The sequence below is a fragment of the Musca autumnalis genome, unplaced genomic scaffold (genome assembly GCF_047663935.1).
Source record: "Musca autumnalis isolate F117 unplaced genomic scaffold, ASM4766393v1 scaffold_2, whole genome shotgun sequence".
Taxonomy (NCBI): domain Eukaryota; kingdom Metazoa; phylum Arthropoda; class Insecta; order Diptera; family Muscidae; genus Musca; species Musca autumnalis.
In genome coordinates this window covers 57,668,415-57,740,503 of record NW_027411755.1, presented here as the reverse complement: position 1 = coordinate 57,740,503, position 72,089 = coordinate 57,668,415, and the positions used below count along the sequence as shown (strand labels likewise).

Sequence of the window (72,089 nt, the reverse complement as noted above, 5' to 3'; positions counted from 1 at the left end):
CCCGAAGGAGTGGGCCGATTGGGTCCATATTGATACGTCGTCTAAGTCTAATAGAAATTTCACGATGTGCAAAGTGTGGACCAAATCGGTTACTCCCTTCAAAAGTTATCGTGCGCACAAATTTTCCGAAGTTTTGTGGGGGAGGTACCGCAAGGAGTGGACCGATATAACCCATCTTCAAACTTAAACTAAATATGGACAAATTATTACGAATGCCAAATTTTGGACCAAATCGGTTGATCCGTTGGAGAGTTATCGTGCGCACCAGCCAGACAGCCAGATGGATGGGCATTGCTAAATCTACTCCAAATTGTCTAAAGCAATTTGTAACGTGACCGTTACATTGCAAAACCGCCTCTCTTATATTACATCCAGTATCAATACAAAACTACCTTATTAGTGCATGCATAATCCCAACTTCATGCATAATTACTACTCTATTCGAACATTATTCAAACTTCAGTGTATTTCCTGGTTAACTCACCTTACAAATAATTCTCATTCACTCCGTAAACCCAGATGGATAAGATGTTTAGTTTTCGTCGCTGAATTTGTCGAGTGCTGGCGTTAAACGAAGTACGAGATAAGACGTGTGGCATTGTCCGCAGTCACTTGAACCGAACCTAGCAACAGCCGTCGGCCCTGCGATTCGTTCGCTCCTGTCGATCCGTTCGCTCCTTGCGATTTGTTCGCTCCTGCCGATTCGTTCACTCCTGTCGATTCGTTCGCTCCTGCCGATTCGTTCGCTCCTGCCGATTCGTTCGCTCCTGTCGATTCGTTCGCTCCTTGCGATCCGTTCGCTCTATTGCCTAACTATACCCGCCTCTTCTCTTTACAGAGTAGCACAAGAAGACTACCGAGTCGAACTCAACACCCGAAGACTAACGAGCCGAACTCAACACCCGAAGGCTATCGAGCCGAACTCAACTCCCGAAGACTACCGAGCCGAACTCAACACCCGAAGACTACCGAGCCGAACTCAACACACGAAGACTACCGATCCGACAGCAATCCGAATAACGCCGAGCCGTGCGATACGCCAACAACGGGAACTACCGACCCATTGCCAATCCGAGTATTGCCGAGCGAGGACTGACGATCAGAAGATTGCCGATTTCACTATTCCCAAGCCCATCTTCTATCCGCCGATTACCACCTACTTCATACCGACCAACTCGAAGCGATTCCACCCGAGGCTGTTCCCCAACTTTACCAACATATCAACTTATCTCCATATTATCTGAAACTTATGTTTACGAAATTATATAAATAAAACTCTGAAGCATAGTTCAATCGTGTCTCATCTTACTTAAGGTTTGTGGGTCCTTGAGTCGACCCTGGCAGCGGCTGAGCTAACCTCAGCCTTCGGTAAAACCACTCGTTATAAATTATTTCGATGATACAGATTTTTCCAGTATAAACAATTTATGTCCGCATTATCAAGGTACGAAAAATATGAGATGTCAGGATTACAGAGTCAACAATGTAAAAAATTCTAGTGTCCGGATTGCAGCGTTGTCCGGATTATCACGACTATACAGTAATTGAAATTGGGTACCGTTTTGAAGATGTGTTTTTTTGACAGGGAACCCTTAATGACAAATTATAGCTAATTCGGTCTGAAAATATAGCTAAAAGTAACTTATGATAACATCATACTTTAGTTGAAACAACAACAAGATTAAAGCAACATATCTTCCAAAGACCAATGTATCACAATTGTCTCCAAATGTACCCGGAATTGCATGGATTTGAAACATATAGATATGTACAAATTGTTCGGTGTGTGTTTGTTGAGATATGTGTGTTTGTCGTGATATGGTTTTCATTAACATTTCACTGGAAGTGATAAAGAGGTATAAATTAACAAATTCTTAGAAAATAGATTTATTCGATCCTCTAATTAATTGCCAAGTTTCCCAGAAAACAATTTTCTCAGCAACGTCAATAAAATTTCGCTGTAATATGTTGTTTATGGCCCGAACTGGGAAGAAAGTGAAATCAAAATGAAAAATTCTTTGTCCAAAAAGAAACAGAAAAACAGATATTTTGTAAACAACAATTTTTCAACATTTCAAAATTGTTTTTTGTTTAGAAATTTGTTTCCAAACAGCGAAAACTTTGAACTTTAGCTGTTAGTAACGACTTGTTATTGGCTAGCCCCCATAGAAACAAACAAAAAACACAAAACCGTCATATGCTGTTCAAGCAGTAACAAGCGATAAACACACACCAAGGAGATACAGGGAAAAAACTCGAAACTTTTCTTGTTGTCCATGACAAAAAGTGCAGCAGTCCTTCTGCTGGTAATGGTGGTGGTAAAAAAGCGCCCGCGTTTTGTATAAAAGTCAAGTTTAAAATTTATTGCCTTCACTAAGGGTGCAACTATTTTCATTTAGCTTCAGTTTTTTTTTTCTCCGAACCAATAACAACTACAACATTGGCACATTGGGCTAACACCAAAAGTTGTTAATAGCTGAGCGAAGAATCAAAACAGCAACAACATCAACAATGGCAGCGGCAACAACATGGAATCCAGTAAACTAACATAAAACATGTGTAGAAATGTATTGAAATTATAAAGTTTTTTTTTCGAGAGGGGGATGCTGGATTTGGGCTGGTTTGTTACATATATATATACACATGTGTGAACGACCCATTACCACCTACCGTTATTCGTCTTAATAGAAAAACTGGAATGGGATGCCAGCAATGAGAATAAATGGTTATTTTTGCTGTTATTATTTGGGAGTTGGAGAATTCAAAGTTTTTTTTTCCAAACGAGAGAAAATTTATGATTTGTTCCTTGTTTGGGAACCAACGAACATTTTTCTGAATGTAATATAAATTGATTTATAAAACTCAAGAGAAAAGTCAGAATTGTGGGGGGTATTAGAAAGTGTCATAAACTAATTTCTGTAGAAAAAAGCAAGGACTACAATTTAAGGTCACTGGAAGTGACAGCATAGGACTTTAAATAAGAAAAGTTAATCAAAAACTAATTAGAAAATTAAAGAGATCTTCTACAATAGAAAATCAATTAAAGTAATTTTAAAAGAGTAAAGGTTGAAGAAGGATACTCTCCACCATAATATAGAGGATATATTAAAATTGTTTTTTCCGTTGAAATCATAATAACCTTATATATGGAATTTTATGACAATCGTTTAAAGTTAACCAGTGCCACCCGAGCGATCTTTGTTTCCATAGTAATTTGCATAAGGCCAAAGGTACAATTTCTCTTTTGTGACTAAAAAACGATTTCTACAAAAAATTGTGACGATCGATCAACAATAACCCGTGCCCCTCGACCGTTCCTCATTTCAATAGTACTTTGTATGGGTGCCAAAGGCGAATTTTCCGAAAATCGTTCTACAGGCTGTAACGTGGTTTTCTCGTTGGCTGGGATAAGACCAGTCGCGTCCAGGGTCTCCATAAGGACACACTGAATCTTATGAAGCAAGTAAAAAAGTATCAGTCGGCTTTGCCGACAGCCTATGTGAATTGGAACTTTCATCTACGGACAGATCGAATGTATTTAGGGTCTTTAAGAATTTTGTGGCACTTTTTGGACATTTGAACTTGCCGACAAAAATGTGGATTACGATTAAAGTTCAAAAGTTTTGCGTAGGAGGGAATGGACCGACATAGTGCATTACGGAAGTGGATCTTATTATAAGAGACATATCTTTTCGATAGATATCGCGCACACTAGTCATTTCAGTCCCTTCACGAGTTATCGTGCGCACAATCTTTCCGAACATTTTTGAACTTTTGTTGGCGAGGTATCGAAGAAGTGAACCGATATGGTTTATCTTCGAACTTAAACTAAGTTTGGACAAAATATTCTGAAGGCCAAATTTTGGATCGAATCGGCAGATCCGTTCGGGAGTTATCTTGCGCTCCAACCACTACACACGGTGTCATAGAGGTTTTTTGAACCTTTCAGGCTATTTTCTCAGGAAGTAGGGTTTTGCCTCTTATGAAATTGTACCGCCGTATGGGGGGCCGTGAATGCAAGATGCTACAACAAAAATCAAAACAATTCGAGAGCAGGTCCTAAACTGAACTTTTCCGAAATTTTGTGTGGGAGGTACACGAAGAAGTGGACCGATTGAGCCAATATTGGAACCTCATCTAAGTTTGGTAGAAATTTCACGATGTGCAAACTTTGGACCAAATCGGTTACTCTCTTCAAGAGTTATCGTGCGCACAAATTTTCCGAACATTTTCGAACTTTTGTTGGGGAGGTACCGGAAGGAGTGGACCGATATAACCCATCTTCGAACTTGAACTAAGTTTGGACAAAATATTGCGAAAGCCAAATTTTGGACCAAATCGGTTCATCCGTTCGAGAGTTATCGTGCGCCAGCCAGACAGACAGATGGACGGACATTGCTAAATCGACTCCAAATTGTCTGAAACACATTTCGTCCAAACATACTTGGGTTCTAAAACCATTATTTCGATGAGGCACATTTTGCCCGTATGAAAGTGTATATACCCTCGTTAGCATAAATGCTGAGGGTATAATGAGTAGACTAGGATTCTCCCTTTCCTGGGGGTTTAATTCGGAGTTTATTGATTTAAACACTAGATTGCCACCTACTCGGGGATAAATACGATAAGAACATATTAAATTGGCATGGATTATGGATCAATCGTTGGCGTGAAGCTGATCAGATGGACTGGGACTTGTGAGCTGGGGCTTCGTGATGAGTGGACGTATTAAGACAGTAGTTATCCTTGCTCTGACGACTCGTCGGAATCGGTGGTTTTTGAAGGGTTTTCTGGATATCGGAAACCGGGCGATTTCGCCGATAGTTCGTAGATTGTCGGGAACCTGGTGTGTTGATGACGGTTTGTAGATAATCGGGATGACGGTTTATAAACAATTGGGATGACGGGTTATAGATGATCAGGAAGACGGGTTATATATGATCAGGAAGCTGCTGTTATGACGACGGTTCACAGATGAGGGTTCGTCTATAGGGTGTTGGGTAGGTGACTTTCGTGGGATCATCGTTCGATGCAATCGGTGTATTCGACGCTCGACTGTGTGTGATCGGGAATACGATGCGTGTGGCAATCGATTGTTGAATTCGGCAGGAACTGCTGCTGCTGTTCGGGAACACGATAGGTTCGGCTGTGGTTGTTCGGGAGCACTATGAGTTCAGCAATTGGATGTTGATGTTGGGGATAGCGAGTTATTCGGCAGTCGGCTGTTGGTGTTCGGGAATAAGATGGGTTCGGCGTTCGGCAGTTGATGTTCAGGAGTACGATGATTTCGGCAGTTGATGTTCGGGAAAACGATGGCTGTCGATGTTCGGGGGCACGATGAGTTCGGCGTTCGGTTGTTGATGTTCGGGAACGCGATGTGTTAGGGTATTAGTTTAATGTTATGATCTAATTTCTACCATGCGCTATTGGTTTCTAACTACGGAACAGCTGACTCGAAGGCCGTGTGGAACAGCTGACACGAATGCTCTGTGGAACTGCTGACCCAAAGCCCAATGGAACAGCTGACCCGAAGGCCTTGTGGAACTGCTGACACGAAGGCCCAGTGGAATAGCTGACCCGAAGGCCCTGTGGAACAGCTGACACGAAAGACCTGTGGAACTGCTGACCCGAAGTGCCAGTGGAACAGCTGACCCGAAGGCCATGTGGAACTGCTGACCCGAAGGCCCAGTGGAACAGCTGACCCGAAGGCCATGTGGAACTGCTGACCCATAGCCCAGTGGAACAGCTGACCCGAAGGCCATGTAGAACAGCTGACCCGAAGGTCCCGTGGAACAGCTGACTCGAAAGCCCTGTGTATGTATTAGCCCCCACAACTTAATGGGTAGCCCTCAAAAAGTATTCCCAACGCTTTAGCATCGTAGTGTAAGTTGGCGGATTTAGAACACTCTTTTGTTCCAATCCGTGTAGCTAACTCCCTGCAGTAGTAAGCTCACCCTTCTCAAGTAATTCTGGAATACTTTAGTGGCCTGGAGTACAGAGTGAATGAGAATTATTCGCAGTGCGATTTAAAATGGTTACGGCGAAATTACACTGGAATTGAATTCTCCGTTGCGTTACATGTTAATACACAACAGGTAGACAGATGTAATGGCTGTTCAGTATGTCTGCAGTGTATTGGATTGTAGCCGGTATTGTGTTGTTGTGCTATATGCACGTGATGACGTCACGTTACCAGGCCACAATTATTTTCCAATCTATGAAAAAAATGCACATTGGGCCTCATACAAATTACTATTGAAACAAAGATCGCTTGGGTGACATGGGTTAACGTTAACGGATCGTCATAAAATTCCATATATAAGGTTTTTGGGTGAAATGGGAAAAATAGGGGGGTCAGAAATCTAATAAAAAACATGTTATTTGGGTCACTCTAATGCAGTGCCCAACAGCCATTTGTCGCTGGTTACGAAGATTTTCGGCAATTCACACACATACGATCCGAACGCAAAGAATGAACGTGCAAGAGGGAGCAAATGATTTGATTTGTTTTTGTTTTTTTTTGTTTTTTTTTTTGTAGCTTGTGTGCATACATCTTACTAACACACTGTCATAAATTGGCAATGTTTTGAATACATTCACATTTGTGGCTTCGCTCTTCTTGGTCGGCACAGCTCAAATGTTGACATTGAACCTATCACATATGTCATCGAAGATAGAGCCCGACGCCGAGATCGTACAATCATCCGCGTACATTACGATCTGTATGCCGTCTGGAGGATGTGGAATGTCAGAATGGTAGAGGTTAAACAGTCGGATTTGGATTTCTTGTTTCCACAAACGACTCACGATCGCACATATAATTGATTATCCAACATTGCAAACATGGATGAATAGTGGTCTTCTCTATACGTTCGAACAGCTTGGCATGGTTGAGGGTATCGAAGGACCATATCGACCACACCTTTCACCATATCTTCTGTGTGGAAAATATCTCAATATAATTTTTGGTCCTCCAGAAATTATGTAATATATTCTAGAGGAAATATTCCGGCAATGTAACTTATATGCCGAAAAAAAACTTTTAAAGTTTAAATAAGGTAAAGGATAGATAACGGAACTACTGCCTAATATTTAAGTGGGTTAGTTTGTTTGTTGATTTGTGTGTAAAAAATTAGATTTGACCTCCGGCATGGATACGAGTTTCGAGCTTAGACAACACTTCGTGCTGCCAGACGACATTTGACATTCCACTGGACAGTTTGTTGGGTTTTAGCGTAAACGTACTCAGTACATTTTGAATTGACATTTCAAAAAATCGATTTGCCAAAAATGGAAATGAAACATCATCCAATAGCACTTTGCAAACTGGTTTAATGAATTCGCCGTGCGTGAAAGGGTAATGCAAGATCACCATGTTATATACCGTGAGATAGAGGAATATTTGGGCATTTCTTCCACTAGCTAACATTCGTATTGCATGAACACTTGGTGGGAAAAATGGGTTTTTTTCTCGTTGAATCCTATGTTAATCGGTGCAAGAAATTTCGAAAAAAATACGATCGCGGTGCTTCAAAAGACGTTTATAAAATGGATCCAGGTAAAGAATCATGGAACTATGCATATGAGCCCGAAAATAACAGCAATCGCCAGAAAATGATGTAATAACGTTCAAAAACGATGTTTTGGAGTTGTCTCAATCGCAGTGGAAATAGTGCTTCAACAATTGGTTTGAGCGCAAAAGTGATAAAGTGTATAAATCATGCTGGAGGCTATTTAAGAAAACAATATAACTATTTTTGATGGTTTGATGGTAGCGTTTTCATTATTGGGCTCGAAACTCTTCGATTAGCCCTCGAATTATGATTAAGAAATTGTCGCAATTATGAAAGAAAACTTTTCCCAAGCATGTCAGTTGTGATGAAAGTTATAATGAATTTTGGTTTTGGTCAAAAGTAATGTAATACCTCCAAATATGGGTCATCGAAAAGATAAAACAATCATTATAATTTCTAATGCAATTTCAGGCAGCACACGCAGAAAAATATGTGTTAGAAATACGTGTGTTTGGACCCAAACAAATATTTGTCTGGCACTGGTTGCAAACAAATATATGTTTGGATCCAAAGGTAATTTGTATGTGTCCAAACAAATATATGTTTGCAACATTTTGTAACATATCGCAATTTTATTTGTTTGGGTACCAACATATTTTTTATGTTAGAAAATATTTTTTTTCTCAACGAGAGTAACAGCAGGTCTCTTGCGGCTGCGGAATGCTGCTTTATAATAAATGGTGATGCGTATGCGGCCAAACACGTGTGTTTCGTGATTTGTTGTTGTTAACCAACGTAGCAAGCGAAGGGGAAAAGAAAAGGTGTTGTTATTTTTCCTTCAGTTTTCGAAATACAGTCGTTGAGTAAAGACGGTAAAGTGAGTCAATAAATCAGTGTTTTGTATTTTCTTTAAGAAATTGTGCTTTTTAGTAAATTAAATGCCTAATACATTTTATAATTGAATCAATTGATGGAAATATTTTATTGGACAAGGAAAAAATCCTCAATACCTCAACCACAAAAGTATTATTCCTTCCAGATATAGATCGGGTTCGAATATGGAGTATATCGGTGCACTCATTCGGGTACCTCCCGCACAAAATTCGGATAAAGTGAACTTTAAGAGCACTTCTCTGATCGGGTTGAATTTTTTCAGTAGGTTGTCCTAGCGGCTCCCTTTACGATGGTACAATTTTTTTCTTGCGCTAGTCCACACTTCTTCTGACGGCACCAACCAAAATGTCAAATCCGAACGATAATCCTCTCAGGGAGTTTCTGATTGGTGAAGACTTTGCACATCATATTATTTCATCCAGTCATGTATCAGGTTGGAATATGGACTATATCGGTCCACTCCTTCTGGTACCTCTCACAAAATTCGGAAAAAGTGAAGTTTAAGAGCTCCTCTCGCATCGTTTTGATTCTTTTTTCAGTAGGTTGTTCTAGCGGCCTCATTTACAACGGTACAATTTTTTTCGGGAGTAAATCAATGGTAATGGCCCAAAGGCTCCAAAACCCTGTCGGCACATATGGCTATTGTGCAAGATAACTTTAAAACGTTTTAAATTTTTTTTGCAAACTGTTTTCTTTTTGGCCTGCGGATGAGGGATATCTCCATCAGCACAGCTGACCGATACATTCTTACTTGTTTTTGTAGCTTTTGGGTTTGTATTTATATTATATCTAAGCAAATATTTGTTTGCACCCAAACATAAATTTTTTTGCACCCAAACATAATTTTTTTGCACCCAAACAAATATTTGTTTTCACCCAACCATAAATTTGTTTTCAGGACCCAAACATCCCACCGTACCATTGCTATCAAAAACGATATCGTTTTTGAATGTTTCTCGATAGTTCTGTGGATCTTTTGTTCGAGAACGACATACGATAATGAATTATAAACGATTCATTCGTCGCTCAGTTTGTGGCAGGAAAACCTTCGATTTCGAATACCGGCAATAATATTATTAGCGAAAGAATGACGATAGCTTCTACGATAGTGGCGAAAAAAAATTGTTGTGGAGTTTCTTGATGTTTCTGTTATGTACCTTTTCCGTTTTTATACCCTCCACCATATGGAGGGTATAATTAAATTTGTCATTCCGTTTGTAACACATCGAAATATTCGTCGGAGACCCTATAAAATATATATATTATTGATCAGCATAAAATTCTATGTCGATTTGACCATGTCCGTCTGTCCGTCCGTCCGTCAGTCCGTCCGTCTGTCTGTTGAAATCAAGATAAAGCTCGCAATTTTAAAGATAGAGAGTCAAAATTTGGCACAGAAGTGTTTATTACTTGCAGGATGGTTGGTATTGAAAATGGGATATATCGGTCCACGTTTTGATATAGCCCCCATAGAACGGTACCTCCCGATTTTCGGTATTTTTAAAGTTTTAGCTTCATTATCCTACCTAAATGGCTGCAATTTGGTACGTGGTCTTCTTTAGGGGTATTAAACTTTCCCCCAGAATTTTGTCGGTATCGGTCCACACCTTCATATAGCCCCCATAGAACGGTACCTCCCCATATTCGGTATTTTTAAGGTTTTAGCTTCAGTATCCTACCAAAATGGCTGAAATTTGGTACGTAGTCTTCTTTAGGGGTATACAACTTTCCCCCAGAATTTTGTCGGTATCGGTTCACACCTTCATATAGCCCCCATAGAACGGTACCTCCCGATTTTTGGTATTTTGAAGGTTTTAGCTTCATTATCATACAAAAATGGCTGAAATTTGGTACGTAGTCTAATTTGGGGGCATAAAACTTTCCCTTAGAATTTTGTCGGTATCGGTCAACACCTTCATATAGCCCCCATAGAACGGTACCTCCCGATTTTCGGTATTTTGAAGGTTTTAGCTTCATTATTCTACCAAAATGGCTGAAATTTGGTACGTAGTCTTCTTTAGGGGTATAAAACTTTTCCCCAGAATTTTGTCGGTATCGGTCCACACCTTCATATAGCCCCTATATAACAGTACCTCCCGATTTTCGGTATTTTGAAGGTTTTAGCTTCATTATCCTACCAAAATGGCTGAAATTTGGTACGTAGTCTTCTTTAGGGGTATAAAACTTTCCCCCAGAATTTTGTCGGTATCGGTCCACACCTTCATATAACCCCCATAGAACGGTACCTCCCGATTTTCGGTATTTTTAAGGTTTTAGCTTCATTATCCTACCAAATGGCTGACATTTGGTACGTAGTCTTCTTTAGGGGTATAAAACTTTCCCCCAGAACTTTGCCGGTATCGGTCCATGCCTTTATATAGCCCCCATCGAACGGTACCTCCCGATTTTCGGTATTTTGAACGTTGTGGCCTCAATATTCCACCGAAATGGCTGAAATTTGGTATTTAGACTTCGTTGGGGGTACTCAAACTTCCCCTTTAAATTTATCGGTATAGGTCCACGCCTTCATATAGCCCCCAAGGAAAAGTACCTCCCGATTTTTCGTATTTTGTAGGTTGTGTCTTCAATATTCCACCAAAATGGCTGAAATTTGGTATTTAGTCTTCAATGTGATATAAAACTGTTCGCCAGAAATATGTCTGTACAGGTCCACGCTTTCATATTGCCCCATTTCTGATTATAATTCGTCGGTATAGGTCCACGTTTCGATATAGCCCCCATAGAACGGTACCTCCGGATTTTCGTAATACTGAAGATTGTGACGTCTATATCCAACCGAAATGGCTGAAATTCATTATATCGTCTTTCAAGAGTTATAAAATATTCCAGAAGAGTATTATCAGTATAGGTCCACTTCCTATATCCCCATAGAAGCTTACTTCTTGATTTTCGGTATTTTTTTAGTTTTAGCCACATTCTCTTACCGAAATGTAGGAAATTTGGTATTTAGTCTTCTTTTAGCCTAAAAACTTTCCGTCAGAAATTTGTCGGTATAGATCGACGTTTTGAAATACCCCCCATAGAATGGTGCCTCACATTGTTTTACAGAAATTGCTGAAATTTAGTATTAAGTCTTCTTCATACACGAAAGGAAACTAATTATTCCATTTTACTTCAATACAACTTGTGGTGGAGGGTATAACAAGTTCGGCCCGGCCGAACTTAACGCCGTTCTTACTTGTTATTTCTTTGTTATGTTTGCGACTCGATATGTAACTGTTGATAAACATTGTTGTCTTGTGTTTGGCAACCTACCCATATGTTGTCTTTATCAACACTTATTGTTTATTATACGTAGCAATTATATCGAAATTGTTTGAAAAAAGCAAATGGGAATTTTATACAAATACCATAAAATTATTTTTTGAAACAAAAAAAATTTCAAAGCAAAAAATGTTTCACGGAACAATTTTTCTTGCGAAGAAAAAACATTCACCAAATGTTCGAAAATTATATCGTTTTCTAACTTTTTACGAACAAAAGAACGACGTGCTTGTGTACACACGAACAACATTTGCCAAACATTCGATAGTGATAGTCGTTTTCGAAAGTTGTGCCGAACATTCGAATAATATCAGCAACTGCTATGGGGGGATATGTTACGTTTGCTGTAAAATATGTTTGGGACATATGTTAGAACGGCCTTTTTCCCAAGTGCAGTTATGGAAGAATTGCGTTGACCTAAAAAAATCAATTTTGAGGGATCATTTTCAAAACTTTCGACATGAATTATCAAGGCAAGAATGCATCGATGACATTAAATCTTAGCATGGCGATGAAGCACCATCCTATAGGACTGTGAAAAACTAGTTCAATGAATTCAATCGTGACCGGCGCTCGCTAAAATACAAATGTCGTCCAAAAACGGCCGTTGTGCCAGATAATGCAAGATCGTCATGCTATATATGCTGAGATAGTGTTATCAACCAGCTTATATTCGATATTGCATGTACACCTCGCCTCAAAAATGTTCGCCTTCAAAAGGTTCAAGCGATTTCGAAAGAATGCGATCGCAGTTCTTCAAAAGACGTTTATAAGATCGTTGCAGGTGGCGAATCATGGATCTATGCGTATGAGCCCGAAGCATAACAGCAATCGGCAGAACATGCTGTTGAAGCGTTTTAAAAGGAGTGGAAAACGGGCTTCAACAATTGGTTGGAGCGCATGCAAAAGTTCATAAATCATGCTGGAGAATATTTTAAAACACAATAAGTAAATTTTTGATGATAAATATTCCCTTTTTCATTACTAGGCCAGAAAATTAAATAGTTGCCCTCGTGTCCATTGAAGAAAAGTTACAGGCCAAAAGAGTGGGCGGGAATTACTATTCACAAGTTTTTGTAAAATAAATTAAAAATAGAGGATAGAGTACGCCCAATGAAAATAGAGGATAAATAGAGTACGTTAAAAAATAAAGTACGGAAACCTTAAAATAGAGTACTGTACTCTATAATAGAGTACGGTTTGTCACCGTAGCCATAGGTCAAGTTATGCCATGATGATTTTTTTTATTAATCCCATATAATGATTGGGAAAATAACTTAATATCTCTGATGGGCGTTATTGTGTCTTCGTTTAGAGATTACATGTCTTTATAGTGCAGAATCTTTTTGTATAATATTTTCCCTTAAAACTCAATGTTTGTCCATGCCCCTTTTGTCCGTTTCTGTCCACAAGATGGACTCTTTTACCATCCAAATATTTCATAAAAATATTGTTCAGAAGATTTAAAGCAAAGACAGGAAATCGTCACGTTTTTACTGTAATTTGCGACTTTTACATGGTTCTTGTCAAAAAAATTATATGTGCTTTTCTTCTGTATATTTAAAGACAAAAAATCTTGTCTCTAGATTCACTACTGAGAATGAAAGACTGCGCCCATGTCCCGACCGAAGACAAGGGCGGGCAGAATGAATGTATGACCGGTGTCATTACAATGAAATTAAATTATAATCCGGATAAGATCCCTGATAGGAAGATGGGTATGTTTTGTCGCTCCCTAAAGCCCTAATCGAAGTAATGCATTAGTTTAATATCCCTACAAAAGTATTTCAAAACTCTTTAAAAATGCTAAAACTATTTAAATAATACAGTTTATCATACACATTTTTGTACAACATATTCTCAGCTAATTTAACAAACCATATATGTATGTACATACATACATGTATTATTACCACTTCACGACAGCAAATTTATCTCTACCCCAAAAATAAGAAAACAAAATAAATAAACTAAAAACTCTACAAACGATTTTAATAAATAAACATTCAAAAGTTTTGTATTTTGTTGAAAATTTCAACCAAAAAGATTGCAAGCAACTGCATACAACAGAATACATTCCATATTACATGTTTATGTTTGTACTTATTCAAAACCACAAAAACAAAAAACTGAAACAACTGCATCGACTCGGAACTAAAACGACACGAACAAAATAACAACAACATGAGGTCAAAAGCAAAGAGTATTACAAAAAGCAGATGTGAAAGTTTAATAGAAACATCAGTTAGGATTAAAGTTGGATATTTGTTGTCTTCTCTTACAAAAAATATACAGATATTTCGTACATACAAACGGACATACATACTGTCGAGTAAGATGTTATATATACTGGAGTATGTGTTAATTAGGGAAAAACGATAATATGATAATAAGTACTTTCTTTAAGTGTTTTGAAACATGCTGACAGTAATTAGAAATAGTTGTAAACAGTCTTAGAAGGTTACGGAAACAAATCGACAAAATTGCTTTTGAACGTTGTGGACGTCCTCACGGCGATGCTCTTTGCCGTCAATGTAAACTTTTTAATACCTAGACAGACTTAGAGTCTGCTAGGACTTATCTCCCATACTAAAGAATTCTTATTAAAAATGTTCACAAACCCAAGGGGGTTATAAACGGTAGTAAGGCTATGACTCCAAAATATTATTAATTCTTATGATCTAAATGATCGATTCAAATCTTTAATGTTATTCCACCTAACCGCGATATTTGCTCTTTAAACTGAACTAAATCCGACTGTTGCATGTCACTGTTTACTTGAGATTCATTACACCCTATAGTTATTCTGTCTGTACTACGACATCTCTCACACCCGCCCCTGCCAACCGAGGGGGCCACCTCCCCGTACGAAGGGAGCGCGTACACACCATGGCCCGGTCAGTGGAATAGTACTACCGGCTACAAATCATATCAGCCGATATAAAAATTTAATTACAAACTACGACATCAACTTAATTTAATTAGGGAAATTAATAGGTATTTACATTTAAAGCTCTTTGGGCTGAATACTACTAGTTCCGCTGAGGGAGATGTTGTTTTCCGTTAAACAGAGCTCCAGTTTTGAGACACTCAACTTTAGAACGAACAAGGGTGTTCTACCGTTCCGCAAAGGGAGTTGTAGATATACATATGCCGAGCTGAAGGGTTCTAAACAGGCACAAGTAGCTTACAAAACAAGTGATTCTAAACTAAGTTACTAAAGATTTAAATATTACATTAAGGAGGATTGACAACCTGCTTGTTTATACATTATGAATGCAATATTATTTTTTTTTAATATGTAATGGCTCAGTTAAAGGTATCGTATTATCGATGTTATTGTATATATCACACAATGAACGTAATGGGTTATTAGCTTCATAATTAGTTTTCACAATTGGCAAATTAATTGGCAAGAAATTACGGGTTATACGTGAAGGAACATTAAATCTTATTTCTCCAATCAAGTACGGACAGTGAATTAAGCCACGTAATAGTTTAATAAAAAATATCGCTCTTAGTGTAAACCTTCTTTTTTCAAGACTAGGGAGATCAATTAACATTAAACGGCTTTCATAAGGTGGGAGTAGCACGGTCGTGTCCCAGTGCAGACCACGCAGGGCAAACAGTAGGAATTGGATTTGAACCGACTCAATCTTATCAGAGTATAATTTTTTATACAGCTATCAAACCGATCAAATTTGAAGCAAACAAACAACTACAAAAATGTACCTCAGATCTCAATTAACATCTTTCTAGAATATACGAACTCTGTAGAATCGGATCTTAATGGTCAAAATAGCTAAACAATTTCGATTTTTATCCTCTTTTCTCGGCTTCTGCTCCATATATACTAAACCGTTCAAAATTCAAGAAAACAATCAACCACAATATTGTAGCAAAGGCATCAATACACAACTTTCTGGAACATACGAAATGTCTATGACCGATTCTTAATGGTAAAAATAGCAAAAATCCTTTGAAAATATCCAATTTTTACACTTTTTTCTCCGACTCTGGTCCAAAGATACACAACCGCCCAAAAATTAAGGATACAGTCAACTACAAAAATGTACCTTAGATTTCAACAAAGATCAAAGCCTCAAACCTTTGGAGGCCTATAACCGCGAAAGTTGATGAGATACGAAAAAACGGCGAGACACGTGTCCTCTATTTTTTGGTCACGCTGCGGTGTCAGAATATGGTTAGTAATTTTCGGGTTGCACAGCGTATACGCCAGGACGAAGTGGGTGCCTTCACAAAAATTAATATTTCAAATATACTTTAACGAGTGCATTTTGAAAAAAGTCGGCGAAGCGACCCCATGCTGCAATATATGTACATATTTATACAATATTCAATTGGACAATAAATATGCTAGGGCTCCACGTAATTTGTAAATATGCGGGGAATTTCTCTATCATGATAGAGACAAATGGTAGCATGGGAAGAAAATGTTGTATTCTACACAAAACCTATTATATATTAGACAGTAGGCACGTTAGTTACCCAGGAGACACATTATTGTAATATGCATCAGGGGAAAGGTCAGTAGTTCTGTTTTCATATGTAGGCTTCTTTGGTGGTTATGCCCTCTAGGAAGTATAATATGGACCAAATTTTAAATTTTTATATTTTTTATACAAAAGTAGTGGTCAATTTAACCCACTAGATAATATGAGATCATCATCCAAAATTGTAGGCATGTTATTCGATCTAAACTCTTACATCGTGCAAAATCTCGTGACTATTGATCTGTAATTGCGACCTCTAGCGTGCTTCTGATTACACTACTAAAAAATAACTGGACATATTAGGCAGTAACTCTGTTATCTGGACACGTAAATCAACATAATTGGCATGAGTGGAAAGGTCAAGAAATGGCCTTCCAAATGTTGTTTACGTGAGCGGAATATATCTTCCAGGAATTCATATATAAGCTGTATATTAAAAATTGCCACAATTTTCACATAAAAGTTGTGGTCCATTTTAGAAGGTTAAATGGACTACAACTTTTATGTGAAAATTGTGTTGTATTATTGTCTTATCTGATCACTATCTCAACTTGCAAGCTTCTTCTTTGCAATATACTCTTACCTTAGTTAAAATGTCGATCGGGCTATTATTGCGACCTACAGAGCAGCTACAAAATCGGATAAAAATTATGTTTTTGGTCCATTTCACCCGCTAAATATTTCACGATCGTCTATTCTGGTCTGATCCCGACCTCCATGCAAAATTTCGTGACGATCGGTCCATAATAGCGGCCTGCAGTTTGATTACAAGTTATAATGGACAGACATACGGACGGACGCACATCTCAAAATCGCTTTATCTAGTCGAGATATGAAGATATGTGGTATACCACATTGGGGGTCTCCGACGAGTATTTCGCGGTGCTACATGAATTTTTCCCAAAACAAACTTATAATACCCTTTCCACATAGTAGTGTAGGGTATAAAAATGTGATTTTTACATTAATTTTATGTTTTGTTGCTGAGAATTGTTTGGCTGTAGGCTTTTCATAAATAACAAGTAAAAAAGTATCAGTCGGCTTTGCCGACAGAGATATACCCTCAGCCTGTATTTATTGAAACAATTTTTTCCCAAAAAACGTATGTATGTATTTAGGGGTTTTCATAAATTTTGGGAATTTGAACGGACAAAAATGTTCATTAGGATTAGGGATCAAAAGTTTTGCGGAGGAGATACTAAAAGGAATGAATCTACATCGACCATTATGGAAGTGGATCTACAGCCACTACATATGGTGCCATATGGGGTTTTTACACACATCGGGATGTTTACTCAAGAAGTATGGACTTGCCCTGAAAAAACGTTTACCATCGTAATTGACGCAGCGAATGCAAGTTGCTTCAACAAAAATCAAAGTGATTCGATAGCAGGTCTTAAAGTGAACTTATCCGAAATTTTGTGTGGGAGGTACCGGATGGATTGGACAAATATAGTCCATATTTGAACCTGATCTATATCTAGTAGATATATTAGGATGTGTAAAGTATGGACCAATTCGGCCACTCCATTTAAGAGTTACCGTACGAAAAAATTTTCCGAACATTTTTGAACTTTTGTGGGGGAGGTACCTGAAGGAGTGGACCGATATAGCTTATGTTCAAACTTAGACTATGTTTGGACAAAATATTACTAAGGCCAAATTTTGGACCGAATCGGCAGATCCGTTCTGAAGTTATTTTGCGCTCCAACCACCTCACACGGTGTCAAAGGGGTTTTTTACAACGTTCAGCCTATTTTCTCAGGAAGTATGGACTTGCCCCTAATGAAACTTGTACCGTCGTATGGAGGGCAGTGAATACAAGTTGCTAAAACAAAAATCACAGTGATTCGAGAGATGGCCCTAAACTGAACTTTTCCGAAATTTTGTGTGGGAGGTACTCGAAGGAGTGGACCGATTGAGTCCATATTGGAACCTCTTGTAAAATGTTTACGATGTACAAAGTATGGACCAAATCGGTTACTCCCTTCAAGAGTTATCGTGCGGACGATTTTTCCGAACAGTTTTGAACTTTTGTGGGGGAGGTAGCTGAAGGAGTGGACCAATATGGCCCATCTTCGAACTTAAATCAAATCTGGACAAAATATTTCGATACCCAAAATTTAAACCGAATCGATTGATCCGTTCGAGAGTTATCGTGCGCACCAGCCAGCCAGACAGACAGACGGACGGACATTGCTAGATCGACTCAAAATTGTCTGAAACGGATATCGTACAAACATACTTGGGGTCTAAAACCATTATTTCGATGAGGCACATTTTTGGTCGTATCAAAGTGTAAATACCCTCTTTAGCCTAAAGGCTGAGGGTATAAAAATCCAATTTTCTGATTTTGAAGCTTTATTTTCCAATATTTCGATTGGACTCTCCAATCATCTTCAGGGAATTGAAAGATAGTTATGGTAACTTCTACCAAGAGCTTTCTCCAACTTTATTTGATTTATTTTTGCATTTATACATTAGTTTAATTGTCGTGATATTTTGTTTATACAAACTACAAATTGACAAGCATAAATGTAAAAACTGACGAAAGATTATTTGTAATGCTAGTAATACCATTATTAATGCTAGTAATATCAGAATGTGCAATCATAGAAAACTAATAAGAATCTTTTTGAATTTATGTCGTTACTAGATCGAATAAAAGTTACCACTGTTGGATGTTACCCCTGGAGATGTTGGAAAATCCCAACAAAAGGTCGGGTACAAAAATGGAATAAATAGTCTTATTTTTCATTGATACAAATAAATAAAATTGAAAGGTCGATAAAACATAATACATATAAAACAAAATTTGAATGTTAATTAAAAAATTGATTATTCTTTCGCCATAAATCTGTCAAAAAAGTGTTTTTGAAAAATGTCTCTAGCTTAAGGGCAATCTTTGTCATCCGTATTCCAGCTACAGTGAGCACCGCTTTCAAAAGTGTAATTTAGAGAAAACCGCTTTTAAAACTTCGATATTACAATTCAAATGACAATGATTTTTACATTCTAACGCTCATATCTCAGCAAATTTTTGTCCTTTATATGGGGTTATACCAAAATATATATACCAAAATGTAGATCTACGTCTACAATTTTTGTAGATAAGCCTTTTAACCACTAGCAACCCTAAATGGCAAATTAGAGGTATTTTGGTCGGAAATATAGCTAAATTCAACAAAGCAAGTAAAATCATGAGGTTCCGTAATATGAGGGTTATACCAAAATGTGGACATAAAGCTCCAATTGTTCATTAATTAGTTTTTTGACCTCTTGGATCCTTAAATGCATAATTACAGCTATTATTCTGTGAAAAATTACCTAAAATCATCAAATTAGCTAAAATCGGGATGTACTGTTATGTATAGGGTATATCATCATATGGACCTGTGTCAACAATTTTTTCAACTAAGAACCTTCAATGTGAAATTACAGCTAATTCAACTAGTAAATGTGATTAAAGCTTTAAAACCCATTGAGAATCCGAAATACACTACAGGATCTACGTCTACAATTTTTGTGGATAAGCTTTTTAACCAGTAGCAACCCAAAATGGCAAATTAGAGGCATTTTGCTCGGAAAGTATAGCTAAAGTCAACAAAGCAAGTAAAATCGTGAGGTTGCGTAATATAAGGGTTTTACCAAAATGTGAATTACAGCATTACTTTACTTAAATGCAGAATTCCAGCCATTATTGTGTGAAAAATTACCCAATATCATCAAATTAGCTAAAATCAGTACATCCCTGTTATTATAGGGTATATCAACATATGGACCTGTGTCAACAATTTTTTCAACTAAGAACCTTCAATGTGAAATTACAGCTAATTTAATTAGTAAATGTGGTTAAAGCCTTAAAACCTCAAAAAATAACACCCGATAGTACGGTTGTATAATGACAGTAAAAAATTAGAAGCCATTTTCAATACCAATCATCTTAGGACTAATACAAAACGTCATTCATTTCTCTCAGATTTCAAAAGACAGACGGACTGATATAGTTTAATCGACTTCGAGTTGTATACTGGTCAAAAATATATATACTTTTTGGATTCTCAGATAAATATTTATTGGTCTTACAAATGGAATGACAAATTGTATACACCCAATGTGGATAAAAGCTTCGTAATGTCGAAAATGGGGCTTACCTCATATATGGGGCTACACTAATGTGCCGTTTCCACGGTACGTCGTCCGCTCTCTATTAGTTGTTCGATCCATAACTACGAATAAATTACTTATTTCCCCACACAAAATTCTATGAACGAACGACGGTTTTATTACGTTGTTCGAGTAGAAATATTCTCTGAACGACGAATAAAAAAGTCCCATTCCTATCAAATGAGAGAATTTATCGAAAAAATTAATTATGTCATGTCTAAATTCAAAATTGAAAAATTTGTTGAAAAGACAAACATTTTTAGAAAAAAGAAAAAAACACGAATGAAAATAATTGAACTAAAGATTTTATGTAGATGCAGAAGGAAGAAGGATGTGTTTCCTTCTTAATTCACACACATTTCTTGTCCATTAGTTAAAAGTCGCGTAAAAAATCAGAAACAAAAAGGAAACAAATAACTGAAAGTCTGTATACACAAACATTGTTTTGACATCTCTCTCTCTCTCTCTCTCTTTAATTTTGAAAATAGAAACATATAAAAATAAATTGAAAATACAAAATTATTGTAGTTAAATATAGAATATACATTTAAAGGAAAGTCTATTGCTTTTCCTGCTCATTTAATGTATATTTTATGTGTGTTTCGGTTCAAATTTACGTGAAAGCAAGGAAACAAAAATGAAAGAATATTTGTTTATGTTTCTGTTAATTACGAATGGTGTCGTGGAAACGGGTTAATTCGTGTACGTCGTTCGACAGGCGAACAACATGTGTGAACATGACATAAAACAAAAGTCGGCAGGTACGCATTATGGGGGGCTATATGACATTTCAGCCATTTCTGTTAGATTATATGGCTAAAACCTTGAAAATACGGAAAATCGGGCGATACCGTGGTGCAATGGTTTGCACACCCGCCTTGCACGCTTCTATTATGCTTTTCAAAATACTCAGGCTTAATCCCATTGTCGTTGCTTTAATATTTTATTAAAAGAAATTTAATTTTGTTATTATTTTTATTGGTTTTTTAGCTTACTGACCTTTTGTTATGTTTTTGCTAATAAAAGAATTTGTTTTATTGCATTTTTCCCGACGTTTCGTCGATGTTATGTCGACATCTTCTGGGGAATTCGTCTATTTGAAGAATTAAAATTACAATTTTCATAAATTCAAAACACAATTATTAAAAACAACATCTTAACTTACAATGATAATTTATAAATCGCGGTTACATTAAATTTACATTTAAATTGAATATAAAACAATGAACAACGGCTTAAAATTACTGGTATCGCAGATTTGTTTATGTTATTGCCACTCCATAGCTTGCACTTATGTTATCGGTGTCTTCCTTTAAGTTCATCGTTACGTCAATTTGTTGTTGGATTCTTAAACTTTCTATCAGTAATCTCTTTTTTTCGTTATTCTCTTTGTCTAATATTTTAACTCTGTCAAAATCTGGTACATGGCCTGTGTGCATTACATGTTGTGCTAATGCGGTAGTTTCTTTTCCCTTTTCAATGTCTGATCTATGTTCTCCCATTCTGGTGTTGAGTGCTCTTTTTGTTGTCCCTATGTATATTTTTTTTACATTCTTCATTCTCTTTACCTTTGCATGTAATTTGGTATACGACCAGCCAAGATCACCCATATACGTTAACGTGACTGCAACAACAAAATATGTTCTCTTCTTCTCATTTGTAATGGTTTAGCAAAGGAAAGACTCGCTCAGAGAGACTAATGCACAAAATATTTTGAGCACCACCGGTTTATAACTATGTTTTTTTCTTGTTATTAGTTACGAACTTTCTGCCTTGCTGCAACCGTATCGATCTCTTGTCAATATTAAAGTTTTTTGTTACTGCCGCGCTGCATATAATAAATTAACTTAAAATAATTAAAACCAGCCTAACTCCTATTTTATTATAAATAATTAAATTCGAGTTTTAGTATTAAAATAATTATAATTAAGTGTCCCATCGGGAGCAAAAATTAATAAAATTGCCCCTATACAATTTGTAAATTTTAAAGAAACTTTATCTGTGTTTTATTTTGCTTAGGCAAACAGCCTATTTCTCATACAATTTGATATACACTTTCTGAAATTTTATTTGGCGACAACAATTTAGCATCTGCTGCAAATAAGGTTGCATTAAAACAGTAAAATTGCCATGATTTCCACGAAGTACATTTACATTTTATGCGCATCCGATTTCAATGATCACCATTAAAAATATATCATTCTATGCGGTTTCAGTACGATCCATCAAGAACCGTGGATGTAGCGTTGCACACAATTTTTAGGAAAAATCTATTATATCTCTGGATTCGCGATAGTTTTAATAATCTGTTTTCGCACATTTTAGCTAGTTTAAAGTTAAATTTACATCAGTTTCAGTCCCTACAGGGTACCCTTTGGAAATTTTCGTACACTAATAAAATTCCACTTTACATAACTCCACCTCTATTCCTACGCTCATTAAGTGCTTTTCGTACACATAAGTTTTATTTTTCAAAACTATTTTCTTACCTTCATTCCATATTTTAGCAAATACCAAAAGGTTCCAAATTCTAGTTCTATTAATCACTTTTCGAACACATAAGATCAAATTTCCAAAACTACCACCGTACTTAAATACTATACTTCAGCAGTAATCCTATTTTCAAATTTCCATTATTCCTAAATCCAAAGGTATGCACTTCCAAAGCTATCTCCATATCTAAATGATACACTACTATCCCAAATCTAAATTGTACCAAATTCAGTAACGTTTAGTACTTTTCGTATCCATAAGAACGAATTTCCAAAGCTGCCTCAATCCCACACCCCAACAGTAACCTTAATTCCAAAACTCAGGATTCCATCTCTATCCGTTCACCCATATCGAAATTGTACCGAATGTAGTACCATTTAGTATTTTTCTTACACATAATTACGAATTTTCAAAACTACCTCAATTCTACACTCCAACAGTAATCTTAATTCCAAATTTCAGGATTCCTGCTCCATCCGTTTGCCCAAATCCAAATTGTACAAAATTTAGTACATTGCGTTTCCATAAGTACAAACTTCTAAAACTACCTCAATCCTACACTCTAACAGTAATTTTAATTCCAAGTTTCTGGATTCCTGCTCTAGCAGTTCACCCAAATCGAAATTGTACCAAATTTAGTACCATTATTGATTTTCGTACACATAAATACGAATTTTTAGAACTATCTCCATATTACAATCCTACATTCCAGCAGCATTTAGGATTCCAGTTCTAACAGTTCACCTAAATCCAAATTGTTCCAAATATAGTACACATAAACACGAATTTCTAAAAAAAAGACTACCACAATCCTATACTCTAACAAGTAAAAAGTCGTTAAGTTCGGCCGGGCCGAACTTTTTATACCCTCCACCATAAAATAGTCTTAATTAAAATGGAATAATTAGGGTCCTTTTACAATTTTAGGTGGAACAACTTTTCGACAATGGATAGACTCCTACTACCTCCCACTATTGCTTAAATTACACTGTGAACACAAATGTTGGGGCAGAGGTAATTCCTTTTGGAGATGAAAGCCCTTGGTGTGCATAATAAAAACCCCGAAGGACAGATGCGCCGTGAGTCTAACTTCCGCGTTATGGCGTGATGAAGTTTTTGCAAGAGACCCTGTAAGCCATTATGAATTAGCATTATATCTTTGTTTGTTGTTTCTGTAGAGCACTTAAGCAACAGTGAACAAAGATATAACGCTAATTCCTGATGGCCCACAGGGTCTCTAACAAAAATTTCATCACGCCATAACGCGGAAGTTCGACTCACGGCGGATCTGTCCTTCGGGGTTCATAATATACTCACCAAGGCCTTTCTTCCCCAAGAGGAATTTTCGTGCCCCAGCCTTTCACCTCCATTTTGTTGCACAGTGTTATCTAATCCAATCTAAAAAAATGTGTTCAGCTAAAATTCTCAAAATACTGAAAATCGGGAGATAGCGTTATATGGGGGCTATACCAAAACATGGGCCTATGTTGACGATGTTTACGTCGATGTAAATAAAAGAAAAAAAAAGAGAGAAATAAAAGGCAGTTTTTATGTTTGTAATTTGTATTTGACTAGAAGTCAAATGCGCTTTATTTAATAAATAAATAAAAAGATTTTGGTAACGATATTACCTGTAATTTGCAACGATCTTGCAGATGCTTACAAAAAAGCTTCGATAGCGTTCAACGATCCGATAGAAAGTAAAATAGATGATGAGAGGTGGTGAAATGTCAAAAACTTAACGAACAATTATAGTTAAAATCTGCAATGATAATGTTACAAGGATGTAACATTGAGGAGTATGCAGATTTTAACCATAATGTAGGTCACCAAAGATTGACCATTACAAAATGAAGACAATTAATGAAACAAACAATTTAACTTAAACATTTGGCGGCCACCTTTCAACATCATGAGAATGTTGAAACGAAATATATATGTACAAATAACAAACATTTTTTTTTTGTTTTTTAATTTCATTTTTTTTTTTAATTAATTTTTTCAAAAAAACACTTAAAACTAAACGATGGGCCATTAGGGACCCCGGGCCATTAGGGACCCCGCGATAAAAATGGCCATTAGGGACCATTTGGTCGGCTGAGCCATTAGGGACCCAGCCTTATATATTATATATACATATATTGCTATGGTCATTAGGGACCATTTAACGACTGGGCCATATACAAATTAGAATGGTCATTAGGGAGCATTCTTATGATGGGCCATTAGGGACCCAGCACTAAAGGATCATTAGGGAACCTTTAATTTGTATATACCCCAGAGAGTACCCAACCAAATATGGAGTACTGGGCCATCGGCATTCCAGGAAAGACCTGAACTCGGCTCGTCATCACCTTCGTATACAACTCGGGCCCCAGCAACAAACCCACACGACCAACAACATAGAAATGTGGATCAGCGAGAGGCAACCCAAGGTAGGTCTCCCTAATCCTCTCCGGAATCGCTTCTGCAGGCGTAGAGACCTGAGTCAGGTCGCTCACTCGAGCCGTCACTGTCACCGATTGTGATGGATCATACGTCGATATGATGGAGAAACGACTGTACGCAGTCCCATCTATTTGCGAGCAGGGTAGTCGCAAGTCATGTACTAAGGATGTACACACCTGACTCTGTCTAGCACACTGATCTATGATCGCTCGGACAAGGACACTGGAGGTGGGAGTAGATAAACGGACCACAACACTGGGGGAGAGAGAGATTACTCCCACTAAAGGGAGACTGCTCAATGCAACCGCATTGGAGCTTGTCGATTGTGTGACCGTTACGGACGGACAGGCATCGGACTGATGTTGCGGACGGACCTTGGGCTTTTTAGTCGGACGACGCTTGTTAGCAGGACGTTTACTGGCAGACTCGGACTGACTTTTAATGTTCTTCGGACCATCGTGGAGCAGGGTGTGGTGTTTTCCGTCACAGACGCGACAACTACTTCGGCTGCGACAATCTTTTGCCAAGTGACTGTGCGCCAGACAGCGGCTACAAAAGCCGTGCGAAATGACTACCCTGAGCCGTTTCTCCAAGGTGCACTCCAAAAATTTGTCGCAGAATCGCAGTGGGTGCCTTCCATCACACAGCTTACACTTATGATAGTTTGATGGAGGTGCTTCAGTGACAGTTGAAGGTTTTGGCGGCGGATTTGAGGGAGATGCCAACGCCGGAGGGGTGGAAGCCGCGTTATTCGCCGACGTGTCCATCGCTTCTGATTCAGTGGGGCCCGATACGATGGAGGCGGTGGAAGCAGTGGAGGAGGGACCCGTAGCAGCAGAAACGGCATCAAAGGAACCCGTGGCGCGATCAATTTCAGCAATTAATTGGTCATAGTCCTTCAGTCCATCAGCGAAGAATGACATTTTGTCCATATTACTAAAGAAGAAAGCGATGTTAAAGAGATCGAAATTTATTCGGTCAAAACGACCAATTTAGTTATAGGCCGCCTTACAACGCCATTCTCGATACGAACGTCGGCGACGCGAACATGCCCATCGGGGCCGGGAAATACGTTCTCGACCCTACCTAGTTTCCACGACGTTGGAGGAAGAGTTTCGTGCCTAATGACGACGATATCATCCTTTTGAATGTCACGCTGCGGGAATTTCCATTTATACCGCATGTGAAGACTCTTCAAGTACTCCTCCTTCCATCTTAAACAAAATTGATGAACTAAAGCCTGAACTTTTCGAAACCTGTTCACTATTGACAAGGGCTGTTCAGTGATTAGGGGTTCTGGAGGAGCGAGCAAAGGGGCACCGATCAAGAAGTGTCCTGGAGTCAAGGCAACGATGTCAGTAGAACTATCTGACATAGGACAAAGCGGTCGAGAATTCAGACAAGCTTCGATTCTCGCTAAGACAGTAGCCAATTCTTCAAAAGTGTAGCGGAGAGTACGAGCCTGCTTTCGAAAATGCAATTTGAAACTTTTTACTCCAGCTTCCCAGAGTCCACCCATGTGTGGAGCCCCAGCTGGAATAAATTGCCACGATAGGCCTTGAACTGCATAATTTGAAGAAACAGTTCCTGAGCATTCTCGAAGAAACGACCTAAAATCTCTTTCTATTTCCCTGGAAGCCCCGACAAAATTCGTACCATTGTCCGAAAATACGGACCGAGGACAACCACGACGAGCAACAAATCGATGAAATGCTGCTAGAAAGTTTGCAGTCGATAAATCTGATACTGCTTCCAAATGAATCGCTTTCGTCGAGAAACACACGAAAACGCAAACGTACCCTTTGGTAATTCTACAGGCACGACCAGTGAAGGATTTGACATCAAAAGGCCCAGCGAAATCTACACCAGTTGTAGTAAAAGGCCTATTAATTTCGGTTCGTTCCGGTGGAAGCGCAGCCATAACTTGACTTCTAGAACGCTTCTTTTCTAAAATGCAAATTCTGCACCGATTAATTACCGAACGAATCAGACTTTTCAATCGAGGAACCCAATATTCAATTCTAAGAATCCTCAACATCAATTGATTTCCTCCATGAACCGAAATCTTGTGGACAAATTCCGCTAAAAGCTTTACAAAGCGACAATGATAGGGCAGTATTATCGGATGCCTTTCCGTATACGCAAGAGTAGGTGAGTTAACTAATCTTCCATTCATACGAATTATGCCATAATCATCCAAGTAGGGGTTAAGAGGAACCAAAGGACTCTTACTATTAAACGGATTTCTTTCTAATAAATCCTTATATTCGTCCGCATAGTAAATTTTTTGTGCGAAAATTATCAATCTAGTACGGGCGAAATTGATTTCCGACGAAGCAATAGTGGTGTCGGTGTAAACAAAATTACTTCTATGTCTTGGATGAGTACGATGGAAGAATCTAAATATATACGAGACAACACGAAAAGCTCTACCCAAACAAGAGAACCTAGCAAGAAAGTCCTCAGAGCCCGTAATGAAAGAGGCATGACTTTTTACCGAACGCTTTTCAGTATTGGTTTCAAGTGCCGACAGATCACGAATTGACCATTTAGATTTTTGATCACTAAGCCAATGTGGCCCATGCCACCAAAGAGAGGAATTGGCTAGATCAGAAGGAGCAAGACCGCGACTTCCCAAATCAGCGGGATTATCCTCAGATTTAACGTGGTACCAATTGTGATTACCAACGTTTTCTTGGATACGACAAACGCGATTAGCTACAAACGTTGTCCAAGTCGAAGGAGTTTTTCGTAACCAGGAGAGGACTATAGTTGAGTCCGTCCAACAATAAACCTGACAAATCTCAATATCAATTTCCCGAACTATAGTTTTTAGAAGCTCAGAAGCCAAAACAGCACCACAGAGTTCTAAACGTGGCAGAGAAATTGATTTTATGGGGGCCACCCTAGTTTTACACGATAGTAAATGGACGAAAATATCTCCACTAGGGGACTCAATTCTAATATAAATTACCCCCGCGTATGCTTTTTCCGAGGCATCGGAAAAAACATGGAGTTCAGCCGAACAATCAGGAGTATACTGAACCCATCTGGGAATCCTAACCGAATTAACATCCGTGTAGGAATCTACAAATTTGCGCCAATCGGCATCTGTGGCTGACGAAAGGGAGTCATCCCAACCAATATTGTCCAACCACACCTTTTGCATAACCATTTTAGCAACGACAATAACTGGTCCTAACCAGCCCACAGGATCAAACAATTTTGCTATGGCTGAAAGAACTTCCCGTTTAGTATACGAAGCCTTTTTCGCGATTGGAGCAACCTCAAAGTAAAATGTGTCCAACTGTGCATTCCACCTTATTCCTAACGGCTTAGATCCACTAGATTCTACAAAGGACAATATTTTCTTATCTAGCAAATGATCAGGAGAAATTCCTTCGAGAATCGATCTATTGTTCGCTGTCCACTTCCGAAGTTCGAATTTCGCTGAAGAAAGCGCGGAAACTAATTGATCCCTAGCAGTTATAGCTGTCTCCAGGTCATGTGTTCCCGCCAACACGTCGTCAACGTACATACATTTGCGCAAAATGTGCGCTGCGAGTGGGAAATCGGTCTCGGTGTCTTCTGCCAGTTTTAATAGCGTTCGAATTGCTAAATATGGTGCACAATTTACACCGAAAGTCACCGTATGTAATTCATAGTCTTGGACCGGTTTCGTGGGGGAATCACGGAAGAGAATTCTCTGAAGCGAAGCATGTTTTGGATCGACTCGAATCTGCCTATACATCTGGGTAATGTCCGAATTGAAAACATATTTAAAAATACGCCACCGCAGTATCAACAAGACTAAATCAAGCTGCAAAGTGGGTCCGACATAGAGCAAGTCGTTCAGACTATTCCCGCTAGACGTTTTGAAGGAAGCGTTAAAGACTACCCGAAGTTTAGTGGTCTGTTTATCAGGATTTATGACGGGATGGTGAGGCAAATAGGAAGATAAAGTATCAGTAGAGGAACTGGGGGATACTAACCTCATGTGGTCAAGATCTAAATACTCTTTTAAGACCGCGTCATAAACAACCTTAACGTCCAATTTTCTCAGCAAAGACGATTCATTTCTAAGGTATTGCTTTAAAACGGTTTCACGCGACCTACCCAAGAATTCTTCAGGATTAATGTCAGGTTTAATTGGCAGTGTTACTATATATCTACCGTCCGACATTCTACGCGTGGTTTTTATATAATTTTCTTCACAAAAACGATCAGAAGGAGACATCATATTTCGTTTTGGAGGTTCCTCTAGCTCCCAAAAACGCAAAAGAGTTCTATTAATGTTGTCTTCTTCTATCACGTCAATTTTAGTCGCGAATGTTCGAACCTCAGTCGTGGGAACAGGACCGGTAACTAACCAACCAAACACTGAATTTTGGGCCAGCAAAGTACCAGAAAGAATGGGTCTACAACCATTTAATAAAATCTTCGGATAGAGATCAGCACCTAATAAAAGATCTACGGGTCGAGGATCAAATAAATTGACATCGGCAAGCCGCAAATCAGGTAGCTGTGTTTTTAAATCCGACCTTACAGTAAATGAAGGAATATTTCCCGAAATCAGAGGCAAAACTAACGCTGTCGTTTCCAAAATAACACGGCTATCGAGAGGACTTCCAATTTTCAATGAACAAATTTTTCGAGAGGTGGCCGATACAGTACAATTCACACCTGAAATCGAAGCAGTAGTGGAATGCACAGGAAGTTTTAAACGATTCTGAAGTCGCTCAGACAAGAATGACGACTCAGATGCTGGATCTATAAGCGCCCTAGCCGAATAGGAAACACCATGATGAACAATATTAACCATGGCTGTTCCTAGCAAAACCGATTTGTTTTGTGCTACGTGAAATGACTGACGAGGCAGACATCCAGCCGAGGTGGATGGTAAAGGTTGCTCAGATGAGGCAGAGGGATTGCCCGACCTATTGTTTGTCGCGACTGTATTACCCGGAGCCGAAGTATTTGACTGGGTATCTAGGCGATGTAATAAAGTGTGATGAGGTTGATTACATTTGGAACAACGACGACTACTATCACACTTTTTTACTCCATGGCCTCTACGTAGACAATTCACACACAATTGGAACCGTTTAACTATTTTATACCGTTCCGTAGAGGACTGATTTTGGAATCGCTGACATTCAAATAATCTATGAGCTTTATTTGGACAAAGCACACAACCAGATTTTCTCGACGATTTAGGATCGTTGGAAATACGAGAAGGTTGAGAGGGTGCCGAGGAATCTGCATTAGTATAATGCGATTGCACTTTTTTAGTTGTGCGCTTTGCGTCATTTCCGCGCATGTCGTGAAGACACATGAGCGTTTGGATCCGCTCCGACAAAAACGCATCTAAATCTTTCCACGAAGACAAGGAAGATTTATTTTTCACACTTTGTTCCCATAAGGTTTGTGTGAGCTTAGGAAGCCGTTGCAGGCACATAAACACTATGATCGGATCCCAATTATCCGTCGAAATATCATAAATGGACATTGCCGACAGGCATCCATTTATGCCACGCTGTAACGATTTCAAATTCGAACAAGTTTCACTATCGAGTACCGGAAGAGAGAAAAGGATTTTCAATTGATTGTGTACTATAACACGAGGATTGTCGTAAGTATCCTTCAAAGATTTCCACGCAAGAACAAAACTACTATTAGTTAATGGAAATTTGGAAACTATCTCACGAGCCTCTCCACTAGTCTTCCGAACCAAATAACACAAGCGTTCGACATCGCTAAGCCGAGAAGATTTAATATAGATGGCTGTGAACAAGTCGCGGAATGTGGGCCAAGAATGAAAGTCGCCCTCAAAAACATCCACATCACACGGTGGAAGTGCTAGGTTATGAACGCTATCACTGGGAATATCATCTAAACCAAGACTCCTAAAAGACAAAGTATTAGGAGGATCAACTTGGGTTCCCACTTCACGTGAAGCCTGAGTAGAAGTACTAAGATTACCTCTCGCTTCTAGTGGACTAGCAACCGATTGTTGCGCTAAAGAGACAATCGATTGTTGCGCTAAAGAGGCAACCGAATCGTTCATCGTCGAATTCAGCGAATGTCTATGCGACCTTTTTAGTTTACCTATCTGACTTCGTATAGCAGACAAACATCTCAAGTAAGTCTGATAAGCTACATCATACTTATTGTCAACCGATTCAATATCCTCCTTTTTCGTATCACCGGAAGACATCACAAAATCAAGACACTTTTCAAACATCTCCTGTGTCTTTACCCATAACTTTTGAATTTCTTCTTTACGGACTTCTAACCCATATTCGTCTATCTCTTCAGGCTTAAGAGCACTGTAATGAGACTCGAATGTTACTATAGCGTCCGATGCTCTGATAAAAAGATACAATGGAGTGACTGACATTTTGAATTATCAAAAAAAAATTCAACTAAAGTCCGAAAAAATCACTCAAAAGAAAGTTCAAAAGCGAAAGAAGCACAAAAATCGCTAAACTGCCAAAAATATTTTGAAATTCGTACTGAATTTCCAAAAATCAACTTCAAAACTCACTATAGAGTCACGAAAATACCCGAAAATGAAATAAAATCTCAAAAACAGGAAACAATTTTCACAAGAAAGCTGTTTAGAAATACTCAATTAGTATCTAAACACACGAGCTTTCAGAAATTCCACCAAAAAAATGCAGAAAATATCAAAAAATCCACAAAGTTTCGGCAAAAAAGTTAAAAAACACCAAAAAATTCAGAAAATTTCAAGAAAACTTCGAAAAAATCGAATAAAAATTGACCAGGATGGAATAAATCAAAATATATATATAAAAGATCAAAATATATATATAAGAAATTAAAAATATCTATATATATAAAAATGGTGTAAAAAATGTATAGTAATTCATAAAATGAGAACGGCTAGGCCGATTTCTGTAAAATTTTTTGTCAGTTATTCGTATTTTCGAGGAGAAGGTCTTTACGGAAGAAAATTTTGGAAAATCTCTCTGTAAAAGTCGGAAAATTGGAAAAATCGAAAATTGAGTTTTTGTATGAAATTTTATTCCTTAATAGCGAGACGAAGTTCGCCGGGTCCGCTAGTATATATATAAATATTCCAAAAAATTCAAATATTTTCGCTCAAAATTGAAAAAACCGTAAGTTCACGTACCGAAACCGTACAAAAATTCAAAATATTTAATTAAAATTATTATTTTCAACCGAAAATACCGAGATTTTATGATTTAATTCACGAAAATACCTCAATTAGGCTCACTACTACCGATTGTAGGGTGAATGTGGACCAAAAACCACAAAAGCAAATTAAATCAAAATAAAAATTCTCGAAAATTTTAATAAAAATAATTGATTTCTCACAAAACGGTCAAAAAATCACTTTATTTATTAAAAAGTCGAATTGACCGAGTGTAGGGTGTACACGATTTTTTTTTAATTTCAAAAAATATTCGAACAACACTCCCGTATCACAATCAAAAATATTTACCAAAAAATATTTCAATATATTAAATTATTTTATTTGCGTGTACTAAATATGTTTTCCCAAAAAATGTTTGCTGGGATACCACTACTTAACGAAAAAGAAAAAAGAGTGGACAAAAACACCGCACAGCTGGTATGGGGGTATACAGTGTGTGTGTGTATCAACTAGCAAGCAAACAGGCAAACGACCAAGCGACTGACCGACCGACTGACTCAACGATATGAGTGTACGTATGTATATTTATGCCCGTATGTACGTATAAACGAATGTATGCTGTTCGCTTGCTAATAACCAAACAAACGTAAAGGGATTTTTATGCAAATTATGTGGGGAATAAAAAATGCAATTTTGGCACAATTAATTTATCAAAATGTGTGGTTCTTTTTGCAATAATTTTAGTACACTTATTAACGATTATTTATATTTAATTTTGTGCACTATTCCACCACAATTTATAGGAAAAAATCGAATATTTTTTACAACAAAAAATAACAAAAAACAAATGTCACTTATCCCTTTTTGTTTGTTTGGAATTTTTTCTTTTTCACTTTTAACACTATGTAGGTATGTACTTTCGTGGTAAAGGCACACGACAAATCGATTGATACGGGAGGGGGGATGCGCGACGCGTTGTAAGACGGCCAAACAGCGATCGCGGCACCAAGAATTGTTGTTATTTTCCACTTTTATTTTTCGATATTCTCACTTAAAACACTTTACGTACCTGTTTTGTTGATGAGATTATGGGTGAAAAATGGATTGATGGATGGAGATATGGATGGATGGACTGTAGGATGGACTTTTGTTGTGTTGTTTGCTGTGAAGGGAAACAAGCAAACCAATTAGAAATGGTACCAACAACAACACCGACTCAATCGCGGCTCGAAGTGACCAAATGTTTACGTCGATGTAAATAAAAGAAAAAAAAAGAGAGAAATAAAAGGCAGTTTTTATGTTTGTAATTTGTATTTGACTAGAAGTCAAATGCGCTTTATTTAATAAATAAATAAAAAGATTTTGGTAACGATATTACCTGTAATTTTCAACGATCTTGCAGATGCTTACAAAAAAGCTTCGATAGCGTTCAACGATCCGATAGAAAGTAAAATAGATGATGAGAGGTGGTGAAATGTCAAAAACTTAACGAACAATTATAGTTAAAATCTGCAATGATAATGTTACAAGGATGTAACATTGAGGAGTATGCAGATTTTAACCATAATGTAGGTCACCAAAGATTGACCATTACAAAATGAAGACAATTAATGAAACAAACAATTTAACTTAAACAGACGATGTTTGGTGGAGATGTTTCATGACCACTGAGAACCTCAAATGGCAAATTACAGCTAGTTCGGTTAAAAATTGTAGCTAAAATTCTCAAAATACCGAAAATCAGGAGGTACCGTTATATGGGGACTATACCAAAACATGGACCTATGTTGACGATGTTTGGTGGAGATGTTTCATGACCACTGAGAACCTCAAATGGCAAATTACAGCTAGTTCGGTTACAAATTGTGGCTAAAATTCTCAAAATACCGAAAATCGGGAGGTACCGTTATATGGGGGCTATACCAAAACATGGACCTATGTTGACGATGTTTGGTGGAGATATTTCATGACCACTGAGAACCTCAAATGTCAAATTTCAGATAGTTCGGTTAGAAATTGTGGCTAAAATTCTCAAAACACCGAAAATCTGGAGGTACCGTTATATGGGGACTATACCAAAACATGGACCTATGCCCATATCCTTTAAGATATAAGTATGTGGATCACTAGGAACCCTATGTGCCAAATTACAGCTTATTCGGTTTGCAAATGTGGCGAAGAACGTCAAAATACCTCAAATCCGGAGGTACCGTTATATGGGGGCTATACCAAAGAGTGGATGGATATAGCCCATCTTCGAACTTGACCTGCCTATTACAGCTTATTTGGTTTGCAAATGTGGCGAAGAACGTCAAAATACCTCAAATCCGGAGGTACCGTTATATGGGGGCTATACCAAAGAGTGGATCGATACAGCCCATCTTCGAGCTTGACCTGCCTATGGAAAAAAGACCCTCGGGTGCAAAATTTCAGCACTCTATCTCAATTATTGCGGACGCTAGAGTGATTACAACAGACGGACAGACGGACATGGCTAGATCGTCTTAGAATTTTATCCTGATCAAGAATATATATACTTTATAGGGTCGCAAATGATTAGTTCGATGTGTTACAAACGGAATGACAAACTTAATATACCCTCCATACTATGGTGGAGGGTATAAAAACCCTTTAATTTCAAATTTCAACATTCCAGCTCTATCCGTTCACACAAATCCAATTCGTACCAAATTTAGTACCATTTAGTTCCCAATAGTACTTCCATACTTCAACTCTTCACTCCGACATCAATCTTTATCCCAAATTTAAGGATTCCGGCGCTATCTTTTCACCAAAATCCAAATTGTACAAAATTTGGTACGATTTAGTATTTTTCGTACATATAAGTACGAATTTCAAAACTACCTCAAATCTACACTACAAAAAATCTTAATTCCAAATTTCAGGATTCTAGCTCTATCCGTTCACACAATTCCAATTTGTACCGAATTAAGTACCATTTAGTATTTTCGTACAGTGACCCTTACCCAAAATTTCAAGATACAAGTTTCAGCCATTTAGCCTGAGCGTTGATTACAGTGCTCAACAAAATTGAAAAAGTTGAATGTTTCAAACGATTTTTTTTCGTTTCTAACTGAAATCGGCGAGATATTTTCAAATCCGGTCTCGGTTTATCTCCATCAGCTCTTGTTCTTCAGATATTGCTCAAAATCGTTTTTAGGAGTTTTACCCAAAATTTCGTTATTTTCGGATACAAACAAATATTTTTTATACGTTTTTCGACACTAATATATCAAGGAGATGTTGTACGCTCGATACAAGAAGTTTTTGAAATTATTATGGTGAATATATATCAAAAAAATATAGAACACATACGACGGACCTTGTAAAAGTTGTATATTTTGAGTGACGATTTCTAGGTTATGACCGAATCATGGGCGCTATGAACTTTATATATAGTAGGCATCGTAAGCATATCCGGTATGTCATATGAGATCCTATGTTTTCCCCCGTAAAGCTTAAACTATTAAAAATATTAAATTTTTACAAGGTCCGTCGTATGTTAGCTAGTTATTTCAAAAACTTTTTGTTCGAGCGTACAACATCTCCTAGATATATTAGTGTCGCAAAACGTACAAAAATATTTGTTTGTATCCGAAAATAACGAAATTCTGGGTACAACTCGTAAAACAAGATTTTGAGCTATATCTCAAGAACAAGAGCTGATGGAGACAACCCGAGACCGGATTTGAAAATAACTATTTTTACAAGGTCCGTCGTATGTTTTCTATATTTTTGTTATATATTCACCATAGTTATTTCAAAAACTTTTTGTTCGAGCGTACATCTCCTTGATATATTAGTGTCAGAAAACGTACAAAAAAATATTTGTTTGTATCCGAAAATAACGAAATTCTGGGCACAACTCGTAAAACAAGATTTTGAGCTATATCTCAAGAACAAGAACTGATGGAGAAAAACTGAGACCAGATTTGAAAATAACTTGCCGATTACATTTAGAAACGAAAAAAAATCGGTTGAAACAAAAGTCGTGTTGACCAGTGCTATCATTCAGTCGGTCACTCATCATTACTGAACTCTTTTATAAGTACAGATAGAATATTATGATTGTTTCTCCTTGTTCACCTAAACCTTCGGATATGATTTGCTTTGCCATTTTAAATCCAATGATAGTGCACAAGAATATGAAAGTAAAATAAGTACTAACTAATGAATTTTCAAAAGAAAAACTATTTTGCATTATTTTCTTTTAAATGCTTATAATGTTTATGTACATTGCATGGCTGTTTGTATTGCTATATGTATGTATTTCAAGAATAATTGACTACTTTTCACTTTCTAGTTAGTGAGCTTTCCACAAAACAAAGTAAAATTATGAATTTACACATATGTAAAGGGTGTTTTTTAAGCCCGATAGAACTTGAAATTGTAAAAAATAACACAAAAAATTAAATTGTAATCAATTTTTTTTTATTCGAAAGATCAATACGTGACATTAACATTTGAAGATGATTTCGGGCATATAGGCACCGCGGCTGTTCTTGACGAAGTGCATTCTGGACGTCCAATTTTTGGCCACTTTTTCGAGCACTGCTGGCCGTATGTCACGAATAACACGAACAATGCTGGCCTCCAAGGCATCAATTGTTGCTGGTTTATCAGCATAAACCAGTGACTTCACGTAGCCCCACAGGAAATAATCGAGAGGTGTCAAATCGCACGACCTTGGGGGCCAATTGACAGGTCCACTTCTCGAAATCAACTTATCGCCAAATTTTGATTTCAATAAGTCGATGGTTGCGTTCGCCGTATGGAACGTAGCGCCATCCTGTTGAAACCACATCTCCTCCGGATCAATGTCATCCATATTTTCAAACAAAAAATCATTGATCATGGTGCGGTAACGATCTCCATTGACCGTAACGCGAGCTCCGGCCTCATTTTTGAAGAAATAAGGTCCGATGATGCCACCAGCGTGAAAACCGCACCATACGGTGCATTTTTCTGGATGTAATGGAGTCTATAGGGTCTCTTGTGGATTGGTCTCACGCCATATGCGGCAATTTTGCTTATTAACAAACCCGTTAAGCCAAAAATGCGCCTCATCGCTGAACGCCATACAAATGACGAAGTCGTCTATAAGTTGCGCGAATCGACGACTGATTTTCAAAGTAAATTTGGATAATTTCGTAGCGTTATTCAAGCGTGAGTCTATTCATGATGATTTGTCAGAGTATACTGAAACAAATAAAAAAAAGTTTCATCAAAATTTAATTTTTTGTGTTACTTTTTACAATTTAAAGTTCTAACTAGCTTAAAAAACACCCTGTACATACACATCTATGTACATTACAAGTTTGAACAACAACATTATTGATTTTAAATTATTGGAATGAAAAATGACGAACATATTTTGTAGTGGATGGGTATCAGTAGCGTATATAGCTACATCTTTTAGAGGTGATTGCTTAGTGGTTTAGAGAAAACGTATAATGTTCTAAAATATCACGTCAAGGAGATCAAATAGTATAAAAGCTCACTGTATGAAATGTCAATAGTGAATCTATACTGACTTACTGCTGACATTGTCAACAGTACTGCTGACAAACTGTAGACAACACATGTAATTTCCTATAGACATTTTGAACATGAAAGTGTTTCTATGAAAGTGTCATTCGAAAGTCAGTAGTGACATTGGAACTAGTATGTCAGTAGTTGCAGAGGGACCATGTGTTGACATTGGAGGTAGTGAGTCAATAGTTCAAAAAGGGTCATATGGAGACATTGGTACTAGATTTTCACTACTAAGTTTTTTGCCTGTTTATAATCAAGTTTTCAAGCTTCCCAAATTAAAAAGATTATTACCCAAAAAGTAAAATAACTATTTGGACTATGTTTTGCAAACAGCTAGCCAGATACCAGTGCTATGTTTTTGTGCAAGATCAAGCTTGATTTGAAGTGTTTTAGTGCTTCAGAAACGCAAAAAACTTTTTTGATGATTTATGCCAAATTCCCAGAAAATGAGCTGTAACTCTTTGAGTTTTAGAGATATCAATTTCAAAATTTGACAGACGACATTTTTTAAAAAACCCATTTTTTGAGTTATGCCGCTCTTTGAGTAAATAAGCGATATAATATTTAAAATGCTCAAAAATTACATATTGCGTATTAGTCTTTTTATACCCTACACCACTATGTGGGGAGGGTATTATAAGTTGGTTTTGGCCAAAAAGTTTGTAACGCATCGAAATAATGGTCGTATACCCATACTTATATATACCAAAATGAATGTCTCGACGAGCTGAGTCGATCTGGCTATGTGTGTCCGTCCGTCAGTCCGTCCGTCCGTCCGTCTGTCCGTCTGTCCGTCTGTCCATCTAAACCTTGTAATCACGCTACAGGTCGCAATTTTGATCGGATCGTCACGAAATTTTGCATGTTGATGGGGGTCCCAGAGGGGAAGAAGCCTATTGATTTTGGTGATGGTCGGATAATATTTAAGGGTCGGAAAGGGCAAAAAACTTAGGTGGATAAAAAGACAACGTTTTTTTCCAAAGCGAATATCTCAGCTTCTATATGGGGTGTACCAAAAGCAAAACCTGACAATAAAAGTAGAAAATATCACCTTTCTAATGATGTAAAGTAGGTGCTCGTAGGTGATCAAACAACGAAAATATCACAATAGTATCAAATAAAACCCCAATTTTCATTTTTGCGATTTTAATTATATTGACGAATATCACAGCTTTAGTTGTAAACTTTCCAAAAGCAGAGCCTGACTATGAAAGTAGAAGATCCCGTCCTTACAATGATGCAAACTAGGTCGGCGTAGGTAACCAAATGACGGAGATATCGCAATAGTCGGTAATACATCTCATTTTTCTATTTTTTTGGAAATCACGCTACAGGTCGCAATTTTGATCGGATCGTCACGAAAATTTGAGGGTTAATGGGGGTCTCACAGATGAAGAAGCCTATTGATTTTGGTGATGGTCGGATAATATTTAGGGGGTCGGAATGGGCAAACACTTATTTGGAGAAAAGTCAACATTTCATTTCAAAGCCAATATCTCTGTTTCTTTTAGAGGTATATCTAAAGCAAAACCTGGCAAGGAAAGTAGAAAATATCACCTTTACAACGATGTAAAGTAGGTTGTCGTAGGTGGTCAAATAGCAGAGATATGGCAATAGTCTATAATGCATCCCATTTTCCGATTTTTTTGTAATCACGCTACAGGTTGCAATTTTGATCGGATCGTCACGAAATTTTGGGGGTTAATGGGGGTTCCAAAGAGAAAGAAGCCTATTGATTTTGATGTTGGTCGGGTAATATTCAGGGGTCGGAATGGGCAAACACTTATTTGGAGAAAGGTCAACGTTTATTTCAAAGCCAATATCTCTGTTTCTTTTAGAGGTATATCTAAAGCAAAACCTGGCAAGGAAAGCAGAAAATATCACCTTTACAACGATGTAAAGTAGGTTGTCGTAGGTGGTCAAATAGCAGAGATATGGCAATAGTCGATAATGCATCTCATTTTCCGATTTTTTTTTTTTGTAATCACGCTACAGGTCGCAATTTTGATCGGATCGTCACGAAATTTTTGGGGTTAATGGGAGTGTCACAGAGGAAGAAGCCTACTGATTTTAATGATGGTCGGATAATATTCAGGGGTCTGAGTGGGCAAAAGCTTATTTAGAGAAAAGGTCTACGTTTTATTTCAAAGCCAATATCTCTGTTTTTTAAGAGGTATATCAAAGCAAAACCTGGCAAGGAAAGTAGAAAATATCACGTTTACATAGATGTAAAGTAGGTTGTCGTAGCTGCTCAAACAACAGAGATATCGCAATAGTCGGTAATGCATCCCATTTTCTGATTTGCTTGTAGTCACGCTACAGGTCGCAATTTTGATCGGATCGTCACGAATTTTTTGGGAGTGGATGCTGGACCCACAGATGAAGAAGCCTATTTAGTTTGGTGATGCTCGGATAATATTCCGGAGTCGGAATAAGGGAAAAGCTTATGTGGAGGAAAGTCAACGTTTTTTTCTTATGCGAATATTTCCGCTTCTGGTTGGAGTATTCCAAAAGGAATACCCGTCAATGGAAGAAGAAAAGATCACGTTTATATTGATGCAAAGTATGTTGGCGTAAGTGAGCAAACCGAGATATTGCAAAATTCAGTAATAAACCCAATTTTTCCATTTTTTGTAATCACGCTACAAGTTGGAATTTTGATCGGATGGTCTGTGGTCGGACCCCACAGAGGAAGAAGCCTATTGATTTTGGTGATAGTCGGATAATATTTAGGGGTCGGAATGGAGAAAAACTCATTTAGATACAAATTCAATGGAAGAAGAAAATTTTACCTTTACATTGGTGTAAAGCAGGTTGGCGAAGGTGGTCAAACAAGGGAGATACCACAATAGTCGGTAATGCATCCAATTCTTCCATGTGTTGCAATCAAGCTACAGGTCGTAATTTTGATTGGATGGTCACGAAATTTTGGTTGCTTATGGGGTCCCAGAGAAAAAGAGGCATATTATTTTTGGTAGTAGTCGGATTATATTCCCTAAAAGAAATGTGTCCCAGTGAAAAGCTTATGCACAGGGGTAGTGGTGTAGGGTATCACATGGTCGGGCCAGTCCCGACTATAGCCTTTGCTCACTTGTTTATCTTTATAAAGGTCTACGCCCAAGATTCCACATAAGTGCAAAATTAGTAAATAAAACCAATGTCTTCATGGCTGGCTAAATATTTTAACATTTAAATATTAACAAAATCATTTTCATTGTCAGAAATAGCATCTCCTTATTATACCCTACGCAACTATGTGGGGAGGTTATAATAAGTTGGTTGTAACGCGAGTCGATCTGGCTATGTGTGTCCGTCCGTCTGTCCATCTAAACTTAGTAATCAGGCTGCAGCTCGCAATTTTGATCGGATCGTCACTAAATTGTTGGTGTTGATGAGGGTCCCGGAGGGGAAAAAGCCTATTCATTTTTAATTTAAAGCGAATATCTCCACTTCTATAAGGGGTATATCAAAAGCAAAATCTGCTAATAAAATAGAAAATATCATAGGTTGTCGTGGGTGATCAAATAACGAAGATATCGAAATAGTCGCTAATAAAACCCAACTTTTCATTTTTGCAATTTTATTTATAATGACGAATATCACAGCTTTGGTTGAGGATCTTCCAAAAGCAAAGCCTGACTATGAAGGTAGAAAATCCCATTTTTACAATGATGCAAAGTAGGTTGGCGCAGGTTGTCAAACAACGAAACTATCGCAAAAGTCGGTAATGCATCCTATTTTTAAATTTTTTTGTCGCAATTTTGATAGGATCGTCACGAAATAGAGAGAGAAAGAAGCATATTGAGTTTGGTGATGGTCGGATAATATTCAAGTCTCGGAATGGACAAAAAACTTATGTTGACAAAAATTTAAAGTTTTATTTTTATTATGCGAATATACCCGCTTTTGGTAGTCGTAATCCAAAGGGAAAGCCCGTCAAGGGAAGAGGAAAATATCACCTTTATTATTGTGCAAAATAGGTTGGCATACATCCCACTTTCCCATTTTGTTATTTGAATTATAATATTTGGAACGTTGTCGTTTGTCTCGGTCCACACTAAAGTGATTTCATTGAAAACAAGTAAAAAAGTATTAGTCGGCTTTGCCGACAGAGATATACCCTCAGCCTATGTGTATTGAAATCCTTTTTTTCCAAAAAAGAAAACTTATGTATTTAGGGGTTTGCAAAATTTTGGGCGTATGAACCGACAAAAATATGGATAGGATTAAAGCTCAAATATTTGGGGGAATATCGATAGATAGGGCTTTTTTACCATACTAGCCTACGAAAAATATAATATCGCTGTAAACAGAACCACTAGGAAAACCTTCGGAAAAAAATGTCAAAAGGCTCCTCGAACAGACCCATAAACACAAAAATATTGAACATTTGTGGTGGTATCCCAAAGATTGGACAGATAGGGACCAAATTTGAACATAAACTAAGTTTCGACAATATTTAGAGATTCAAAGTTAGGACCAAATCGGTTGCTACGTCTATGAGATATTGCGCGTAACATTTTAGCGAATACTTTCGTGGGGGAGGTACCGGAAGGAGTGGACCTATAAGCACCTCCTTCGAATTTCATATAATATTCGAAGAAATATTACGATATCCAAAGTATGGACGAACACAGTATTCGGTTCGAGCTCTCCAGCCACTACATATGGTGCCATAGGGTTGTTTCGCCTGAAAAATCTTTTACTGTCGGAGCTGAGGCAGCTAATGCAAGTTGCTTTAACAAAGAAGTAAAAAAGTGTCAGTCGGCTTTGCCGACAGAGATATACCGTCAGCCTGTGTGGATTGAAATACTTTTTTCCCAAAAAAAAAACATTATGGGGTTTTGGGGGGTTTTCAAAATTTTGGGCGTATGAACCGACAAAAATATGAATTGGATTAGAGCTCAAAAATTTGCTGGGGTATAGATAGAGCTTTTGTACCATACTAATATACAAAAAACATAATATCGCTGTAAACAGGGTCACTAGGAGACCGCCGGTAAAAATATCAAAGGAGTCTCGACTTTTCGGACTGTTTTCACAAAAAGTATGAAGTTGCTCCAGAAAAAAATTTTACTGTCGTAATTGAGGCAGCGAATGCAAGTTGCTTCAACAAAAATCAAAGTGATTCAAGAGCAGGTCTTAAAGTGAATTTACCCAAAATTTTGTGTGTGAGGTACCCGAAGGAGTAAATAATTATAGTTCATATTCGAATCTGATCTATATCTGGTAGATATAGTAGGATGTGTAAAGCATGGACCAAATCGGCCATTCCTATCAAGAGTTATCGTGCGCACAAATTTTCCGAAGATTTTTGAACTTTTGTGGGAGAGGTACCTGAAGGAGTGGACAGATATGGCTTATCTTCAAACTTAAAGTAAGTTTGCACAAAATATTACGAAGGCCACATTTTGGACCGAATCGGTTGATCCGTTTGAAAGTAATATTGCGTTCCAACCACTACACATGGTGTCATAGAGGTTTTTTTGCAACTTTCAGGCTATTTTCTCAGGAAGTATGGACTTGCTCCAGATGAAACTTGTACCGTTGTATGGGGAGCAGTGAATACAAACAAGTTGCTGCAACAAAAATCAAAGCGATTCGAGAGCAGTTCCTATATTTATCTTTTCCGAAATTTTGTGTGGGAGGTACCCGAAGGAGTGGACCGATTGAGTCCATATTGAAACCTCATCTAAGTCTGGTAGAAATTTCACGATGTGAAAGTATGGACCAAATCGATTACTCTCTTCAAGAGTTATCGTGCGCACAAATTGTCGGAACATTTTCGAACTTTTGTGGGGGAGGTACCTGAAGGAGTGAACCGATATAACCCATCTTCGAACTTAAACTAAGTTTGAACAAAATATTATGAAAGCAAAATTTTGGACCGAATCGGTTGGTCCGTTCGAGAGTTTTCGTGCGCTACAGCCAGACAGACAGACGGACGGACGGACATTGCTAAATCAACTCCAAATTGTCTGAAACACATTTCTTTCAAACATACTTGGGGTCTAAAACCATTATTTCAATGAGGCACATTTTGTCCGTATGAAAGTGTTAGCATAAATGTTGAGGGTATAAAAACCATGAAATTAGGCGTTCTTAAACCGAGTTCCCCACTACAGTAATTTCATCATATTACTCCACTATGGAACTCGATCTAGGGACGCTTAATTTCATAATTAAGATTCCGTTGCCACCAAATAATTATTAACTTCGGTGGTAGGTCTTAAACGGTGGCCACAATGCGTGAATCATTACAAAATGCTTTAATATCATAAAAAATATTTCAAGGACTATTTACACTAATTACACTGTGGCACAAAATGTAGGTGAAAATCGGTGGCAGAGATAATTCCTTTTGGGGATGAAAGCCCTTGAGGAGTATATTAAGAATCCAGAAGAACAGATCCGCCGTGATTCGAACTTCCGAGTTATGGCGTGATGAAGTTGCTGCTGAAGGCATCTTAAATTAGCGTTGTATCTTTGTTAACTGCTGTTTTAGTTTATTTATGAGATGACAAGAGAAAATAGCCAGAAAGTTGTTAAAATCCCCTATGTCACAATGTATAGTGGTTGGAGCGCACGATAACTCTTTAAGACCTGCTTTCGAATCGCTTTTATCTTTTTTGTAACAACATGTATTCGCTACTTGCATTACGACGGTGCAAGTTTTTTCAGGGGCAAGTACATGTTTCCTGACATCGTGGCCCAAAACCTCTCAGTTATACGGTGAACAACTGAAGTGACTGGTGGGAACAAAATCTATAAAAAGGAATAAATCCCAAAATAATATCGACTTCCAAAATGAACTTTGTCGGTACATTTCTTCAAGTACATCCTCCGCAACACTTTTGAGCTTCAAACCTAATATATTTTTTGTCGGCAAATTTCTTCAAAAAGGGCTACAAAATCCGTAATCCATAGATTCGATATTGTCAATAGATGGGTGTTTCAATTCACACAGGCTGAGAGTATATCTCTGTCGGCAAAGCCGACTGATACTTTCTTACTTGTCTTTTATAGTTCACAAAAACGAACCGCCAAAATTATTTTACACCAAACAATTAAGAAAATGAGGAATAAATAATAAGATGCTTAGTTGGGCTATCAGCTGTCATTATAAACAATGCTTCTTCTTATTAAGGTAAATGTACAATTATTGACAACGTGATAATAGTAGACAAAGTGGGGACATGTCGACACATGGCCCCATGCTTCCTACAGGGCTATTATTAGTTCCCTGAAAAAATCTTACCTACGCCATTGAAATCAACTTACATTTGTAAAAACATCCATACATACACACATTTGTATGTAATACTTCTTATATACAACAAAGTTCACCTATTGTTAGTTGTTCCTAAATGCTTCACTGCATAAATTAGAAAGGAGAAATCATTCATAACAGCAGACAAATGTGGTTATGGATCAATAATTTCCTAGAAAATACCAAACCAGACAATGAAATCAAAGACTTGCATTTATTCCTTTTGTACGTTTGATTGGTATACAGGAAATATTGAAATAATGATTTGTAATGGACTTTTTAATATATCAAAAGGGTAATGTGCTAGGAATAATCAAAAGGAGAAATTAAGGTTGAAAGAGAATACATACATACATACATATGTATATAAAAATTAAATTTTAATCAAAAATGTATCATAAAATGGCACATTGCCCAAGATGTTTCTTATTCTGCTATCCTTGCCTCATAAAGTAACCTAGCGACTCGGACTAATTCTTTTAAAGTCGAAAAAATTAGATTAATATGAACCTGTTGGTTTTTATCACGGAATATTAGAGATGTGGATAAAGGTGGTACTTTTAACCACAATTGCTGAAGTAAAAGAATACATACCTTTGAAAAAGTTTGAATATATAAACATCTCCAAGGACTTGCGTATGTTAGTTAAGTACTGTAGGATATCACATTGCCGACCCTGATCTACTAAAACATTCTCTTCCTTTTTCTTGTTGATATTTATTTTGATTTTGAAGTTTTAAACAATACATTTCTTTCATTGCCAAAAATTGCTTTCTCCTACATATGTAAGTGCAAGCATCTTTAACCATCATTTCTAGTTTTTTTCTTCTGCAAATCAACAAAATAATCACAATATTTTAAAAGCGAATGCAACAAGTTAACTTACATTTCATAACGTCTTTCTTCCTTCCCCTTTAGTCATTCATCCAAATTATATGACATCCGTAGAATTATAGCCATCAAACTTGTTATTAAGATCAATGCAGCCATGCAAACACACCAGATTATACGTATCAGAATAATATTCAAGGCAAGAATGGGATTTTGCATGCAACGCATAATCATTAATGTGACAGAGGATAATAGTAAAACGATAATCAACGACGGAACATAAATTAAAATTAACATTGCAATGCGTATAACATCGCCGATGGGAAAGATGAAAAGGAATAAGACGAGGAGACTCAATGAAAATGCAAACAGAGAAAAGAACATTTTCCGCGGAGAAATGCAAGAAATTTTGTTGAAAAGCCAAATTTTGCGAACTGAAAATTTTGAAAGTTTGAATGAAAATAAAAGTAAACAAAACAATTATTCGAATTTTTTCAAAAGGACGGTTCCTAAATAAACCCGTTGCGTACAATCTTTATATATAAAACTCAATTGTCGTTTGTTGGTAATTGAATCAGTTGAAAACGGCTGGACCGATTTGGATAATTTTTTGTGGAAGTGTTAGTCATAGTCCAGTTTAGGTTTTTATGCAAAGAAAAATTGGCCACGCCTACTTTTCCGCGCACTTTTATAAATATGCTATATCTACGAAACTACTCAATAGATTTTCCTGAAATTTTCAGGGAACGTAGAGTGATGGCCCCCGGTTGAAATTGGCTACAAATTTGGTAGAATTTCGGATCGGGCGGGGTACCTCCCCTATGCCCTATTTTTGTAAAAATGCAATATTTGCAACAATTACAAATGTATCGCTTTGACAATTAATTTCCGAGTCAATCGCGATTGTGTCTAGGACCTTACGTGCTTATTTGGGGCATTAAGAGTGGACAACGCCCACTTTTTAAAATATGTTATATCTACGAAACTATTGAATCGATTTTCCTGAAAGTTTCAGCGAATGTACAGGGTTGGTCCCCGATAAAAATAGGCTACATATTTTTGTAAAATTGCAATATTTGCAACAATTACGATTGTATCGGTTTCGGAATTTATTTGCGAGTCAATGGCGATTGTGTCTCCAACCTTACGTACTTGAACTTAAGATCCGACCACGCTCACTTTCTAATTAGGTTATATCTACAAAACTACTGAAGGGATTTTCACGAAAATCGTGATATGTCTAAACTATTAAATCTTTATAAATAAAAATCAAATGTCGTTCGTTGGTAATGGCATCAGTTGAGAACGGCTAGCCCGATTTCGATAATTTTTTCTGTAAAATGTGCGCCATAACCCGACTTGGGTTTTTATACCGATTTTCCTGAAATTGCCAGAGAATGTACAGTGATGGCCCCCTCTTAAAATAGGCTACAAATTCAGTTGAATTTCGGAAGGGGCGGGGTATTTCCCCTATACCCTACTTTTTTAAAAATGTTATATTTTCAATAATTACTAATGTATATATTTTGAGGTTAATTTGCAAGACAATTGTGGTTGTGTCTCCGACCTTACCCACTTTTTTAGGATCCAAAGTCTCGACAACACCCACTTTTGAAATTTGTTACATCTACAAAACTACTGAACCGATTTTCCTGAAAATGTCAGGGAATATACTGGCATATTTTCTTGAATTTTGTAGGGGACATATTTAATAAAAGCCTTACCTTTATGAATAAAAATCAAATGCCGTCATAACCCAACTTAGGTTTTTTGGAAAGAAAAGTTTACCACGCCCCCGAAAACAGATTATATATTTTATTGAATTCCAGAGGGGCGGAGTACCTCCCCTATACGATATTTTTAAAAAAACGTTATATTTGCAAAAATTATGCATGTATCGGATTAAACATTTACGGATTAATCTACAATCTAGATACTTCTTTAGGGCCGATAGGCCCGACCACGCCTGTTTTTATTTTAATATGTCATAACTACAATACTACTGAAGGGATTTCCATAAAGTTTGCAGCAAAAGCTCAATGTTTGCCGTTGTTATGTATATTTTATGAATTTCGGAAGAGGTGGGTTACCTTTCCCATGCCTTTCTGTTAAACGCTATATGTATAAGCCAAACTTAAGATTATATCGGTTTCAGCATACATTTTGTTAGGCAACGAAGTTGTGTGCACCCTAGGTATATATTTGGAGCCAAAATACCGAACCAGGCCTACTTTTTTAATATGTTATATCTTGAAAACTGATAACCACGCCCGCTCTTTCCAAAACATTATTTTTCCAAAACTAATTTTCAGAAAATGTTTAGGAATGTCCCGTTTTCCAAAATGCTTTATATTTGTAGACGAATTTCGGGGCTATTATTTTATAATCGCTATATTTGCTAAACTTATGAGTACATCAGGTTGCAAATTAGTTTTCGAGACAACGGTGGTTGCGCCCCCGATCAAGAAAAACTATATATTTACAAATGTGCTTTAATGGTGAGGTTCAACGGTCCATCAGCCATGAGAAGCTAAAACATATATGTCTTAAAAAGCGAGAGAATTCGATTTAACCATTTTTTTTTAACTTTTATAATTAGATCGCTTTAGGATAAAGACAGGGACATGGACGATAATAAATCCTAAAATTCACAAATTGGCGAAAAAATCCGTCAAAGTCCGCAAGAGAAAAGAAAGTTTAGAGACAAAATCTGTTGGTAAATTTAAAATCCTTCTCGGTTTTACAATGGACCGAAGAAGTGAGGTAGAAAATACCTATTTATACCCTACACCACTATGTGGGGAGGGTATTATAAGTTGGTTTTGGCCAAAAAGTTTGTAACGCATCGAAATAATGGTCGTATACCCATACTTATATATACCAAAATGAATGTCTCGACGAGCTGAGTCGATCTGGCTATGTGTGTCCGTCCGTCAGTCCGTCCGTCCGTCCGTCTGTCCGTCTGTCCGTCTGTCCATCTAAACCTTGTAATCACGCTACAGGTCGCAATTTTGATCGGATCGTCACGAAATTTTGCATGTTGATGGGGGTCCCAGAGGGGAAGAAGCCTATTGATTTTGGTGATGGTCGGATAATATTTAAGGGTCGGAAAGGGCAAAAAACTTAGGTGGATAAAAAGACAACGTTTTTTTCCAAAGCGAATATCTCAGCTTCTATATGGGGTGTACCAAAAGCAAAACCTGACAATAAAAGTAGAAAATATCACCTTTCTAATGATGTAAAGTAGGTGCTCGTAGGTGATCAAACAACGAAAATATCACAATAGTATCAAATAAAACCCCAATTTTCATTTTTGCGATTTTAATTATATTGACGAATATCACAGCTTTAGTTGTAAACTTTCCAAAAGCAGAGCCTGACTATGAAAGTAGAAGATCCCGTCCTTACAATGATGCAAACTAGGTCGGCGTAGGTAACCAAATGACGGAGATATCGCAATAGTCGGTAATACATCTCATTTTTCTATTTTTTTGGAAATCACGCTACAGGTCGCAATTTTGATCGGATCGTCACGAAAATTTGAGGGTTAATGGGGGTCTCACAGATGAAGAAGCCTATTGATTTTGGTGATGGTCGGATAATATTTAGGGGGTCGGAATGGGCAAACACTTATTTGGAGAAAAGTCAACATTTCATTTCAAAGCCAATATCTCTGTTTCTTTTAGAGGTATATCTAAAGCAAAACCTGGCAAGGAAAGTAGAAAATATCACCTTTACAACGATGTAAAGTAGGTTGTCGTAGGTGGTCAAATAGCAGAGATATGGCAATAGTCTATAATGCATCCCATTTTCCGATTTTTTTGTAATCACGCTACAGGTTGCAATTTTGATCGGATCGTCACGAAATTTTGGGGGTTAATGGGGGTTCCAAAGAGAAAGAAGCCTATTGATTTTGATGTTGGTCGGGTAATATTCAGGGGTCGGAATGGGCAAACACTTATTTGGAGAAAGGTCAACGTTTATTTCAAAGCCAATATCTCTGTTTCTTTTAGAGGTATATCTAAAGCAAAACCTGGCAAGGAAAGCAGAAAATATCACCTTTACAACGATGTAAAGTAGGTTGTCGTAGGTGGTCAAATAGCAGAGATATGGCAATAGTCGATAATGCATCTCATTTTCCGATTTTTTTTTTTTGTAATCACGCTACAGGTCGCAATTTTGATCGGATCGTCACGAAATTTTTGGGGTTAATGGGAGTGTCACAGAGGAAGAAGCCTACTGATTTTAATGATGGTCGGATAATATTCAGGGGTCTGAGTGGGCAAAAGCTTATTTAGAGAAAAGGTCTACGTTTTATTTCAAAGCCAATATCTCTGTTTTTTAAGAGGTATATCAAAGCAAAACCTGGCAAGGAAAGTAGAAAATATCACGTTTACATAGATGTAAAGTAGGTTGTCGTAGCTGCTCAAACAACAGAGATATCGCAATAGTCGGTAATGCATCCCATTTTCTGATTTGCTTGTAGTCACGCTACAGGTCGCAATTTTGATCGGATCGTCACGAATTTTTTGGGAGTGGATGCTGGACCCACAGATGAAGAAGCCTATTTAGTTTGGTGATGCTCGGATAATATTCCGGAGTCGGAATAAGGGAAAAGCTTATGTGGAGGAAAGTCAACGTTTTTTTCTTATGCGAATATTTCCGCTTCTGGTTGGAGTATTCCAAAAGGAATACCCGTCAATGGAAGAAGAAAAGATCACGTTTATATTGATGCAAAGTATGTTGGCGTAAGTGAGCAAACCGAGATATTGCAAAATTCAGTAATAAACCCAATTTTTCCATTTTTTGTAATCACGCTACAAGTTGGAATTTTGATCGGATGGTCTGTGGTCGGACCCCACAGAGGAAGAAGCCTATTGATTTTGGTGATAGTCGGATAATATTTAGGGGTCGGAATGGAGAAAAACTCATTTAGATACAAATTCAATGGAAGAAGAAAATTTTACCTTTACATTGGTGTAAAGCAGGTTGGCGAAGGTGGTCAAACAAGGGAGATACCACAATAGTCGGTAATGCATCCAATTCTTCCATGTGTTGCAATCAAGCTACAGGTCGTAATTTTGATTGGATGGTCACGAAATTTTGGTTGCTTATGGGGTCCCAGAGAAAAAGAGGCATATTATTTTTGGTAGTAGTCGGATTATATTCCCTAAAAGAAATGTGTCCCAGTGAAAAGCTTATGCACAGGGGTAGTGGTGTAGGGTATCACATGGTCGGGCCAGTCCCGACTATAGCCTTTGCTCACTTGTTTTGAATTGCCAAGCATAAAGTCGATTAAAAGCTGTCAGTAAAACTCATTACGACGGGCCAGCAACGCGGACCGGGGTCTGCTAGTATATACATAAATCCAGATTTATTTTAGACAATTTCCTTGTTGGTGAGAGTGGGCATGCGAAGGTGAATTTCGACAGGGTCGGACTTTTTATAACCTCCACCATAACTTATGTTGAAACATGATTTTAGCAATTCCGGTTGACGGTAAAGTTCTGTGGGGTCCATATCAAAACGTGGACATAAAACCCAACGAAGACTATAAATACCTCGAAGACACCGACAATCGGGCGATAACGTTCTATAGGGATTACATAATAACGTGGACCTATACCGAAATAATTCTGATGGAAAGGTTTGCAGCATCAACGAACATAAAAAACCTTCGCTTTGCGGACAGAGATATACCCTTAATCTATGTGAATTGACACCTTAATCAATGTACAGATTGATAAGGCCATGTTTATATTATAGTCCTTTGCAGGGTTAACCTTCTTAATGAGGATTTATTTGACGTATACGCAAAGGAATTGACGTTTGAAACCCAGTGGGTTTGTAAAATCCGGTTATATATAAACATACTATAAGGCAATTTTCTTTGCAGCAATTGTCAGTTTGTCGGTGATTGAGGGGTGCCATCAAACTGGCAATTGCCGTAAAGAGGGTTACAAATGACCCGTTTTGACAGTCGGTTGTTTGCCAGTGTGGCCGTTCATTTTTGTCATTCATCAGGCAACCACAAAATGTTTTTTTTTTGTGCTGGATAGTTTAACGGTCAGTAATTGATATTTCGGAAAAACGACTGATGGTGTGTAACGCGGCTTTTTGGACGCATGAATTTGCCGACAAAAATATGTATTTGGATTATGCTCAAATGCTTTGCGAAGGAGACCCTGAAGAAATGGACCGCATTGTGCATGTGGTGCCCAGTATATATTCAGCTTCGAATCTATGTCTGGTGGAAATATTACGACATGAAAAAGTTTGGACCTGTATTCAACAAGCTATTGAGAGAGCACTAGCAGAAAAAAGGCTAGAGCGCGTGAAGAAATGCAATACTGGTACAAAATTGAGTAAATTATAGGCAAGGGTTAAATTGTAAATTGCTTAGCCATATAAGAACGTTCTCAGTCGAGAAGGTACCATCGCATTTGCTGAGTATTTCAGCCATAAAAAAATTTCTCTACAGTGGATGCGTTTCCGTTCGGACTCGGTGATAAAGAGTAGGTCCCATATCATTGGGCCATGATATGATATAAGAGAAGTTTCCCTTGTCCCTCCGGGGATGTTGTGTGGACATATCTATGCATGTATTTTTTGAAGTCATGAAGTCAACAGGCTTGTAGGCGAGCACAAGCAAAAAAGTGGATTGACCACCTGAAACAATGCAACATTGGTATACGACAATTTTAGTTAATACGTATTTTTGTGTTTTTTATACCCTATACCACAATGTGGAAAAGGGTATAATAAGTTTGTTTTCCCAAAAATTCATGTAACGCCGCGAAATATTCGTCGTAGACCCCTCATGTGGTATACCAAACTTCATATCTCGACGAGATAAAGCGATTTAGCGATGTGTGTCCGTCCGTCCGTCCGTCCGTCTGTCCGTCCATTAAAAATTGTAATCAAGCTAGAGGCCGCAATTATGGACCGATTGTCACGAAATTTAGTATGGAGGTCGGGTTTGGACCAGAATAGAACTGATTAGTTTTTGGCGATGATCGTGAAATGTTAAAGGGATGAAATGGACCAAAAACAAAATTTTTGCTCGATTTTGTAGCCGCTCTGTAGGTCGCAATAATAGTCCGATCGGCGCGAAATTTTAAACGTAGTTTTGGTTTGAGATGAAGAAGTAGCGTGCAAGTCAACGGTATGATCGGATAATATTTAGCGGGTTAAATTGATCAAAACTTTTGTGTGAAAATTGGTAAAATTTCTAATGCACATCTTATAACTTTATCCCAAGAAGACGCGTTTAGTGGTATAGGGTATCACATGGTCGGCCCCGTCCGACTATAGTCTGTTCTTACTTGTTTTTTTTCTAAAATTAATAAATTATATTATGCGTTAATATTTAAAATTTAAAAGTAACGGTCGCTGCAAAAATGGTTCCTTAATTCTCTTGCGATGTAATAAACTTGGCTACACTTTTGTTTGCATGTAAATATTAATCATATGGTGTTTACATTTACCCAAACATGTATTACTAAGTTTATTAATTTTCTGAAGCAAATTTTAAATTGAGTGGAGTGGGAAAAAATTTTATAAAAGTGTATATCGATATTTTTTGCTGTATGAGTAGTAAAAAGTGAGTACTTCAAATATATAAAGGTCCCAGCTGCAGAGTTTGCAGACGAATGAGTCATTTCTCTTTTTCAGCGACCACCTCACTGATAGGATACCCCCTTTTTTTAACAAATCGTTTTGCGGTGTTGGCTATAGCGCGAAAGCGAATGAACCGATCATCATATATTTTTGTGGGCTTATTAAGTATCTAATAATCTTGCTTTAAAAAGAGAGTATTTTAAAAATATCAATTTTTAAAAAAATGTGAACAGCGAAAATCAAAATTCGAGTTTTGCAAAAAATTTACCTTGAAATTTCTCATATATAAATACAAGAGTTTGATATATTCAATATGCTCACACACAATATGAAGACTAAACACCAAATTTCAGTCATATCGGGTGGATATTGAGGCCACAACACTCAAAATACCGAAAATGAGGAGGCACGGTTCTATGGGGGCTATAGGAAGACGAAGACCTATACCGACATATTTCTGGTGGAAGGTTATAAGTCCCCCAACGGAGACTTAATACCAATTTTCAGCCATTTCGGTGTGTTAATCAGGCTAAAACCCCAAAAATACCGAAAATCGGGATGTACCGTCCTATGGGGGCTATATGAAGGCGTGGACCAATGCAGACAAATTTCGAGTTGAAGGTATAATGACCCCTACGAAGACTAAATACCAAATTTTAGCAATTTCGGTGTAATAATGAGGCTAAAATCTTCAAAATACCGATAATCGGGAGGTACCGTTGTATGGGGGCTATATCAAAACGTGGACCTAAGCCCACAATTCTCTGTTGGAATGTTTGATACCTCTGTCGAAGACTAACCACAAAATTTGAATACATTCGGTTGGTCAAAATACCGAAAATCGGGAGGTACGGTTCTATGGGGGCTATATCAAAACGTGGACCGACCAACCCAATTTTTTGTCCTGAAGATTGTAAGTCAATAATAGGTACGTATACCAAAATTGATGCACCTACGACAACTCCTTCTATTTTTGGCCACAGTTAATATGAACTCGCGACATTGTGCGACGTGATATCTGTTTAAACTCTACACGCTCCGGGTGTATACGGGCCGTTCTACAATCTTGGAGTCGTCGGGTCTTGTAGTCGATGATGTTAAATATCACATGTGATAAATATGTGGCAGGTTAAGGTTAGGTTATAGAATGCACAACTGCCGTTGACAGCTACTTCACTCACAGACAAGCAGTCTCATCCTGAAAAGATAAAGTAGAAGATGGAAAGGAAGGGAGAAGGACAGAAAAAAACGTAGGAAAAAATAGATAAAGGAGACAGATTGGGAAGAAAAATTATGTGTGTAGGATGACCCGACCCATAGCCACTAAAGGCTCTTGCAATAAGTTAAGAGGTTTGCCGGGTCTATAGAGGAAAAGTAACAAAGATATACTATCTCATGCACAAAGATATTGGCTATGAATTTCCACTGCCAGTGTAATTCACCCTCAGAGAAGGTGCTGATTGTTTCTATTTCACATCCTCACATAGCCTGCAATACTCAATGTTGTTGTCCTCCCACTTACTTGTTGTAGATTTATTGCTGGAGTGCACAGTGGACTGCATTTGTATGGAGAAAGTGGCCAAAATATTTCCATTGTGAATATCAAGGTATTGCGCTAGTTTCAGTTTTGTGCTGCTGCAAAATCCATTATAATATTTTGCAATACGTATTAGTTTCGCAATATTTTGACTATATATGAGGAAAAGTCAAAATTTTTTAGTTTCCATGAAGCCAAGGTTTGCACTATTATAATACGCGAACTATTGTAGTTTGCCAGTAACTATGACTATTGCTGGATTAATTTAGATGTTTTTGTACAAAGCTCAAAAATTTAGCAAAAAAATTTAATTTACATGGTAGTTACGACCGCGTAAAGGAAAAACCATAGGCAAAAACATGTTGAATCTAAACAGGTTTTTTACATTGCTATTCGATTTCTGATTAAACCATTCAAATGACGGACATCTGTCCAAAGTAAAAGTTGGAGAATACAAAATGAAGATTACACTTCTAATGTATCACTTTCCAAAATTTTCACTGCATCCACCTTTTATGGATGCTGACATTTTGAAGCCGGATTTCAGGTGTTTTTTGTAATTTTTATGTAACTGGAACGCGCATTCGGATATTTCGAAAAACCAATTATAGGACTAAAGAACTCGCGATTTCGCATAATCTGATATGTATATTAAGTATGTAGCCCACACAGCAGCAGAGTAATCTACTGCCAAAGGCAAAAATTTAGTGCGATATTTTTTCTAAAAAACCTATTTTTTGGGTACAGTATTTACAATATCGTTTTGAGTGTGCTGGTACCCCGCGATATTTTAGTTTTTCGACGATCCGGATCATATGAATCACAGATCGTAAAAATCCATCTACTAGAACGGCGGAAATGGCTACTGCAAAAATTGAAAAATTTGCGAAAAATGTTTTTCAAAATATCGCTGACTAATTCGCGTTTTATGTGGATCGTTTCCATTTCAATGAAGAAAGTGAATCATCACTCGAGTTTGTGCGAAAACAGCGGTTTGAAAAATTTAGTGGCATGGGAGCTGTATCCGATTTATCCAAAAAATACTGTGTGATGCTACATCCACGGTTCTTGATGGATTTTATTGAAATATGTTTGAATCGATGTATTTTTTCACGGTTGATAGTGAAATCGGATGCGCATAAAAAGTGTATGCACTTTGTGCAAAATATAATCGTAATACAGTTTGTTGCACACCTAACTGCAGGCGATGCTACATCTTAGCGGCCAAAGTAAATCCTGGCAAATGTGTACAAATTAAAAGAGAAGAATTCGCTGTATTGGTAAACCGCATGCGCCTCAAGTGATTTTGAGGATTTCGCGATTTACACGCATTTCAAAATGAACATTACCCGATACAATTTTATTTCAAGATTATACCCCATTTAAAGGAACCCAACATTTATTTGAAAGATATCCATATCTTCTGCTAGATGTTAGCGTGTTTTCGAGAAGTGATTAGAATAAAATATGTGATTTATTGCGTGGAATTTAACTAAAATAGAAGAAAAACTCCGACCTATTTTTCTTACAGTTTGTTCAACTAACTCACAAAATAAATTTTAATAAATATTTTCTCTTACAAAAATTTTATAAATTTCCTCATTATATTTTTTGTTTTTTTGCTATAATATGCAAACCGCTAAACGGATTTGTATAGTTTTGGTTTCATTTGAATATTCGCGATGTTTAGATTACGAACATATTTTTTATATATTTTTCAGATGCATAAACAGCTTGAATTTTATTAGAAGAAGTTGTAAACTACCAATTGTTTTGAATGCTTTCCTAATTTCCGCGAAAATTTACAACTTTTTCACTAAAGTTATGGGACCTCAGTAAACATATAGTATGTAGGGAGCCCCTAATTAAGAGAGTTTCTCAATATAATGATTTGAGTCTTTTAAAGATTTTTTTCTTTTTATCAGAATTGAAACCGCCATAACTTTTGCGCGCAACAACCAAAATTAGTATCTCGAACAGATTTAAGAATGGGATTTTTTTCCCAATCTATGTCATTCATGTAGCTTAAAAAAAAAATTATTTTTTTTTTTATGGAAAACTAAAAAATTTTGTCTTTTCTTCATATACAAAATACAAAAAAATATTTATCAAATATTCCGACTTTTGGAGCTACGCCGAAAGATTTCCCGCCAGATTGACTCATATTGCCAGTTCATCAACTGTCTCATTTCACTCAACATTTCACTGCCCTGATATCCAAAAAACCTTTATGGCGACCCATCGGTGAAAATGGATAGGCTATAAGAAAGTGGTCTGCCCTGCGCCCCTCAATCGTGTCAGGGATAATTACCGCAGGATCCAGTCCAGTATTGGCGGTATATTATTGAATTACTGCTCCATTAATGGGAACCAACGCAGCTCGTTGAAAAGTAGCTAACATGGACTGATTCGATGTATTACATAGGGGCCTGCCACCGATGAAGCAGCCATAGGTCAATATAGGTCGGATCACGGGCTGTATAATACAGTGTTTTGCATGTAATCCTGTGGTCTTAGATTGCATGTAATAAAGTGTATTTAGCTTCCGTAGAGAGACTAACCCTCTATTTTTGTAACTAATTTTTGTTCATTCGTATGTATTCGTAATAATTTAGGCATCCATAGCTCAGCCCCCAGAAGACATACATACCTAAGAAAAACGCACACGCAATAATTTAGGTTTTGCCTTCATTCTTTTCAGTCATGTACTTAAAAACAAAGACATAATAAATACAAAAAAGGCAAATTCATATAATGTCATGTTCACACGAGCGTTTCAATTACGTTGTTCGCCTGTCGAACGACGTACACGAATTAAACCGTTTCCACGACACGATTCGTAATTAACAGAAACATAAACAAAATTTCTTTAATTTTTGTTTCCTTGTTTTCACGTAAATTTGAACCAAAAACACATAAAATATGCATTAAATGAACAGGAAAAGCAATAGACTTTCCTTCAAATGTGTCTTCTACATTTAACTACACACTTTTCATTAATTTTTTCCATAAATTCTGAATAATTTTGTATTTTCAATATATTTTTATATGTTTCTATTTTCAAAACTAAAGAAAGGGAGACATGTCAAAACTATGTTTGTGTATACAGACTTTCAGGTATTTGTTTCCTTTTTGTTTCTGATTTTTTACGCGATTTTGAGCTAATGGACTAGAAATGTCTGTGGAATTAAGAAGGAAACACAACCTTCTTCCTTCTGCATCTTTATAAAATGTTTAGTTCATTAACTTTCATTCATATTTTTTCTTTTTTCTAAAAATTTTTGTGATTTCAACAAATTTTCAATTTTGAATTTATACATGTCATAATTAATTTTTTCGATAAATTCTCTCATTTGTTAGGGATGGGACTTTTTTATTCGTCGTTCAGAGAGTATTTCTACTCGAACAACGTAGAAAAATCGTCGTTCGTTCAAAGAATTTTGTGTGGGGAAATAAGTAATTTATTCGTTGTTATGGGTCGAACAACGAATAGAGAACGAACGACGTACCGTGGAAACGGCACATAAGATACGTGCATGAATTACAACAACTAACAAATTTACAAAAGCAACATTGTTGTTTTTGAAAATTAATTGTCAAAAAAAGTATTGAATAATAGGGTCGTTCTAAAAATGCTCTCAGGAAAAACATAAATACACTTTGAAAATGCTCTGAAATAGAACAAATTTGAATCAAATGGTATGTTCCAGTACTGCAAAAATCTACTAATTTTCACTATTTTTTCCGATAACATAAAGGAAAAATCGTTATCGTAGTAAAAATAAGTAGATTCTTGCAGTTTCTGGAACAGACCAAAAATGTAAATATAAAGCATTCAGAACTTTCGTAGGTCATTTTTATTACACCTTTAGGATGAAAATAAGTATTTTATGGGAGAAAATTTCGAAGTTTCAAATTTCATGAGTAGACCCTATAACATTTTGAAACCCAAATTTACAAAAAAAAGAAAAAGAAAAATACAGCTGATTGTAACTTCTGCCTTATATAAATGTGCCTTGATTTGACACGGTAGAACAATATATGGTAACTGAACTGGGCTGTAATGTTAGTGTCAAATTGCGTATGACATTTTTTATATTTATTAATATTTTCGATGTATATTAGGGACATATGTTTTCTGTGGAAAAAAATATAGAATTTAGAAAAAAACAATTTCCCCTATAGAATTCTTCATATCAATGACATGTATACTCCTCCAATTCCGAACGAGGTATCTCACACTAAAACACCGCTTATAGTGGCGGTACAAAATTTGTTAATATGTGTGGTATTTCGTTAAATTTAAAAAAAACTAGAGGCCTAATAAACATGTGCTTTTTTGATTTCAAAAAAGAGACTGAAACAGCTTCTCCTTTTTCTATGAAATTCCAGCAACCTCAAACATTTTTTAAGAATTCTATTGGCCTGTTTCTCTAAGACGATATGAATTCAAATTCGTTCGAATTACTGCCAAACACCTGTTATTGCAGAAAATATTTGTTTGAAAACAAAAATGAATCAAATATTTTTCAAAAACCATAAGTATGGTAGTGGTTCGAACGAATGTGAATTCGAATCGTCTTAGTGAAACAGGGCGTATATTCTGCTAGGAATTATTATTAAGTGGAATCATGGCACAATTACCAAGGTAGTGGTATCCAAGCAGTGTTCGAATATGAAGTGTCAAATCCCTTTATAAAAAAGTATTTTTGTTGTAATTTCCCCAACAACATAAAGAAAGTTTTGACATAACGTATTCAAAATTTTATGATGCCACTACCTTGGTAATTGTGCCATGAGTGGAATAATATGGAAATATACAAATTGAAAAAGTAATGAATTTTTATTAATGTTTTTCGAAATATTCAATCAAATGTGAAAAACAATTACTTTTTTTAAATTCCAATAGTTTATAAAGATTTTCTTGTTTTGATTACATATACAGGGGACGATAATATTACAAGCAAAAACAAATTTCTATGTGGTTGCTGTTGAATTGTATTTGTTGTAGTATTTATTGTTCTACCATGAATAACGTTGTACAAGTTTCATTGCTACATGCAAATGAAACATTGTTTTCATAAAATGCATTAGATGGAATTTACTAATTTATACTATTTTTTCCGACCTCATACAAGAAGAATTGTTATCGTAGTAAAAAATTGCAGATTCTTGTAGGTTTTGGAACAGAGCAAGAATTTCAAAATTTACTTTTATGAAAACTTAATATGAAAATCATTTATGAAAACGAAAACAAATTTTTCATTTCAGATTTTCAAGAAACAGAAATGACCCCCAGGGGAGATATTCGTTTTCTAGAGATAGTGGTTCAAAAGAATATACAGGAAAATCTAGATCAACAAGACTATCAGACAGGCTTTGATAGTATTCACACTAATGCAGTTACGCAGACAGTAAAAAGATATAGACGTACTCGGAGATAACACTCGTTCCATCACAGCAGAAGAACGCAAGTTGATGAGGCAAATTCGAGCGGATTTAACACAAATAAACTCCGGACTGTGAAGCCGCTTAAATTCTTATTCCGTAATTTATTTTCAACTAAAACTACCAGGGCGTTAATACATCGTCTTTATGAAATCGCGACATAGTGCGTAGCCGACTGAAACTTTTTTCTTGTATTAGTTAGGTTTTGTAAGGTAATGAGAACTTAAAATTCCTTTTACTGTCCCTTTATTATTCATAATATAATTTCATACACTCTTCTAAAGTATGTTTTTGTGTATAATCAATGCTTTTTAATTGTTATTTATTTATTTATTTATTTAAAATATTTATTATAATAACAAATTATAATAAAATTATAGTAATAAAGCACTAGCAACACAGGCTATCGGCTTCAATATAACTAATTTAGGTTGAAAAAATATAACATGTAATTAATAGATAAACTTAATTATATTTTATGATGTATGTTGAGGTATTTTAAAAAGTTGTAGATATTGGTGATGTTTTCAGGAGAGGCAATTTTTAACATATTCAATGGGCTCGTCGATGAGAAAAATTTCGCTCTTACATTTTGAAGTGCCGGGCAATCAAGGACTAAATGATGGGCGGATAAATTACAGCGCTTGCAGTAATCACATATTGGTTGGGATTCCTTTTTGAGAATATAAGAATGAGTTAGATAGCAGTGTGAAAGCCTTAGCCGGGTATAACATTTATTTTGATATATGTTTGTGATTGTAGGTAATATTAATGGCTTATTGTCTGGATTAATGTGTTTGTATGTATGATTGTATTCTGCCCAAATTCTTTCTGCTTCCTTATTTGTAAGATTGTTTGCAGCTTTTATTACATTCTGTTTTGTGGATGGTATGAATGTATATGTTGGAAATTGTTGTTGGACAGATTTGGCGGCTATATCTGCTTTTTCGTTTCCACTTATTCCAACATGGCTCGGAATCCACATAAGTTTAACTTTTGATTTCAATTTTATCATATCCTGTTGTATTGAAGTAACAATTTCGTTTTTGTTCCAGCCATTTTTGCATGAAGAAAATACCGATCTGCTATCTGTACAAATAAGCGTCTTAGTTTGGCGTGTCTTGCATATATCGATGGCTTTTAGAACAGCTATGGCTTCAGCATCGAATATTGAACTATATTGTGGAAGAAATTCTTATTTCGTAATTTATTTTCAACTAAAACTACCAGGGCGTTAATACATCGTCTTTATGAAATCGCGACATAGTGCGTAGCCGACTGAAACTTTTTTCTTGTATTAGTTAGGTTTTGTAAGGTAATGAGAACTTAAAATTCCTTTTACTGTCCCTTTATTATTCATAATATAATTTCATACACTCTTCTAAAGTATGTTTTTGTGTATATTCAATGCTTTTTAATTGTTATTTATTTATTTATTTAAAATATTTATTATAATAACAAATTATAATAAAATTATAGTAATAAAGCACTAGCAACACAGGCTATCGGCTTCAATATAACTAATTTAGGTTGAAAAAATATAACATGTAATTAATAGATAAACTTAATTATATTTTATGATGTATGTTGAGGTATTTTAAAAAGTTGTAGATATTGGTGATGTTTTCAGGAGAGGCAATTTTTAACATATTCAATGGGCTCGTCGATGAGAGAAATTTCGCTCTTACATTTTGAAGTGCCGGGCAATCAAGGACTAGATGATGGGGGGATAAATTACAGCGCTTGCAGTAATCACATATTGGTTGGGATTCCTTTTTGAGAATATAAGAATGAGTTAGATAGCAGTGTGAAAGCCTTAGCCGGGTATAACATTTATTTTGATATATGTTTGTGATTGTAGGTAATATTAATGGCTTATTGTCTGGATTAATGTGTTTGTATGTATGATTGTATTCTGCCCAAATTCTTTCTGCTTCCTTATTTGTAAGATTGTTTGCAGCTTTTATTACATTCTGTTTTGTGGATGGTATGAATGTATATGTTGGAAATTGTTGTTGGACAGATTTGGCGGCTATATCTGCTTTTTCGTTTCCACTTATTCCAACATGGCTCGGAATCCACATAAGTTTAACTTTTGATTTCAATTTTATCATATCCTGTTGTATTGAAGTAACAATTTCGTTTTTGTTCCAGCCATTTTTGCATGAAGAAAATACCGATCTGCTATCTGTACAAATAAGCGTCTTAGTTTGGCGTGTCTTGCATATATCGATGGCTTTTAGAACAGCTATGGCTTCAGCATCGAATATTGAACTATATTGTGGAAGAAGACCAGTGGATTTGATTGCACCATCTTCATTCACGACTGCAAAAGCGGTGCTAAACTCAGATTTAGATCCATCTGTATACAGTATTTCCCAGCCTGTTCCTTTGTATTTTTCAAAGATGTCTCTTGATAAGGTCACGTAAACCGTTGGATTAGTACAGTTTTTGGGGAAGTTTGTTAAGGAGTTTTCAAAGTTTTTCATGTCCAAAGCCCACGGTGGATGTGTTTGGCACGGATTTTTGTAAGGCGGCAAGTTCAACTGTTTTGCGATTTTAAAAATCTGGCTCAGAGTTGAATTTTGTTTTAGCTCCATTTTCCTTTTTCTCAGTAGAGATAACTCATACGACAAAATGCCAGGTTGAGAACATATTACTTTGTGCGTAAGACGAGCTTTCAACTTGTACGCATGCAGGTGGAGTTTGTCAAATCCAGCTTCAGCCATCAAATTTGCGATGGGTGTTGTTCTGAAGGCACGAAGACTAGATCTTACTGCATTATGGAATATACTTTCAATGGGTGATGTAGCAGATTTAGGTGCTCTTATATAAAAAATTAGACCATAATCAATCTTTGATAGTATTATAGAGTTAACAACTTTCAATAGTGTGTTTGAATGTACATGGCTTTTTTTAGATGATAAGTATTTAACAATATTGAGCCTACTTTGTAGGCTTTTTTTTATATATTCACAATGTGGCTTAAAATTATATTTATTATCTATATATAATCCTAATATCTTACAGACATTTGTGTTTGAAATGAAATTATTGTTATAAGATATATCGATGGGGTTACAATTTCTTTTATTGCAAATATGCAGATGAACTGTTTTTTCATATGATATTGTGGATCCTGATTTAATGGACCAGTTGTCAATTTCTTCTAAAGTTTTCGAAAGCTCGTGGCTGGTTTCAGTATTGTTTTGAGTTTTTGCTATAATATACAGATCATCTGCATAAATACAATGAAAAATTTTTTTGTTTTGTGATAATATTTTACTGAGATCGTCAAAAGCAATTACAAACAGTGTGACTGATAAAGGAGATCCTTGAGGGATACCATTGTACAGAGAAACTGTTTGAGATTGTACATTATTTACTGACACCGAAAATTTTCTATTTGTTAAAAAGGATTTTATAAAATTGAACATTTTTGGTCCTATTTGCCACTCTAAAAGTTTTTGAAGCACAATGTGTATTCCAATTTTATCGAATGCCTTTATAAAATCAATTGAAAGAATAGAGGTATGTCTTCTTGTTGATTGATTTTTACGTATAATATGGTCTATAAATAACAGGGCATCAACTGTGCTAAGACCTGGTTGAAATCCAACTTGATTGTTAGATATAAGATTGTGTTTCTTAATGAACCACAACAACCGTTTCGATATAATTTTTTCTAAAATTTTGGCCAAACATGGCAATAAAGATATAGGTCTGTATGAATCGATTTGGTTTTTTGGTTTATTCGGGATTTTTAATTGTTCTACAAATTAACTCATTATAGTTTATCAACTAATAAACACAATAAACTTATTTTCCATATACTCTTCCTTATATTTATTTTTTTAATTTTGCATAACCTCCACCTTGTTTGTTTCTTAACTTTATTTATCTTCTCTTTGCGCTACATTTGCGAATAAAAAAAATTGAAATAATAAACTATGCATTAAATATAGTAAAGCATACATCGGTACGTACTAGCAAACAAACATACATACATATTTGTTGTAATAGTATTATGTACTTTATTCACAAGAATATCAACAACAACAGTAGCAACAAAAGCTACAATATCAGCAGCAGCAACTCGTTTGCGGAAATTGAAGAGCTTCCGTCTTTACTATTGCAAGTTGCAAAATTTTTGTTATGCAAAGCCGGATGTTAATTGTTATTCAGAGGATAGCGAACTCAAAACTACTAACAAACAAAAACTAAAGAAGGCACGAGTTTTTTTAGTTTAAAATTATGGAAGATATATGGTGGAGTTTATGTATGAAGAATACAAAATTAAAGTTTGTACAGAAGATATTTAAATATAAACTCACGGTACGCGAAAAATAAAGTTATTTTTATACCCTGCCACTTCGTGGGTGGAGCATTACAAGTTTGTTTTGTTTATAGTGTACAGTCAGTCTTAGACATACATATCATTATAAATTCATATGTATTTGTAACATGTTAATGGACTTTTGTTTTACATCAATGTGAAATATTACGTTATTATTAAATAATACACCCTGAAAATTTATTCAAAGTACGCATAACATCGGAATCAATTTGGACATGCGGAACAAATTTTCTATAGTGATGTTTTCTGATCCCTTGGAAACTTAAATGTCGAATTACAGCTATTGTTATGTAAAAAATGATCTAAAATCCTAAAATAGAAAAAATTGGGATATGCTTTTATGCGGTGGCTATACTAAAATTTGGACCTATGTCAACAATTTTTCGTAGAGTTTTCTGACCACTGAGGAGCATAAATGTCAAATTGCAGCTAATTCAGTTAGAAAATGTGATTAAAATCTTACAAAAATCACCCGATGGTACCGTTGTATGAGTACTGTACAATTTTCCCATTTGTAATACCCACCATCTTAGGCCTACTTTATTTATTTATTATTGTCTACACAACAAGATTAAAATCTTATATTTAAAGTACAGATTTATAATTATAAGAACAATATCAGACTTAAATGAATAATTTTATATTGTTCGCACAGAAAGTTATTAATTATTTGCGCCCGCAAAAGGTTAAATAAAACACGATTTGTTTTCTATTGCAAATTCACAATTTATTTGTCGGCTTCAAATGCTGGTTAAATGTCAACTAAAAACTATTGTTTTCTTATCCCTTCTTAAAGGGCCACACAACAAAACGAGACAAAATGAAAGTGAAACATAAAAACATTAGAAATGAAATAGAACGAGAATAACTCGATCACAACATAATATGCATAAAGGGCCACAGTTATGAATTGTATGCAAAAGCATACCAAAAAAACTGCAATTAACAACAGAGTTGTTGTTATCCCTTTGAACACATAACGAACGACGAAAACGAGCAACTTACAAATGTCTAAAACTTGTAGGCAATGTTGTTGTTGTTTGTCGCTGAGACGGACACAGCACAAAACAGAATAAGGAAATGTATTCGGGACAAAAATGACACAAACTCGACACTGCACATTAGGGTGGGACGAACGATACGAACATTAACGTGGGTCGATTAAAATGTGAAATTTAAATAATTTAAATACAATAATAAAAATGTAGACCCATTGGACAACTAATACATAAAATTACATAAATTAAGAATAATCGACAAAAACGTATGGTATTCTCCTCCAACATCCTCCGCCCGTTGAATCCTGTAGGTTCAAACATATTGTAGTAGTAAGGGAGCGTTTTTGTGGATGGGGCGACAACAGCAATAGCGAGACTACGAACGACTTATAGCGGCTTGATAACAGATTCCCTTGACATATGTATATTGTTGCATACGGTGCAATTATTATTTCTGTAGTTCCTGAAACGACATCTTTTTGGCAACAAGAAAGATTTTATGGCGGTCCGCCAAATTCGATGAGCAAAACGAGCCAGCTGTACTAGTGAAATATTCTTCCAAAGAGATAGTTCTTGGGGAATCATGTGGACAACGTTATTAGACTTCTTCTTTGGACATCTGTTGGAGAAACAAAACACAAAAACAATTAATTGAATACATTTCAAATAAACCAAATGCTTATCCATAATGTCCGAAATGACATTGATTTTACAAATGGCGTTTGTGGAGACGGCAGCTTTTCTGTATTCTGGACCAATCATGATAAACTCGTCTCCACTATCAATCCAATTCGAGCCTTCTTCTGGGAGATACGGGCAGCTACGAAATCGACCAGCTAATACGGACTCAAGAACACAACGACAGCGAAATACCATATCGGCTGGATTACTTTTCCTTGCTATATGTCACCAAAATACGTTTCTAGTTTTTCCTTTAATCTCTCTGAAACTATTGACCACAAAATAGTTCAGAGTCGACGAACGAGGTTTGAACCACATGAATGTTGTCCAAAAATGCAACAACGAGACGAAATTTTCAAGTTTGAGTTTGATTTTGAGCCACGTTTTACTGAGAACAACGGCAGAACGACAACGTAAGGGTTGAAATTTGATGCCAGCAACTTTCGATGATTTAGAACTCCAAGTAAATCGTAGATTTGTGGATACGAGCAACAAACTTGATCTTTTACTATGATTTGTGACGTCGGACAACTCGAGGCGATAGTGGAAGACATCTTGCAGAGATTTCCAAGACATACCCAAGGTATTGGTGAGGTTGTCCGATGTTTTTATGATGATTTCAGTATCATCATTCGAAGTGAGAGACGCATGGTTGCAATTCCATTTAGCCAACTCAAAACCATGCCACTTCAAGATTTGTATTAACTCGTCCCTCTCGACAGCTAGAGTTTCGATGTTATCGGCGCCAGTTAGTACGCCATCGACGAAAAGATCTTGTCGTGTGATCTCCGAACTACTATGATGAGATATTTTGTATCTATCTGTAATGAGAAACAAACAACGAAGCGAAAAGGGGGCGGCCGACAAGCCATTATTAACAATGTTCAATTGGAATACCTTTATATTATCATTTTTGTTACTTCTCCACAAAACGAGTTGAGAACTTCTATCTGGTTCTCCAGTATGAAACTGCCGATACATATTCAACACGTCAGCAGTGAGAGCGTATTTGTTCCAACGAAACGAAAGGAGTGTGATGACCAAATCCAGTTGTGTTGTTGGACCGACCATCAATATATCATTCAACGAATGATTCGACGAAGTGCGAGCGACGGCATCAAATACGACTCGATGTTTTGTAGAGCTACTATAATGCTTGAGAAAACAATTATGAAGTATTAAATAAGGCAAATTATTCAACGATTGGTTGTAGGGCGACATGTATCCGAGCGACACATATTCTTGCATGAATTCTTCATGCATCGATTTCAAAGTTGATTCACGTTCAAGTCGACTTTCGAGCGACAAAAAACGTCTACGAGATATTGCAAATGAGTTACCAATATAATTGGATAATTTCTTGAATGGAAGCCTAACTGCTACTCTTCCATAAGAATCAAAGCGACTATTTTCGATAAATTGATCTTCACATGATTGTTTTTCTTTAGTGTGTGTTGAAGTTCCATCAATATTAGTATCTTCATGCATACTTACAGTTAAATTGCAAGTCAACGAGTTTGAATTAGAACGACTAGGCGATGAACCACCAACTATCCATCCGAAAACTGTATTTGTAAGACATGGCAGACCATTTCCGAACGAAATTTTGCCATCCAGCAACAAACCGAAAAAGACTTCGGCACTTAAGAGCACATCGATAGGTTTTGGCTTGTAGTACAATGGATCAGCTAATTCTATGTTTTGGGGAATCTTCCACTGCGAAGTATTGATTAATTCACCAGGTTGACGAGACGAAATGTTTTTAGTAACAGCAAATGTCGAGGACCACATGAACGAATTACTTCTTGATTTTATTGTAGTGTCCACAGAAAACTTGATTGCTGTTCTAACTTCCCCGATTCCAGAGATTTCTTGAGAAAACGGTCTAAATTTGAGCTTCAGCCTTTTTGCAGCTTCTTCCGAAATAAAATTGAGTTCAGAACATGAGTCGAGTAAAGCTCTTACCGTCTGAAAGTTACCACAATTGTCCTTCATTAGAATCTGTGCTGTTGGAATTATTGCTCTCTTGAACGACCGAGCTACTAACGATACTGGATTTCCACTGGTTGACGGTTGCGGTGAATTACTATTCGAATTTGAAGAACTGGGTTGATCTGGACTACTGAAGATGTGCAAAATTGTGTGATGTGCAGAATCACAAACTCTGCATCGAGAATTTGAGGAACACTTCGAGACCATATGCCCTTTTCGAAGGCAGTTAATACAGTGTCCATTACGTTTTACGAAATTAAAACGTTCCGAAACAACGATGTTAGCGAACGACGAGCAAGTTGAGAGGTTATGTTCACTTGAGTTACAATATGAACAATTCGAATTTGAGTTGACAAAAGTATGAGCCGACCGATTGAATTTATTATTTGGTTTAGGTTTATTTGCAACGACCTTTTCAGGAAATTCAATTCTCTTTTTATGGCTTCCGAGAAACTGACAACGACGACTTAAAAGTTCATAGCACAAATCCCATGAGGGCAACGATTTAAAATCTTGTTTCTCATCATAATTGTCTTTTGTTTCATTGTCCACTTTCGATAGAACCATATGCACTAAAATTGCATTCATAACATCCGCCTCTGATCCGAGCGACAACAACGAACCACGAACAGCAGATACGGTATCAATAAGATGGCGCAACGAAACACTATCACTCTTTTGCATTTTGGGAACGTTGAATAACGAGTCGATATGTTCTAAGAATATGAGCACTTTATTATCATATCTTTCTTGTAATCTTTGTAAAGCTTTCTCGTAATTGTCTTCACACACTTGAAATGGTTCCACGACAGCTAAAGCTGGGCCCGAGAGACAGTTCAACAAGTAATTGAATTTTTCGATAACACTTATTGAGTGGTTTTCATGAACGATATTGTTATATGCTGTAATGAATCTTTGATATTCACTATATTTTCCATCAAAATTGGGCAACTTTAGTGACGGTAAACGAGAACTAGAACCACAAGCCATTGAAGCGTTCAACAAACTATGTTCCATAGACACTAAACCACGATTTTTGTTTATCAATTTCAATATTTTTGATTTTGCAACAATAAATGTTTCTTCGAGATCACTTCGAGTATTGTCATTAGCATTAATAGCTTCGATTTTACTTTGTGCATCGCACAATTGTTTAAAATATCCTTCTAATATTTCGAGACGACATTCTAAAATGGTCGAATCCATTTTCGAACCATCTTTTTCCACTTTCTTTTGTATGTTTGTAATATTTTTCTTTATTGAACTACGTTGTAATTTAAGAGACGCTAGGTCCGAACCACTAGCATTCTCTTCTACGATCTCAATATCGTCTTTAGGCATTTTGTATAGTTTAAGAGAAACACAATCGAACAACTAAAGAGAATTTGGCTTCTATTTTCAAATAAAAGCGCCAAAATTGTTTATGCAAAATCAATGTTTTCACTCAAGATGGTGTCAAATTGTCAAGGTATTTTATTTTCTAATACAAATTAGAAAATTCTTGGTTGTATAAGTGCATTTTCCAACACTTTCCACGAACGACGATCAATGTATGTATGTATGTGTTTACCGCTATTGCGTAACACCAAAGTTCTTCGAGCAACAAAAATCCTCTTTCTGTTAAAGAATAATATTTATTCTTTTCAACAACAATATATTTTTGAACGACGGTAGAAATTAAAATTAATCGAAACCACGATAGGTTATTAAAGCGACGAATTATTTGTTCTGTTGTTACACCAAATGTGCAGAACAACAACAACGACGAAAGGCACTGAGACACAATAATTCTTTATTTCACTTTAAGTGTTCAATTAATTATTTTAATAATTAATTTACTTTAATTTTATGACTACCGTCCTGTCACGGTCGCCAAAATGTTCGCACAGAAAGTTATTAATTATTTGCGCCCGCAAAAGGTTAAATAAAACACGATTTGTTTTCTATTGCAAATTCACAATTTATTTGTCGGCTTCAAATGCTGGTTAAATGTCAACTAAAAACTATTGTTTTCTTATCCCTTCTTAAAGGGCCACACAACAAAACGAGACAAAATGAAAGTGAAACATAAAAACATTAGAAATGAAATAGAACGAGAATAACTCGATCACAACATAATATGCATAAAGGGCCACAGTTATGAATTGTATGCAAAAGCATACCAAAAAAACTGCAATTAACAACAGAGTTGTTGTTATCCCTTTGAACACATAACGAACGACGAAAACGAGCAACTTACAAATGTCTAAAACTTGTAGGCAATGTTGTTGTTGTTTGTCGCTGAGACGGACACAGCACAAAACAGAATAAGGAAATGTATTCGGGACAAAAATGACACAAACTCGACACTGCACATTAGGGTGGGACGAACGATACGAACATTAACGTGGGTCGATTAAAATGTGAAATTTAAATAATTTAAATACAATAATAAAAATGTAGACCCATTGGACAACTAATACATAAAATTACATAAATTAAGAATAATCGACAAAAACGTATGGTATTCTCCTCCAACATATATATTATAGTATAGTAGAAAAAAACGTGCAAGGGTTCTCATGCACCAATTCGGTTTTGTTGCAGTTTTGGTTTTTCCAGATCACTTCGTAAATTCGTAATTGTAACTGTAGAGGAAAATGACCTTCTTAGATCTTCAACATTAAACGTGCGTTAGGCAGCTTAAAAGATACTATACATTACATTTATTTATTTTTGCCAATTAAATCGGTTAAAAATCACTGATTTTTGCAATTTTTTTTGGTGTTTAACTTTTGGTTTTTTGTCCATATCCGTCCGTCTGTGATAATTACTCTAACACCAACAAAAATTGAGATATGACGAAGAAATTTTGGGAAGATGCGTCTTTTGTCTGCAGACAGTCGAAGATGGACTATATCGGCCCACGTTTTGGTATAGCCGACATAAAACAGTACCGCCGGATTTCAGATACTGTCGGTCTGAAATTGTAGCTGAAAACGTAAAAATACCTGAAATCAGCGGTACCGTTAAACGGTGTTTGCATTAGAGCTGTTTGTCGGGATAACCTTCTTTATGAGGATTTATTTGACGTTTGCGCTATGGAATTGACTTTTGAAACGTAGTGGGTTTATTAAATCCGGTTAAGTGCAAACGGTCTACGCAGCATAGAGCCCGAGGAAAATCATTTTTGTGGAGGTGGAGGGTATATTTAGTTTGCTTTTCCGTTTGTAACGCATTGAAATAATTATTTGCGACCCTATACAGTACATATATTCTTGATCAGTAGTGCGATTCTGTAACTTTTTTTAATAACGAACCGACATCGGTAGTTAACAAAAATATTCGGTTGAGTTAACGAATG

The 72,089-nt window shown here is 36.6% G+C and overlaps 2 protein-coding genes and 1 long non-coding RNA gene across 3 annotated transcripts; all 3 read right to left on the bottom strand.

The window, feature by feature from the left end:
• Positions 1 to 26,806: 26,806 nt before the first annotated feature.
• Positions 26,807 to 31,382, bottom strand: LOC141392250 (uncharacterized). The gene is made up of 2 exons (XM_073965202.1): positions 28,290 to 31,382; positions 26,807 to 26,878 (listed from the first exon to the last, which is right to left on the bottom strand). The coding sequence occupies exons 1-2, from the start codon at positions 31,380 to 31,382 to the stop codon at positions 26,807 to 26,809; spliced, it is 3,165 nt and encodes a 1,054-aa protein (XP_073821303.1).
• Positions 31,383 to 36,983: 5,601 nt separating this feature from the next.
• On the bottom strand, positions 36,984 to 46,100 carry LOC141392794 (uncharacterized). The gene is made up of 2 exons (XR_012409874.1): positions 45,877 to 46,100; positions 36,984 to 37,676 (listed from the first exon to the last, which is right to left on the bottom strand). It is a non-coding gene; the product is annotated as an uncharacterized lncRNA (long non-coding RNA).
• A 20,571-nt stretch (positions 46,101 to 66,671) lies between these two features.
• LOC141392249 (uncharacterized) lies at positions 66,672 to 70,087 on the bottom strand. The gene is made up of 2 exons (XM_073965201.1): positions 66,992 to 70,087; positions 66,672 to 66,692 (listed from the first exon to the last, which is right to left on the bottom strand). Exons 1-2 carry the CDS (start codon positions 70,085 to 70,087, stop codon positions 66,672 to 66,674), a joined length of 3,117 nt encoding a protein of 1,038 aa, XP_073821302.1.
• Positions 70,088 to 72,089: the final 2,002 nt, after the last annotated feature.

What these genes read in the sequence shown, in the direction of transcription:
- LOC141392250 (XM_073965202.1), bottom strand. Translation starts at nt 31,382, where the DNA reads ATGAACGATTCGGTTGCCTCTTTAGCGCAACAATCGATTGTCTCTTTA. An exon ending in CGGAAAAAGCATACGCGGGG is followed by an intron (nt 26,879 to 28,289) that starts GTAATTTATATT and finishes CAAATTATGCAG; the next exon opens with TTCAAGGCCTATCGTGGCAA.
- LOC141392249 (XM_073965201.1), bottom strand. Translation starts at nt 70,087, where the DNA reads ATGCCTAAAGACGATATTGAGATCGTAGAAGAGAATGCTAGTGGTTCG. An exon ending in TTAAAGGAAAAACTAGAAAC is followed by an intron (nt 66,693 to 66,991) that starts GTATTTTGGTGA and finishes TTTCTCCAACAG; the next exon opens with ATGTCCAAAGAAGAAGTCTA.